The 72,089-nt window shown below is 40.1% G+C and overlaps 1 protein-coding gene and 3 pseudogenes across 1 annotated transcript in view; all 4 read right to left on the bottom strand.

Annotated features, from left to right (window-relative positions):
- The window catches only part of LOC139420158 (sialic acid-binding Ig-like lectin 13), a 5,587-nt gene extending 1,993 nt beyond the window's left edge, over positions 1 to 3,594 (bottom strand). Inside the window, exons 1-4 of the mRNA XM_071169943.1 lie at positions 3,546 to 3,594; positions 1,068 to 1,451; positions 635 to 940; positions 233 to 499 (exon numbers count right to left, since the gene is read on the bottom strand). Of these exons, the coding sequence (XP_071026044.1) occupies positions 233 to 499; positions 635 to 940; positions 1,068 to 1,451; positions 3,546 to 3,594 (1,006 nt within the window). The remainder of the gene's footprint in view (positions 1 to 232; positions 500 to 634; positions 941 to 1,067; positions 1,452 to 3,545) is intronic.
- A 32,653-nt stretch (positions 3,595 to 36,247) lies between these two features.
- Positions 36,248 to 43,389, bottom strand: LOC139420161 (sialic acid-binding Ig-like lectin 13; annotated as a pseudogene).
- A 4,864-nt stretch (positions 43,390 to 48,253) lies between these two features.
- Positions 48,254 to 53,445, bottom strand: LOC139420159 (B-cell receptor CD22-like; annotated as a pseudogene).
- A 6,255-nt stretch (positions 53,446 to 59,700) lies between these two features.
- LOC139420519 (sialic acid-binding Ig-like lectin 10) overlaps positions 59,701 to 72,089 on the bottom strand; it is a 15,857-nt pseudogene continuing 3,468 nt past the window's right edge.

Below are 72,089 nucleotides of genomic sequence, written 5' to 3'. Positions count from 1 at the left end.
TTCTGGTGCTGCCATTGCTTCCAAAGGCAGTTTGGAACTCGGTAGTGAATTTGCCATCCTACTGCCGATGTTTGTCTACGGAGATTGCATAGCTGTGTGCTCGATTTTAAACACCTGTCAGCAACATGTGAGGCTTTAATAACTGAATCCACGCATTTGAAGGGGTGTCGACATACTTTTGAATATATATTGTATATCTAACCTACGATTGTGCCCTACGTGCCCATTTTACCTTTTATAGCCAGCTGCACTTCATTCGACTTCCCACAGCCGTGACTATTTCTTCCTTCACAGTAGTATAGTCCTCCATCACCAACAGTCACATTGAGGGTGTAACTCTGTCCAGATGCAACCTGTGTTGTTTTACCCTCACTGATCTGGAACCAGGTGAAGTTTGTCACAGGAGGGTTGGCTGTACTGCTGCAGGTCAGATTAACACAGCTGCCCACTAATACTGGATCAGCTGGACTGATGAAGGCCGAGGTGTCCTTAGGAGAGACTGAGGGAGAGGAGTTCATTTAGAATGTATCTGGATATGGTATATTGAATAGTCTCTTTAAAACCACTATATTACAATCATCAGTGAAACATGATAGAATGATCTATTCTACAGGAACCTGTGACTAAATCTTACATGAAACGTTAAGCATCATGGTATGTTCAGCTGTCTTGTTGCTTGTCCCTACTGGGTAGACTGCAGTACAAGTGATGTTCTTCTCATGATGAAGATATGACGGAGTGAAGGTCACCGTGGAGAGAACTGATTTGGTTTGGTCTGGATTCTTATGCAGTTGGTTCTCAGTTGTGAACTGTGTTGGGAGAGTCCATGTCAGCTCAGGGGGGTGTTCGGGACAGGGAGCGACAGCAGAGCAGTTCAAAATGACAGGGGTCCCTTCCTTCACCTCACCTGAGACAGTAATGATGGGACTGGAAGGCAAATCTGTAATACATTGTAGATAAATCTATTTCACACTAACAGTTAAACTGTCCACTTGTTCAACTCTTATCTTTGATGCAAGGAATCTAAACTGGGAAAAAAATGGTTTTAAAGATAAATTGTCTCTTACCACTGACAACTATTTTAACAGACTTATCAGGATCTGTTGCACGGAATGGTCGACTCTCAATCTTGAAGAAGTATATATCAGAGTAACTGGTGGTTACATTGAAGAAGACTGTGGTGCAGTTCTTCTGGGACATGTTTCCAGTTATCTTCCCTTGATATCTGTTGACTGTCTTACTACTGTTAAATATCACTCTGTCCGGATGATTACCAAAGTTTGAGTTTTCTTTAATCCACACTCCAGAGGGTAGTATTGTGCTGTTAAATGTATTCTTTGGGTCATGAATATGAAATGAACATTGGATTTGCACACAGGAGCGAGTCAGTCCATGCAGTCTATCTGGCATTGTGGTGATCAAATCTCGTTGACCAAAACATGCCAAAACACCTGCAACATAAAGGACAACATCAGGGAGGTTCTGATGTATTTTCAGTTCAGTCTAATGATATGTATTAACCTTAGATGACTGACAGGGGCCTCTGTTTGGAGGCAACTGCACAGCCATCTTGTTACTCCTCCTCCAGTGTAAAACAGATGTTGGAAGCTATAGAAATGCATTTATTAATGTCTATATTCGTTTTTGACAAGTATATTCTATTACAGACACCTTAATGCAAACTTTAAAATTATATTTTGTTACCTGCAACACTTCCTTCAGCAGAGAGACCCTACCCTTGTTCCAGCTAATGATTGCATCTTGTATCTCACTGAACTGGTATTATCCAATAACTAATTAATCTTTGAGTCAGACTTTATCATTCAAATTCGGGGTGTAGCCATGGGCTCCCCCTTTTCCCCCAACTATGCAAACCTGTGTGTGGTACAATTTGAGGAGGCACTCATTTACAAAACATAGAGACACACCCCCTACTTTCTAAAATCATCTCATGGAAGAGATACATAGATGCTGTCTTTGTGCTCTGGGAAGGAAGTCAGCAGGAACTAAATTAATTCCAAACTCTGCTAAACGAGAGCTCTGAATATCTCAAATTCACTGTTCACTGTTGAGAGAAAAATTAACTACCTGGACTTATGGATCATCAAAGAGAATGATGCATTACATACAGACTTGTACACAAAGCCAACAGACCTCAATACCCTGCTACGTGGGGATATTATGCATCCCCTTCCCCTCAGGAATGGTCTACCATATAGCCAGTTAAGCAGGGTTAAATGAATCTGTTGCCAACAGTCAGATTTTGACAGCAATGCCAAGAAAATGAAAAATACATTTAAAATCAGAGGCTAGAAGGAAGAAATTCTTGATGCTGCGATGCTGAAAATATCTCAAAAACCACGAGAGGATTTTCTAAATAGTGAACCAAAGAAGAAAAACAACGCAATAGTATTTTGCAATAAGTAACCAAGTGTTCAGAGAAAATGAAAGCAATCCTGAAAAGCACTGGCATATTTTGCAATCAGACAAAAAATCCCTGTTAGGGGTATCATCTCTTGCAAGATAAAGGGAGTAATCTATCTCATCACATGTTCATGTGGAAGCCAACTCATTACAAACAAAAAAACATTTAAAACAATGCATAGCTGTAAGAACACTGATTATCTAGTAGCAGCTCACTTTGTTGAAGCTAACCATCCCATCTCCTCCCTCAAATACACAGGTATTGAGCATGTTGCTCTACCAAGGAGAGGAGGTAACATGGAGATCCTACTACTACAGAGGGAGGCCTACTGGAGTTCCTATTTAAAACATTGACCCCTAGTGGTCAGAATATTGACTTTCATCTCAGGCCCTTCTTATGAACAATTATTTTTATTAAGAAGTCTTATAAATGAATCTATTCTTTCTACATCTTATCATGGTGCAACCAATATGTTCCCCCTGTTGATGATGCTTATTATGCATTATGGATGAACCAAAATATTACAATTTTATAACATTTAATGAAATTGGAAACAATTAAATATATGTGAAATTAAATGAAAGAATAATGTATGTTGATGCTAATCTGGTTTTAGCCCTGTATGGTGACAGGGACAGTGGTGGAAGCTATTCTGTTAGCCGCATGCTGACCTCGGTTTCACATGAACATACAGTGAAACTAACCAGAATTTACCCCCTTTCTGGTTCTCTATTTTTGCTCTTTTTTTAACACTGAATGTTATCTGATCTTCAACCAAAAACCTAATATTAGATAAAGGGAACTTGAGTTACCAAATAACACATTTTGTTATAGTTATTAATGTATTTCATTAACAAAATTATACATCACCCAATTCCTCTGTGTGAAAAAGTAATTTCAATGACTGGTTGTGCCACCATTTCAAAACACACAATCAAGTATACATGAGATACACAGCAGTTTAAATCCAGACTATTAAAATATACTAATCAGGAATTAACTTTACACTTTTCTACACAATTAAAAAGCTGGAATATAGCGCACCCCATAACATATCATGATTTCTGGTTATTCCTTTATGTCTGATTCATAACTAGTTGTTGTTGTGTGGAAGACTCACCTGACATAAAGAGACCAATGAGAAAAAACATGTTCTCAGGACAAGCCATGTGAAAACTCACACACCACTGATCACCTGAAACAGTACAAACATACACTTACTGGTGGAGTAACTTAACTCACACAACACATTAAACCATCCCCATATCAAATACACAATGTCCTTCAGTTGTAAAGCTAATACATGAACAAACAGCAGTACATTAGAACATAATGAATCTCATTACTCAGAATTAATCTCCTTTCATTTATTTTGAACATTAAAATGAACAGAAAATATAGTGAAGAAGTCGATACTTGCCTTAGACGGTAACGTAAACTGTCTACAGCAGAAACTGTCACACCCATAGTGAGGTCTGCCTAACGAAAGTGCTGAAATTCATGTGGCATATCTCTCATCTCAACTGTGACGTACTTCCTAATATGTGTATGAGAAATTATTTTCAAACAATTCTTCAGTATTTATTGTCCCTTTCTAGGGTTAGGACAGGTCAGCAGTATTTTGAAACTGGCCCCCAAATCACTAAGTCCGCCCCCGACACATTGATAAATAGAACAAATTAAACTTTCATCATTATAACCATCTCCTCTCCTCTATCTCCCAGGCCTGAATGGGAATGTGTGTGGGATTTAAACATATAGTTAAATCATGAACCAAAATCCACTATTAATTTATTCAAGAGTTAAATTTGTTAAATTCGAGTTTGATACAAAACATATGGTTGTCACATTATGTTTCAACATGAAAAACAGACTTGGTATGAAACAGAGTGACTGTAATTGTATCTGAGTGATTCTCACACACCACTCAACTTCTCCTACACCAACTTCCTCTTTGAAGTCTATTTGCAAAGAGGAGCCTGGTGGGCTGGATGCCACAGAGACACTCTTTTCACTCCACTTTGATGCGGAATCGACTTTTTCATAGCAGTTTATGAGAATTTATGTAGCAGGTTAGGAGAATTATCTTAGCATGTTAAGAGCCTGAGGTTAAGGTCAGGTTAAATAGTTAGGTTTAGGGAAAATGCTCTCCTAACCAGGGTTGGATGAGGGCATTTGGGACCCTGAGCTTACTTTCCTTCATTTCAACACGTTCTGCCATGGTGCAGAGAGCATTTCAACCCATTTTGCCATGGTGCAGAGAGCATTTCAACCCATTTTGCCATGGTGCAGAGAGCATTTCAACCCATTTTGCCATGGTGCAGAGAGCATTTCAACCCATTTTGCCATGGTGTGGAGAGAATTTCAACCCATTTTGCCATGGTGTGGAGAGAATTCCAACCCATTTTGCCATGGTGTGGAGAGCATTCCAACCCATTTTGCCATGGTGTGGAGAGCATTCCAACCCATTTTGCCATGGTGTGGAGAGCATTTCAACCCATTTTGCCATGGTGCAGAGAGCATTTCAACCCATTTTGCCATGGTGTGGAGAGCATTTCAACCCATTTTGCCATGGTGCAGAGAGCATTTCAACCCATTTTGCCATGGTGCAGAGAGCATTTCAACCCATTTTGCCATGGTGTGGAGAGAATTTCAACCCATTTTGCCATGGTGTGGAGAGAATTCCAACCCATTTTGCCATGGTGTGGAGAGCATTCCAACCCATTTTGCCATGGTGTGGAGAGCATTCCAACCCATTTTGCCATGGTGTGGAGAGCATTTCAACCCATTTTGCCATGGTGCAGAGAGCATTTCAACCCATTTTGCCATGGTGTGGAGAGCATTTCAACCCATTTTGCCATGATGTGGAGAGAATTTCAACCCATTTTGCCATGGTGCAGAGAGCATTTCAACCCATTTTGCCATGGTGCAGAGAGCATTTCAACCCATTTTGCCATGGTGTGGAGAGCATTTCAACCCATTTTGCCATGGTGTGGAGAGCATTTCAACCCATTTTGCCATGGTGTGGAGAGCATTTCAACCCATTTTGCCATGGTGTGGAGAGCATTTCAACCCATTTTGCCATGGTGTGGAGAGCATTTCAACCCATTTTGCCATGATGTGGAGAGAATTTCAACCCATTTTGCCATGGTGCAGAGAGCATTTCAACCCATTTTGCCATGGTGCAGAGAGCATTTCAACCCATTTTGCCATGGTGTGGAGAGCATTTCAACCCATTTTGCCATGGTGTGGAGAGCATTTCAACCCATTTTGCCATGGTGTGGAGAGCATTTCAACCCATTTTGCCATGGTGTGGAGAGCATTTCAACCCATTTTGCCATGGTGTGGAGAGCATTTCAACCCATTTTGCCATGGTGTGGAGAGCATTTCAACCCATTTTGCCATGGTGCAGAGAGCATTTCAACCCATTTTGCCATGGTGTGGAGAGCATTTCAACCCATTTTGCCATGGTGTGGAGAGCATTTCAACCCATTTTGCCATGGTGTGGAGAGCATTTCAACCCATTTTGCCATGGTGCAGAGAGCATTTCAACCCATTTTGCCATGGTGTGGAGAGCATTTCAACCCATTTTGCCATGGTGCAGAGAGCATTTCAACCCATTTTGCCATGGTGTGGAGAGCATTTCAACCCATTTTGCCATGGTGTGGAGAGCATTTCCACCCATTTTGCCATGGTGTGGAGAGCATTTCAACCCATTTTGCCATGGTGCAGAGAGCATTTCAACCCATTTTGCCATGGTGCAGAGAGCATTTCAACCCATTTTGCCATGGTGCAGAGAGCATTTCAACCCATTTTGCCATGGTGTGGAGAGCATTTCAACCCATTTTGCCATGGTGTGGAGAGCATTTCAACCCATTTTGCCATGGTGTGGAGAGCATTTCAACCCATTTTGCCATGGTGCAGAGAGCATTTCAACCCATTTTGCCATGGTGCAGAGAGCATTTCAACCCATTTTGCCATGGTGTGGAGAGCATTTCAACCCATTTTGCCATGGTGTGGAGAGCATTTCAACCCATTTTGCCATGGTGTGGAGAGCATTTCAACCCATTTTGCCATGGTGTGGAGAGCATTTCAACCCATTTTGCCATGGTGTGGAGAGCATTTCAACCCATGGTGCAGAGATGCATATTTACATATTTAATTTTTTTTGTTTTTTTCGAGCTAATTTCCCACTATTCAACACATTTTGACATCATATACTATCTGGGGCCGTTCGGTAATCCAGCCCTGCCCCTAACCTGCTACCAAAATCACTTCTTATTGAAGTGGCATGAAAATAAAGACCCGAGACCCCGACCAACAGGTACTGGGAGGCAAGTTGGACATGGGCTCACTCTACAACGGTCAAGTCTAGTTGGGATAAAGCTTTTGTAAAGTTGACGTCAAATTCTTTTAGCATTTGAGCTAATCCTAACAGGTGGAGGGAGAGCTGAAGGCTCTGGAGGACAAGGTCAGGAATTGAGAGGTGGAGGGACCAGATGGTTCAGAGAGAGAAGAGAGAAAGTATTGACTATTGGACATTATACTACGCTGATGCTGCTATATGGTGGGAATGGGGATATGGGGGGACTGCCAAAAAAGGGACTAACAAGCTCATTTCAGTTATGTGGAAACTGCTTTGCCTATATGTGGATAAAATGTATGAAAATACAATGGAATGATGCAGTTTAGGCTGACACTCAGTATCAATGGATATGTGAGTTGGTTTTAGGCCATATTTTTTTTATTTAACTCGGCAAGTCAGTTATGAACAAATTCTTATTTATAATGACGGCCTAGGAACAGTGGGTTACCTGCCTTGTTCGGAGGAGGAACTATACATTTTTACCTTGACAACTTTTAGAATTTGATCTAGCAACCTTTACGATTACTGGCCCAACGCTCTAACCACTAGGCGACCTGCCACCCCAATAGAGCAGAACCAATGTCTAGCGGTATCTTAACAACATCTTGTATACAAGTATACATTGCCATCAGAAGGTATTCATACTCCATTATAACAAAGTGAAAATATATTTTTAGAAATGTTCACAGATTTATGGAAAATTAAATACAAAAAATATCTAATTCACATAAGTAGTCAAACCCCTGAATCAATACATGTTAGAATCACCTTTGGCAGTGATTATAGCTTTGAGTCTTTTTGGGAAAGCCTCTCAGAGCTCACTTGTTATATCCACTTCAATCTTTGTAGATGAAGGGGAGGAGACAGGTTCAACATGGAAGTTTAAGCCTTGAGACAATAGAGACATGGATTGTGTATGTGTGACATTCAGAGGGTGAATAGGCAAGACGAAAGATTTAAGTGTCTTTGAATGGGTTATGGTAGTAGGTGCCAGGGGCTACGATTTCAAGAACTGCAACACTGCTGGGTTTTCACATTTAACAGTTTCATGTGTGCATCAAGAATGGTCCTCCACCCAAAAGACATCCAGCCAACTTGACACTGTGGGAAGCATTGGAGTCAACATGGGTCAGCTTCCCTGAGGACTGTTTTAGACACCTTGTAAAGTCAATGCCCTGATGAATTAAGGCTGTTCTGAAGGCATTACGATGGTGAAATGTAATAATAGGAAGCTGTTCCTAATGTTTGGTGTACTCAGTGCCTTCAGAAAGTATTCATACCTCTTGACTTATTCCACATTTTGTTGTGTTAAAGACAAAATAAAAATCATCCATTTACACAAAATAACCCATAATAGTAAAGTGAAAATATGTTTTTAGAAATGTTTGCAGATTTATTGAAAATAAAATAGAGAAATATCTCATTTACATAAGTATTCACACCCCTGTGTCAATGTATGTTACAGCTGTGAGTCTTTCAGGGAAACTCTCTATGAGCTTTGCACACCTGGATTGTACAATATTTCCACCTTATTCTTTTTAAAAACTCATCAAGATCTAACAAGTTGGTTGTTGATCATTGCTAGACAGTCATTTTCAAGTCTTACCATAGATTTCCAAGACGATTAAAACTGTATCTAGGCATCTTAGGAACATTCAACGTTGTCATAGTAATCATCTATGCTGTCAGTTTGGCATTGTGTTTAAGGTTTTTGTCCTGCTGGAAGGTGAATTTGTCTCCCAGTGCCTTTTGAAAGGTAGACTGAACCACTTTTAACTCTTGCATTTGCCTGTGCTTGGCTCTAGTACATTTATATTTATCCTAAAACACTTGATGACAAGCATACCCATAACATGGTGCAGCCACGCTTGAAAGTATAAAGAGTGGTACTCAGTGATATGTTGTGTTGGATTTGCCCCAAAAATAACACTTTGTGTTGCAATTTTTGTTGCAATTTCACTTTAGTACCTTATTGCAAACCAAATGCATGCTTTGGAATATTTTTATTCTGTACGTGTTTCCTTCTTTCACTCTTTCATTTATGTTAGTACTGTGGAGTAAGTACAGTGTTGTTGATCCATCCTCAATTTTATCCTATCACAGCCATTAAACTATGTAACTGTTTTTCACCATTGGCATTATGGTGAAATCCCTGAGTGGTTTCTTTCCTCTCCGGCAACTGAGTCATGAAAGCCGACTGTACCTTGATAATGACTGGGTGTCTTGATAGATTTTTTTCTTTTTACCCATCTACCAACAGGTGCCCTTCTTTGCGAGAAATTTCAGCTTTTCATATCTTTTAATGTCGAAAAACAAAATGTTGGACCAATAACACCAAAAGATTTAATGGAAATTGAATGTAATGGTTTTTATTACAGTGCAATTAATAAACAACCTTAAATTCACCCTCAATTGTTTCCTTTATTTAACACTCAACATAAAAACTGACAGAATAACTTCTAAATAGATATAAACTGAAAATAGATAAGATTGTTATTCTGGTAACTGCACAAAAGACGAAGATAAACAGTGACTAGTAGATGTTAACACCATTCTGCCATCATGTCGACTTACTGCACCAACTTCCTGTCTTGTATCAGACCACTGTCTCTCCAACTAACTGTGTCTTCTCTCCTCAGTCATCATTGACTTTACATGGTCTTAATCTGCCTTCAGTGAGCTAGTTGAACTCAGCAGTTCCTCTATACTGGAACCCATTAAACAGATGCTCTGTGAACTCAACACTCAAAATAAATGGTCAAAAATAAAGTCTAAATCATCATATCACGATTATTGTAACAGTTAAAAAAATTTCCCGCAGCAAATTTTACAAATATGCAGATAATCAAAGAGCACACAATTATAAAGGTAACAAAAGAATCAATTTAAAACTAATACACAATGACAATACTGTACATAAAAACACTTAATACCCATTGGAAAAATAATTAACATGCACCTCTTTTATTGACTTGTGCATGAAGCCCATCTAGGTTGTTAAGTGGTGGTTCTTGGTTCCCTCTACTGACCGTGGCCTGGTTAAAGCACACTGTCCCAACCGGGGAGTTCTGTGGAGAGAACACAGAGAAAGGATCAGTTGTCAGGACCGACACTTCAGAAGAATAATGACTTCATAGTTACAGTTGGTTACACAACACAGAATTCATTCAATTAGTCCTGAAACACACATTCTAGATGGGTTTTAAAAGGCAATTCTACCATTCCCACCAGTCCCTGTGAACGGTCTGTCATGTCAAACCCACTGGGGAGTCTAGATGTTCTCCTCCTCCTGGAAGACAATAATAAAGGTATTTTGACATCATTTAGGTTTTCATATACAAAAGCACAATCAGCATAATAAATATGTTAAAATTGAGGCTGGGAATATCTTTTTACCATGCAGAGAATACGATCAGGCTGAAGAGGAAAATCAACCCAAATGTTTTTCCTACAATCTCAAAAACCTTTGGGTTAACAGGCTCTTCATGCCCTGTAAATAAAACCCACATTATAGCCATCTGTTCCAAAAAGAGGAAACATTTTGCACATTGTCTAATATTACAAATTATACACATACTGTAGATGTACAGATGTAAGATCTTAATTTAGCCAGTTTTGTTGCAGTGAAATAATCCTGCAGCAAAAGGACTTGAACGTTTCCTCTGTAATGTTGATCCATTGGTGGTGAGTCTATTAGCTGGACAAAATTAGGCTGCATGAAAAGTGTAATACCATTAATATAACCACGTTTTAGTGCAGGATTTGGTGAATATATGCAAATCACAAAGCTTATCTCTGTTTCCCACAATGCAATAAACTTCTAAGCAACAATATAGTGATCAAATTAAGATCCTAAAACCGTATCATACCTAGATACATACAGCAGGCATGTAGAAGTACCTGTTCTACATCCAAGCATTTGAAGGGTTGTCCACATACTTTTGAATATATATTGTATATCTAACCTACGATTGTGCCCTACGTGCCCATTTTACCTTTAATAGCCAGCTGCACTTCATTCGACTTCCCACAGCCGTGACTATTTCTTCCTTCACAGAAGTACAGTCCTCCATCAACAGTAACATTGAGGGTGTAACTCTGTCCAGATGCAACCTGTGTTGTTTTACCCCCACTGATCTGGAACCAGGTAAAGTTTGTCACAGGAGGGTTGGCTGTACTGCTGCAGGTCAGATTAACACAGCTGCCCACTGATACTGAATCAGCTGGACTGATGGAGGCCAATGTGTCCTTAGGAGAGACTGAGGGAGAGGGGTTCATTTAGAATGTATCTGGATATGGTATATTGAATAGTCTCATCAAAACCACTCTATTACAATCATCAGTGAAAACATGATAGAATGATCTATTCTACAGGAACCGGTTACTAAATCTTACATGAAACGTTAAGCATCATGTTATGTTCAGCTGTCTTGTTGCTTGTCCCTACTGGGTAGACTGCAGTACAGTGATGTTCTTCTCGTGATGAAGGTATGATGGAGTGAAGGTCACCGTGGAGAGAACTGATTTGGTTTGGTCTGAATTCTCCTGCAGTTGGTTCTCAGGTGTGAACTGTGTTGGGAGAGTCCATGTCAGCTCAGGGGGGTGTTTGGGACAGGGAGCGACAGCAGAGCAGTTCAAACTGACAGGGGTCCCTTCCTTCACCTCACCTGAGACAGTAAGGATGGGACTGGAAGGCAAATCTGTAATACATTGTAGATAAATATATTTTACACTAACAGTTAAACTGTCCACTTGTTCAACTCTTATCTTTGATGCAAGGAATCTAAACTGGAAAAAATTGTTGGTTAAAAGATAAATTGTCTCTTACCACTGACAACTATATTAACAGACTTTTTAGGATCTGTTGCAAGGTATGGTTGACTCTCAATCCTGAAGTAGTATTTATCAGAGTAACTGGTGGTTACATTGAAGAAGACTGTGGTGCAGTTCTTCTGGGACATGTTTCCAGTTATCTTCCCTTGATATCTGTTGACCGTCTCACTGCTGTTAAATATCACTCTGTCTGGACGCTCACCAAAGTTTGGGTTTTCTTTAATCCACACTCCAGAGGTTAGTATTGTGCTGTTAAATGTATTATGTGGGTCAGGAATATCAAATGAACATGGGATTTGCACACAGGAGCCAGCCAGTACATCCAGCCCATCTGGCATTGTGGCGATCAAATCTCGTTGACCAAAGCAGGCCAAAACACCTGCAACATGAAGGACAACATCAGGGAGGTAATATGATCTTTTCAGTACAGACACTCTCTCTCTGCAGCAAAAAATATATACTCATTTCAATGTACAGGTGATTCCTGATGTCACGACTCCATGCCCTAAACTGGATCATGAACATATCTGGAGCACAATGTTTGAATCCAGACTATTAAACTCTGCTTTTCTATACATTGAGACAGATGGGAATACAGCTCATAGTATGAAACATCATCCCTTGTACTTAGTCCTCTGTCTGATTCATAACTAGTTATCGTTGTGTGTAAGACTCACCTGATATAAAGAGGACAATGAGAAAAAACATGTTCTCAGAACAAGCCATGTGAGAACTCACACACTACCGATCACCTGAAACAGTACAAACATACACACATTTAGTAACTCAACACACTGCCCTTCCTTACCTTCAGGCTCAAACCCAACACCCGAGCACTCCATTCTCCCACCCCTACAGGAGGGCAGCTCCCGCTCAGGCTGTCCAAGCTCTTTTCTGTCCTGGCACCCCAATGCTGGAACCAGCTTCCCCCTGAAGCTACCAGCCCATCTTGCGAAAACATCAGAAACCCTACCCCTTCAGGGCATTTTAAATAATCCCACAGCACCCCCCCCCCCCCCCCCCTTTCACAGCCTGACCTCAAAAGGCCATTTGTGAACTAACATCCGCACTTTACACCCCCCTCCCCCACACACACACACTAGCACTGACTTTGCTGATACCTGCTTGAGTGTACTTACTATGAATGTAATGCGGTTGTCTCACCTGACTATCATAAGATGAATGCACCAACTGTATGTCGTTCTGGATAAGAGTGTCTCTGCTAAATTACTCAAATGTATTACATTGAACCTTAATGCGTACAGTGCATTCGGAAATGATTCAGACCTCTTGACTTTTCTCCCCTCGTTGTTATGTTGTTTAAAATGGATGAAATTGTTGTCGCCCTTCAATCTACACACAATACCCTATAATAAGAAAAACAATTTTTTAGAAATGATTTGTCATTATGGGGTATTGTGTGTGGATTGATAAGGAAAAATAATTTAATGCATTTTACAATAAGACTAAAGTAACAAAATGTGGAAAAGGGAAAGGGGTCTGAATACTTTCTGAACGCAGTGTATGGCTTTCAGTTGTAAAGCTATAACATGAACCAACAGCAGCAGCATTTCAAATCATTACCAGTCATAACAGTTCAGTGAGTCTTAACATTAAAATGAAAAGGTAGTGAAGAAGTCGACACTTGCCTTACGATCTTGAAAAGCGATCACAGAAAAGGAGATGATATCACACCCATAGTGAGTTCTGACAAACTGAAGTGTTGCAATTCAAGTTGGACAATGGCATGTGATGTACTTCCTATTCCTTATAAGTGAACAAAATTATTTGCATTTTCAAAAGCAAGAAGTATAATTTTCTACTAATTATATACAGTCAAAAGTTTAGACACACCTACTCAAGGGTTCTCTCTTTTACTATTGTCTACATTGTAGAATATTGAAAACATCAAAATTATGAAATAACACATATGGAATCATGTACTAACCAAAAGTGTTAAACAAATCAAAATATATGTTATATTTGAGATTCTTCAAATTAGTCACCCTTTGCCTTGATGACAGCCTTGCACTCTTGGTATTCTCTCAACCAGCTTCATGAGGTAGTCACCTGGAATGCATTTCAATTAACAGGTGTGCCTTGTTAAAAGTAAATTTGTGGAATTTCTTTCCTTCTTAATGCGTTTCAGCCTATCAGTTGTGTTGTGACAAGGTAGGGATGGTATACAGAAGATGGTCTTTCACCAAATAGGGCTAAGCCCATCATTTTATTTTCTTCCAATTTTAAATTGAACCTTTATTTAACTTGGCAAGTCAGTTAAGAACAAACTATTATTTACAATGACTGCCTACCCCGGCCAAAGCTGGGCCAATTGTGCGCCGCCATATGAGACTCCCAATCACGGCCGGACGTAAAACAGCCTGGAATCAAACCAGGGACTGTAGTGACGCCTCTTGAACTGAGATGCATTTATAATTATTTCTTGCTTCAAAGAAGTACAGTCCTCCATCACTAACAGTAACATTGAGGGTGTAACTCTGTCCAGATGCTGCCTGTGTTGGTTTATTACCACAGATCTGGAACCAGATGAAGGTTGTCACAGGAGGGTTGGCTGTACTGCTGCAGGTCAGATTAACACAGCTGCCCACTAATACTGGATCAGCTGGACACCAAGGTGTCCTTAGGAGAGACTGGGGGAGAGGGGTTCATTTAGAATGTATCTGGATATGGTATATTGAATAGTCTCATCAAATCCACTCTATTACAATCATCAGTGAAAACATGATAGAATGATCTATTCTTCAGGAACCGGTGACTAAATCTTACATGAAATGTTAAGCATCATGTTATGTTCAGCTCTCTTGTTGCTTGTCCCTACTGGGTAGACTGCAGTACAAGTGATGTTCTTCTCATGATGAAGATATGACGGAGTGAAGGTCACCGTGGAGAGAACTGATTTGGTTTGGTCTGAATTCTCCTGCAGTTGGTTCTCAGTTGTGAACTGTGTTGGGAGAGTCCATGTCAGCTCAGGGGGGTGTTCGGGACAGGGAGTGACAGCAGAGCAGTTCAAACTGACAGGGGTCCCTTCCTTCACCTCACTGAGACAGTAATGATGGGACTGGAAGGCAAATCTGTAATACATTGCAGATAAAGATATTTTACACTAATAGTTAAACTGTCCACTTGTTCTACTCTTATCTTTGATGAAAGGAATATAAACAGGAGAAAAAAGATGGTTAAAAGTTCAATTGTCTCTTACCCCTGACAACTATATTAACATACGTTTTATTGTCTGTTGCACGGAATGGTTTACTCTCAATCCTGAAGTAGTATTTATCAGAGTAACTGGTGGTTACATTGAAGAAGACTGTGGTGCAGTTCTTCTGGGACATGTTTCCAGTTATCTTCCCTTGATATCTGTTGACCATCTCAGCACTGTTAAATATCACACTGTCCGGACGCTCACCAAAGTATGGGTTTCCTTTAATCCACACTCCAGAGGGTAGTATTGTGCTGTTAAATGTTTTCTGTGGGTCATGAATATCAAATGAACATGGGATTTGCACACAGGAGCCCGTCAGTACATCCAGTCTATCTGGCATTGTGGTGATCAAATCTCGTTGACCAAAACAGGCCAAAACACCTGCAACATAAAGGACAACATCAGGGAGGTTCTGATGTATTTTCAGTTCAGTCCAATGATATGTATTAACCCTAGATAACTGACAGGGGCCTCTGTTTGGAGGCAACTGCACAGCCATCTTGTTACTCCTCCTCCAGTGTAAAACAGATGTTGGAAGCTATAGAAATGCATTTATTAATGTCTATATTCGTTTTAGACAAGTATTTTCTATTACAGACACCTTAATGCAGACTTTTAAATTATATTTTGTGACCTGCAACACTTCCTTCAGTAGAGAGACACTGCCGTTTCTCCAGACAATGATTGCATCTTTAAACTCACTAAATTGGTATTATCCAATAGCTGCTTCATCTTTGAGTCAGAGTTTTATATTTTTCCTATTTTCCTTTGCCCCCAACTATGTGAACCTGTATGTGAAACAATTTGAGGAACCACTTACAAAACAGAGACACACTCCCTACTTTCTTAAATCCTCTCATGGAAGAGATACATAGATGATGTCTTTGTGCTCTGGGAAGGAAGTCAGCAGGAACTAAATTAATTCCAAACTCTGCTAAACGAGAGCTCTGAATATCTCAAATTCACCATGCAGACTGTTGAGAGAAATATAAACTACCTGGACTTATGGATCATCAAAGAGAATGATGCATTACATACAGACTTGTACACAAAGCACAACAGACCTCAAAACTCTGCTACATGGGGATATTATGCATCCCCTTCCCCTCAGGAATGGTCTATCATACAGCCAGTTATGCAGGGTTAAACGAATCTGTGGCCAACAGTCAGACTTTGACAGCAATGCTAAGAAAATGACAAATAATTTCAAAATCAGAGGCTACATGTAAAAAAGTATTGATGATGCAACGATGGAAATATCTCAAAAACTACGAGAAGAATTGCTAAAAACTAAACCAAAGAAGAAAAACTGTTGCACTAAGGACACCAAGTGTTCAGAGAAAATGAAAGCAATCCTGAAGAAGCACTGGCATATTCTGCAATCAGACACAACAATTGCACACCTCAAGGACCAACCCAGGATGGCTTAGTGAGATCTGACCTGCCCCATGAGCCCACTCAGACACTCTTGACACACATTCCAAATGGGAAATACCAATGTGTCTCATGCTCACAGTGCAATAGCACTACAAAAACATCCTTCTTCAGACACCCACATACAGGTGGAAACATCCCTGTTAGGGGTATCATCTCTTGCAAGGAAAAGGGAGTAATCTGTCTCATCACATGTTCATGTGGAAAAGCCTACGTAGGACAACCGAAAAGACAATTAAAACAATGCATAGCTGACCACTGTAACGTGTGTCGTCGTCTGATGAGGAGGAATCGGACCAAAGTGCAGCGTGGTAAGAGTTCATGACCTTTATTTAACTGAACACTGACACAAAAAGACCAAACTGAAACAGTCCTGTCAGGTGCAGAAAACACTAAACAGAAAACAACTACCCACAAAACATAGGTGGGAAAAAGCTACCTAAGTATGGTTCCCAATCAGAGACAACAATAGTCAGCTGTCCCCGATTGAGAACCATACCCGGCCAAAACAAAGAAATACAAAACATAGAGAAAGAAACATAGAATGCCCACCCAAATCACACCCTGACAAAACCAAAATAGAGACATAAAAAGCTCTCTAAGGTCAGGGCGTGACAACCACCGCAGCTCAATCAGGTGTAATAACACTGACTATCCAGTAGCAGCTCACTTTGTTGAAGCTAACCATCCCATCTGCTCACTCAAAAACACACGCATATACACACGCATTGAGCATGTTGGCCAACCAAGGAGAGGAGGTATTTAAAACATTGACCCCTACTGTCTTAATATTGACTTTGATCTCAGGCCCTTCTTATGAACAATTCATTTCATGAAGAAGTCTTATAAATGAATGTATTCTTTCTACAGTTTATCAGCGTACAACCAATATGTTCCCCTGTTGATGATGCTTATTGTGCATTATTGATGAACCAAAAGATTACATGTAACAACATTTAATGAAATTGGAAACAATTAAATACATGTGAAATTAAATTAAACAATAATGTATGTTGATGCTAATCTTATACTAATGTTAATGATAACAATAGGCTAATATATTCAATATGCTGTAAACTATTGTCTTTTAACAGTTTCACTCAATTCACTCTAATTAACCTCATAATTGTGACACAACCCTTATGATTGTTATTGGTTGCACTAATTACACTGTTCATCTACATAACCTGGTTCAAGCATTAATGACTTTACCCTGAAGAAGGAACAGTGATCCCGAAACGTTGGTGTTTTACCCAATAAATTACTGGGAGTTTATATATATATATATATATATGAATGTGCAACTCTCTTTGTTTTTATAGCTTACAGTGTATTCACCGTTAGTCAGCACCTCTACACTAAGTCATTTTCTCTGGGTGTGCTCCAGATAATGCTTTTTATATCACCTGAACATAACAAATAAAAAAATAAACATGTACAGATATTAAAGTGTTTTATTTATAGAGTACTAACTTTACTGTCCCTTCTACAACAAAATACTGAAATACATGTAATATAGTCCTTGAAACATTTTATTTAAATACTGTAGAATTCTATTCATTATCATGGTTATTCTGGGGAGTACCATATATAGAGACCGGTGGTTTCATAGTCTCTCATTGGCCGTTACATAGAATCAGCGATCCAGAGTTTATACCATCACTGTTACAGTCTCTCCCAATAATAATAGTTGTGGAAGGACCACCAGAGGGCAGGCTGGGCTCACGGATAGTAGCCCAACAAGGCATGTTGAGACAAGGTAACCAGAGGTAATTAAGCACAGCTGATGGTACTAATGACATATCTCTTTCCCCTATAAGAGAGAGGATGGAACCAGCAGGGAGAGGAGAGACAAATCCTCTGTGTAGAATGGCTACCAAGAGAAGGGAGCTAGCCAAAGAAGAGCCATTAAGACAGTGACAAATCTGTGATTGTTGTTAAAGTTTAAAGATAATCGTCTTGTGTTCCTGTGTCATCGAAAGAAGAAGATGTATGTTGTCCCTTGGGAGATTCTCATTGATTGTGTTGAAGTGTTGTCAGAAATCTCTCAATAGAGAACAGCGTTCAACCAAGAACCTACTCCTGACTTGTTTATTCCACCTTTCTGTTTTAGTGACACCAAATGACTTGGTCCGCTCACATAATACTAACTTATTTCTATGTACAGGTGATTTTTCAATTGGTAGGTATGTTGTCAAGGAGTGGTGATAGGGACAGTGGTGGAAGCTATACTGTTAACTGCACACTGATGTCGGTTTCACATGAACATACAGGGACATGAAAAAGTATTTCCCCCTTTATGGTTCTCTATTTTTACTTATTTTTTTTACTGTTATCAGATCATCAACCAAAACCTAATATTAGATAAAAAGAACTTGAGTTTTTATACTTTTTTATAGTTATTTATTTTCTTTCATTAACAAAGTTATGCAACACCCAATTCCCCTGTGTGAAAAAGTAATTGCCCCCTTACTCTCAATAACTGGTTGTGCCACCATTCCAAAACACGCAATCTACATGAAAATTATTAAAAGCAACACATTTTAAAGTTTTGGAATGGCCTAGTCAAAGTCCAGACCTAATCCCAAATGAGACATTGTGACAGTTCATGCTTGAAAACCCACAAATGTCACTGAGTTAAATCAGTTCTGCACGGGAGAGTGGGACAAAATTCCTCCACAGCAACATGAGAGACTGATCAACAACTACAGGAAATGTATAGTTGGTTTTAATTTCAGCTGAAGTCGGCACAACCAGTTATTTAGTATAAGGGAGCAATTACTTTTCACACAGGGGCATTGGGTGTTGCATAACTTTGTTTAAGAAATAAATGAAATAAGTATGTAAATGTTGTGTTATTTGTTCACTCAGTTTCCATTTATCTAATATCATATTTTGATTGAATATCTGATAATGTTCAGTATCAAAAATATGCAAAAACTTTTTCACAGCAGTTTAAATCCAGACTATTAAATACACTAATCAGGAATTAACTGTACACTTTTCTACACAATTAAAAAGCTGGAATATAGCACATCCCATAAAATATAATGACTTGTGGTTATTCTTTTATGTCTGATTCATAACTAGTTGTTGTTGTGTGGAAGACTCACCTGACATAAAGAGGCCAATGAGAAAAAACATGTTCTCAGGACAAGCCATGTGAGAACTCACACACTACTGATCACCTGAAACAGTACAAACATACACTTACTGGTGGAGTAACTTAACTCACACAACACAACACATTAAACCATCCCCATATCAAATACACGATGTCCTTCAGTTGTAAAGCTAATACATGAACAAACAGCAGTACATTAGAACATATTGAATCTCATTACTCGTAATTAATCTCCTTTCATTTATTTTGAACATTAAAATTAACAGAAAATATAGTGAAGAAGTCGATACTTGCCTTAGACGGTAACGTAAACTGTCTACAGCAGAAACTGTTACACACATAGTGTGGTCTGACTAACTAAAGTGATGAAATTCATGTGGCATATCTCACATCTCATCAGTGAAATACTTCCTAATATGTGTATGAGAAATCATTTTAAAGGAATACTACTGTATTTAATGTCCCTTTCTCGGGGTAGGACAGGTCAGCAGCATTTTGAAACGGGCCCCTGAATCACTAAGTCTGCCCCCAATAAATTGCTAAATGAAACTTTTGGCAGCAAAACCATCTCCATCTCCCATATCTCCCAGGCTTGAATGGGAATATCTGTGGGATTTAAAAAATATTGTTAATTTATGAACCAAAATTCACTATTTATTTATTCAAATAAAGAAAGTAAAAGTTTAATTTGAGATCGATACAAAACATATGGTTGTCACATTTTGTTTCAACATGAAAAACAGACTTGGTATGAAACAGAGTAACTGTAATTGTATCTGAGTGATTCTCACACACCACTCAACTTCTCCTACACCAACCTCCTCTTTGAAGTCTATTTGCCAAGAGGAGCCTGCTGGGCTGGATGCCACAGAGACACTCTTTTCACTCCGGCAGTTTATGAGAACTTATGCAGCAGGTTAGGAGACTGAGGTTAAGATTAGGTAAAAGGGTTAGGGTTAGGGAAAATGCTCTCCTAAACCAGGGTTTGATGACCGCATTTGGGACGCTGAGCTTACTTTCCTGCATTTCAACACATTTTGCCATGGTGCAGGTATATCTCACTGGTCACCCCCAAAGCCAATTCTTTATTTGGCCGCCTATCCTTCCAGTTCTCTGCTGCAAATGACTGGAACAAACTGCAAAAATCTCTGAAGCTGGAGACTCATATCTCTCTCACTAACTTTAAGCACCAGCTGTCAGAGCAGCTCACTGATCTCTGCACCTGTACATAGCTCATCTGTAAATAGCTCATCCAATCTACCTCATCCCCATACTGTATTTATTTTATTTATCTTGCTCCTTTGCACCCCAGTATCTCTACTTGCACATTCATCTTCTGCACATCCTACCATTCCCGTGTTTAATTGCTATATTGTAATTACTTCGCCACCATGGCCTATTTATTGCCTTTATCTCTCTTATCCTACCTCATTTGCACATGCTGTATATAGACTTTTCTACTGTATTATTGATTGTATGTTTGTTTATTCCATGTGTAACTGCCTTGTTGTATGTGTCTAACTGCTTTGCTTTATCTTGGCCAGGTCACAGTTGCAAATGAGAACTTGTTCTCAACTAGCATACCTGGTTAAATAAAGGTAAAATAAATATATATATATTTTAAATGAGGTCGATAGGAACGTTTTCAGTTTTAAAGCTAATTTCCTGTAATTCTACACATTTTGCTATCATATGCTATCTGGGGCAGTTCAGTAATCCCTGCTGCTGACCTGCTTCCAAAGTCGCTTCTTATTGAAGTGCCGTGAAAAGAATGTCGCGGGAGACACAGGAGGGAGCACAACACATTTTGCCATGAGGTCGATAGGAAAGTTTTCAGTTTTAAAGCTAATTTCCTGTAATTCTACACGTGCTATCATATGCTATCTGGGGCCGTTCGGTAATCTGTCCCTGCTCCTAACCTGCTACCAAAATAATTTCTTATTGAAGTGGTGTGAAAAGAGTGTGTCCCATGTGCAACAGGAGAGAGGAGAGAGCCAGTTATGAGCCAACAACAGGAGAGAGCCAGTTATGTGGAAACTGCATTGCCTATATGTGGGTAAAATGTACAAACTCACGAATAAACAACGTGTCTGCATACAGTTCAGGCTTCCACTCACTGTCAATGGATTTATGAGTAGATATTAGGTGACAGATCAGAATCAGTTCAAATGTATCTTAATGCTCTTTACATGACATAGACTGACCATGTGAATCCAAGTGAACGCTATGATCCCTTATTGAAGTAACTTGTTAAATTCAATCAGTGTAGATGAAGGGGAGGAGACAGGTTAAAGAGGAGACAGGTTAAAGAAGGTTTTTAAGCCTAGAGACAAATGAGAAGTGTATTGTGTATGGGTGCCATTTAGAGGGTGTTTGGGCAAGACAAAAAAAATGTACGTGTCTTTGAATGAGGTGTGGTAGTAGGTGCCAGGCGCACTGGTTTGTGACAAGAACTGCAACACTGCTGGGTTTATTCACACAGTTTCCTGTGTGTATCAAGAATGGTCCACCACCCAAAAGACATCCAGCCAACTTGACACAACTGTGGGAAGCATTGGAGTCATAATGGGCCTTCATCCCCTTGGAATACTTTGGACACCTTGTAGAGTCCCTGCCCTGATGAATTGAGGCTGTTCTGGAGACAAAAGGGGTGCAACTCAATTAATGTTTGGTGTACTCAGTGCCCCCAGAAAGTATTCATACCTCTTGACTTAATAAACATTTTGGTGTGTTACAACCTGAAATAAAAATAGATTAAAAATATGTATTTTCTCACCTCTCTATACACAAAACCCCTTAATAACAAAGATAAAATACGTTTTTAGAAATGTTTGCAGATGAATTGAAAACGAAATACAGAAATATCTAATTGACGTATGTGAGAATCACATTTGGCAGTGATTACAGCTGTGAGTCCTTCTGGGTAAGTCTGTAAGAGCGTTCCTGGATTGTACAATATGTGTACATTATTCTTTAAAAAATGATTCAATCCCTGTCAAGTTGGTTGTTGATCATTGCTAGACGGCCATAACATGGTGCAGCCATCAACATGCTTGAAAATATGAAGAGTGGTACTCAGTGATGTGTTGTGTTTGATTTGCCCCAAATATAACCCTTTGCATCCCGGACATACAGTACATTTATTTATTTTGCAGTTTTACTTTAATGCCTTATTGCAAACAGGATGTAAGTTTTGGAATATGTTTATTCTGTACATGTTTCCTTCTTTTCAATCTGTCATTTAGGTTAGTATTATGGAGTAACTACAAAATTGTTGATCCGTCCTAAGTTTTCTGCTATCACAGCCATTAGACTGTGTAAATGTTTTAAAATCACTCATGGTAAAATCCCTGAGCGTTCTCCTTCCTCTCCGGCAACTGAGTTAGGAAGGACGCCTGTCTCTTTGTAGTAACTGGCTGTATTGATACGCCATTAACAATTGTAATTAATAACTTCCCTGAAAGGGATATTCAATTATTATTTTTTACCCATCTACCAATAGTTGCTCTTCTTTCCGAGGCATTGGAAAACCTCCCTGGTCTTTGTGGTTAAATCTGTTTGAAACACACTGCTCGACTGAGGGACTTTACAGGTAATTGTATGTGTGGGGTACAGAGATGAAGTAGTCATTCACTAGTATTGCACACACAGTTAGTCCATGCAATTTATTATGCTACTTGTTAAGCAAATCTTTTCCTGAATACTTATTGACTCAAGATATGTCATCTTTTAAATTAAATGTTTTACTCAAAACATCATTCCACATTAATGGGTATTGTGTGTAGGCCAGTGACACATCTAAATGTAATCAATTTGAATGAAATATGTAAAATGGTTGGACCAGTAAGACCAAAAGATTTAATGGAAATTGAATCTAAAGGTTTTTATTACAGTACAATTAATAAACACTGTCAATGGTGTGCGTACTGGGAGCGGAGTCAGGTGCAGGAGAGCAGAGATGAACAGGCGCACACTTTATTTAGGCAGGAGAAACCAACAGACGGACGCGTCGAAAACGCAAACAGTCACAATAATATGTACAAGCAAATAAACCTCGTGAAATAAAACACGGAATTAACAAACACCAGAAAATGCAAGTCAAACATGACAGGTAATACGAAACAAGCGCCCACAAAGGTGTCTACAGCATTGTGACGTATTTTTAGCATTTCCATTGAAGAATGGCAGTAAGGGACCATATATAGCATGTGGTCACATGGTGTCTCTTGCGTAAAATACTGAGGTAGACATTTTTCCAATCGCTTCTTATGAGAAACCAATTGCCTCGACGGATATATTATCGAATATATATGTTAAAAACACCTTGAGGATGGATCCTAAACAACGTTTGCCGTGTTTCTGTCGATATTATGTAGCTAATTTTGAAAAAAGTTTGGCGTTGTAGTAGTAGCATTTTCCGGTCGATTTCTCAGCCAAGAATGATGAAGAAACGGGAGATTTTTCGCCTAAAAAAAATAATATTTTGGGAAAAAAGGAACATTTGCTATCTAACTGGGAGTCTCCTGAGTGAAAGCATCCGAAGTTCTTCAAAGGTAAATGATTTAATTTGGTTGCTTTTCTTATTTTCGTGAAAATGTTGCCTGCTGCCAGCAGAGCCTAGCATAGCATTATGCCATGATAAACTTACACAAATGCTTGTCTAGCGTTGGCTGTAACGCATATTTTGAAAATCTGAGATGACAGTGTTGTTAACAAAAGGCTAAGCTTGTGTTTGAATATATTTATTTCATTTGCGATTTTCATGAATAGGAAAGGTTTCTAGTGGTATTTATGTCCGCTGCGTTATGCTAATGCTTTGAGGCTATGATTACGCTCCCGGAAACGGGATTGCTAGTCACAAAATACAGCCTCAATTGTTTCTTTGACTTAATATTCAACATAAAACTGACACTACATCTTCAAAATAGATATAAACTGAAAGTAGATAATATTGTTATTGTGGTAACTGCACAAAAGATGAAGATAAACAGTGACTATTAGATGTTAACACCATTCTGCCATCATGTAGACTTACTGCACCAACTTCCTGTCTCGCATCAGACCACTGTCTCTCTTTATATGGTCTTAAACTGCCTTCAGTGAGCTAGTTGAACTCAGCAGTTCCTCTATACTGGAACCCATTAAACAGATGCTCTGTGAACTCAACACTCAAAATAAATGTTCAAAAATAAAGTGTAGCCTACATCATCGTATCAACACTATAGTAACAGTTAAACACTTTTCATCCCAGCAAATTCTACAAATATGCAGATAATCAAAGAGCACACAATTATAAATGTAATAAAAGCACCAATAGAAAACAGATACACAATGACAATAATGTACATAAAAACACTTAATAACCATTGGAAAAACAATTAACATGCACCTATTTAATTAACTTGTGCTTAAAGACCATCTAGGTTGTTAAGTGGTGGTTCTTGGTTCCCTCTACCGACCGTGGCCTGGTTAGAGCACACTGTCCCAACCGGGGAGTTCTGTGGAGAGAACACAGAGAAAGGATCAGTTGTCAGGACCGACACTTCAGAAGAATAATGACTTCATAGTTACAGTTGGATACACAACACAGTATTCATTCAATTCTTCCTTAAACACACATTCTAGATGGGTTTTAAAGGTTTATTCTACCATTCCCACCAGTCCCTGTGAACGGTCTGTCATGTCAAACCCACTGGGGAGTCTAGATGTTCTCCTCCTCCTGGAAGACAAGAATAAAGGTATATTGACATTCATTTAGGTTTTCATATACAAAAGCACAATCAGCATGATAAATATGTTAAAATTGAGGCTGGGAATATCTTTTTACCATGCAGAGAATACGATCAGGCTGAAAAGGAAAATCAACCCCAAGGTTTTTCCTACAATCTCAAAAACCTTTGGGTTAACAGGCTCTTCATGCCCTGTAAATAAAACACACATTATAGCCATCTGTTCCAAAAAGAGGAAACATTTTGCACATTGTCTAATATTACAAATTATACACATACTGTAGATGTACAGATATAAGATCTTAATTTATCCAGTATTGTTGCAGTGAAATAATCCTGCAGTAAAAGGATCTGAACGTTTCCTCCGTAATGTTGATTCATTGGTGGTAAGTCTATTAGCTGGACAAAATAAGGCTGCATGAAAAGTGTAATACTATTAATATAACCATGTTTTAGTGCAGGATTCTGTGGAATATATGCAAATCACAAAGCTTATTTGTGTTTCCCACAATGCAATTAACTTCTAAGCATGAGGAAGTATATCTCTTCTACATCTATCTTTTATCTATAATATTCTTAATGTTGTGTCGTATTGAATGTGCCAATGCTTCTACCTTTAATAGCCAGCTGCACAGCACTTCCCACAGCCGTGACTATTTCTTGCTTCACAGTAGTACAGTCCTCCATCAACAACAGTCACATTGAGGGTGTAACTCTGTCCAGATGCTACCTGTGTTGTTTTACCCTCACTGATCTGGAACCAGGTGAAGGTTGGCACAGGAGGGTTGGCTGTACTGCTGCAGGTCAGATTAACACAGCTGCCCACTGATACTGAATCAGCTGGACTGATGGAGGCCAAGGTGTCCTTAGGAGAGACTGAGGGAGAGGGGTTCATTTAGAATGTATCTGGATATGGTATATTGAATAGTCTCATCAAAACCACTCTATTACAATCATCAGTGAAAACATGATAGAATGATCTATTCTACAGGAACCGGTGACTAAATCTTACATGAAACGTTAAGCATCATGTTATGTTCAGCTCTCTTGTTGCTTGTCCCTACTGGGTAGACTGCAGTACAAGTGATGTTCTTCTCATGATGAAGGTATGACGGAGTGAAGGTCACTGTGGAGAGAACTGATTTGGTCTGGTCTGGATTCTCCTGCATTTGGTTCTCAGGTGTGAACTGTGTTGGGAGAGTCCATGTCAGCTCAGGGGGGTGTTCGGGACAGGGAACGACAGCAGAGCAGTTCAGGCTGACAGGGGACCCTTCCTTCACCTCACCTGAGACAGTAATGATGGGACTGGAAGGCAAATCTGTAATACATTGTAGATAAATATATTTTACACTAATAGTTAAACTGTCTACTTGTTCAACTCTTATCTTTGATGAAAGGAATCTAAACTGAGAAAAAAAAATGCTGGTTTTAAAGATAAATTGTCTCTTACCACTGACAACTATATTAACAGACATATCAGGATCTGTTCCAAGGAATGGTTTACTCTCAATCCTGAAGTAGTATATATCAGAGTAATTGGTGGTTACATTGAAGAAGACTGTGGTGCAGTTCTTCTGGGACATGTTTCCAGTTATCTCCCCTTGATATCTGTTGACCGTCTCACTGCTGTTAAATATCACTCTGTCCGGACGCTCACCAAAGTTTGGGTTTCCTTTAATCCACACTCCAGAGGGTAGTATTGCGCTGTTAAATGTATTATGTGGGTCATGAATATCAAATGAACATGGGATTTTCACACAGGAGCCAGTCAGTACATCCAGTCTATCTGGCATTGTGACGATCAAATCTCGTTGACCAAAACAGGCCAAAACACCTGCAACATGAAGGACAACATCAGGGAGGTTCTGATGTATTTCAGTTCAGTCCAATGATATGTATTAACCCTAGATGACTGACAGGGGCCTCTGTTTGGAGGCAACTGCACAGCCATCTTGTTACTCCTCCTTCAGTGTGAAACAGATGTTGGAAGCTATAGAAATGCATTTATTAATGTCTATATTTGTTTTAGACAAGTATATTCTATTACAGACACCTTAATGCCTACTTTTAAATTATATTTTGTGACCTGCAACACTTCCTTCAGTAGAGTGACCCTACCGTTTCTCCAGGCAATGATTGCATCTTGAAACTCACTAAATTGGTATTATCCAATAGCTGCTTCATCTTTGAGTCAGAGTTTTTTCTTTTTTCCTTTGCCCCCAACTATGAGAAAATGTGGAACAATTTGAGGAACCGCTTACAAAACAGAGACACTCCCTACTTTCTAAAATCCTCATGGAAGAGATACATAGATGATGTCTTTGTGCTCTGGGAAGGAAGTCAACAGGAACTAAATGAATTCCAAACTCTGCTAAGCGAGAGCTCTGAATATCTCATTCACCATGAAGACTGTTGAGAGAGAAATAAACTACCTGGACTTATGGATCATCAAAGAGAATGATGCATTACATATAGATTTGTACACAAAGCCAACAGACCTCAAAACTCTGCTACGTGGAGATATTATGCATCCCCTTCCCCTCAGGAATGGTCTACCATACAGCCAGTTATGCAGGGTTAAACGACTCTGTGGCCAACATTCAGATTTTGACAGCAATGCTAAGAAAATGAAAAATAAATTTCAAAATCAGAGGCTACATGGAAAAAATGATTGATGATGCAACGATGGAAACATGTCAAACCACGAGAAGAATTGCTAAAAACTAAACCAAAGAAGAAAAACAAATATTTTGCACTAAGTACACCAAGTGTTCAGAGAAAATTAAAGCAATCCTGAAGAAGCACTGGCATATTCTGCAGTCAGACTATAGAATGGCAAACCTCTTCAAGGACCAACCCACTGGTGGTCTATAAGCATGGTCACAATATTGTGGATAGCTTAGTGAGATCTGACATGCCGCCTGAGCCCACTCAGACACTCTTGACACCCATTCCAAATTGGAAATACCAATGTGACTCATGCTCACAGTGCAATAGCACAACACAAACATCCTTCTTCAGACACCCACATACAGGTGGAAACATCCCTGTTAGGGGTATCATCTCTTGCAAGATAAAGGGAGTAATCTCTCTCTTCACATGTCCATGTGGAAAAACCTACTTAGGACAATCGAAAAGACAATTAAAACAATGCATAGCTGACCACTGTAACGTGTGTCGTTGTCTGATGAGGAGGAATCGGACCAAAGAGCAGCGTGGTAAGTGTTCATGACCTTTATTTAACTGAACACTGACACAAAAAGACCAAACTGAAACAGTCCTGTCAGGTGCAGAAAACACTAAACAGAAAACAACTACCCACAAAACATAGGTGGGAAAAAGCTACCTAAGTATGGTTCCCAATCAGAGACAACGATAGTCAGCTGTCCCTGATTGAGAACCATACCCGGCCAAAACAAAGAAATACAAAACATAGAGAAAGGAACATAGAATGCCCACCCAAATCACACCCTGACAAAACCAAAATAGAGACATAAAAAGCTCTCTAAGGTCAGGGTGTGACAACCACCGCAGCTCAATCAGGTGTAATAACCCTGACTATCCAGTAGCAGCTCACTTTGTTGAAGCTAACCATCCCATCTCCTCACTCAAAAACACACGCATATACACACACATTGAGCATGTTGGCCTACCAAGGAGAGGAGGTATTTAAAAACATTGACCCCTACTGTCTTAATATTGACTTTGATCTCAGGCTCTTCTTATGAACAATTAGTTTCATGAAGAAGTCTTTTAAATGAATGTATTCTTTCTACAGTTTATCAGCGTACAACCAATATGTTCCCCCTGTTGATGATGCTTATTGTGCATTATTGATGAACCAAAAGATTACATGTAACAACATTTTATGAAATTGGAAACAATTAAATACATTTGAAATTAAATTAAACAGTAATGTATGTTGATGCTAATCTTATGCTAATTGTAATGATAACAATAGGCTAATATTTTCAATATGATGTAAACTATTGTCTTTTAACAGTTTCACTCAATTCACTCTAATTAACCTCATAATTGTGACACAACCCTCATGATTGTCATTGGTTGCACTAATTACACTGTTTGTCTGCATAACCTGGTTCAAACATTCATGACTTTACCCTGAAGAAGGAACAGTGATGCCGAAACGTTGGTGTTTTACCCAATAAATTACTAGGAGTTTATATATATATATATAGAGTGTGCAACTCTCTTTGTTTTTATAGCTTACAGTGTATTCACCGTTAGTCAGCACCTCTACACTAAGTCATTTTCTCTGGGTGTGCTCCAGATAATGCTTTTTATGTCACCTGAACATAACAAATAAATAAATAAACATGTGAAGATATTAAAGTATTTTATTTATAGAGTACTAACTTTACTGTTCCTTCTACAACAAAATACTTGTAATATAGTCCTTGAAACATTTGATTTAAATACTGTAGAATTCCATTAATTATCATGGAGGACTGCTTATTCTGGGGAGTACCATATATAGAGACCGGTGGTTTCATAGTCTCTCATTGGCCGTTACATAGAATCAGTAATCCAGGGTTTATACCATCACTGTTACAGTCTCTCCCAATAATAATAGTTGTGGAAGGACCACCAGAGGGCAGGCTGGGCTCACGGATAGTAGCCCAACAAGGCATGTTGAGACAAGGTAACCAGATGTAATTAAGCACAGCTGACGGTACTAATGACATATCTCTTTCCCCTATAAGAGAGAGGATGGAACCAGGAGGGAGAGGAAAGACAAACCCTGTCGGTAGAATGGCTACCAAGAGAAGGGAGCTAGCCAAAGAAGATCCATTAAGACAGTGACAAATCTGTGGTTGTTGTTAAAGTTTAAAGATAATCGTCTTGTGTTCCTGTGTCATCGAAAGAAGAAGATGTATGTTGTTCCTTGGGAGATTCTCATTGATTGTGTTGGAGTGTTGGTATTGTCAGAGTGGTGATAGGGACATTGGTGGAAGTTATACTGTTAACTGCACACTGATGTCGGTTTCACATGAACATACAGGGACAGTGGTGGAAGCTATACTGTTAACCGCACACTGATGCCGGTTTCACATGAACATACAGGGACAGTGGTGGAAGCTATACTGTTAACCGCACACTGATGCCGGTTTCACAGAGACATGGAAAAGTATTTCCCCCTTTATGGTTCTCTATTTTTACTTATTTTTTTACTGTTATCAGATCTTCAACCAAAACCTAATATTAGATAAAGGGAACTTGAGTTTATAAACTTATTTTATAGTTATTTATTTTCTTTCATTAACAAAGTTATGCAACACCCAATACCCCTGTGTGAATAAGTATCTGCCCCCTTACTCTCAATAACTGGTTGTGCCACCATTCCAAAACACACAATCAAGTATACATGACAAGGGATTAAAAGCAACAAATGTAAAGTTTTGGAATGGCCTACTCAATGTCCAGACCTAATCCCAAATGAGACATTGTGACAGTTCATGCTTGAAAACCCACAAATGTCACTGAGTTAAATCAGTTCTGCATGGGAGAGTGGGACAACATTCCTCCACAGCAACATGAGAGACTGATCAACAACTACAGGAAATGTATAGTTGGTTTTCATTTCAGCTGAAAGAGGCACAACCAGTTATTGAGTATAAGGGAGCAATTACTTTTCACACAGGGGCATTGGGTGTTGCATAACTTTGTTTAGGAAATAAATTAAATAAGTATGTAAATGTTGTGTTATTTGTTCACTCAGGTTCCATTTATCTAATATCATCTTTTGATTGAATATCTGAAAATATGCAAAAACTTTTTCACAGCAGTTTAAATCCAGACTATTAAAAACACTAATCAGGAATTAACTGTACACTTTTCTACACAATTAAAAAGCTGGAATATAGCACATCCCATAAAATATAATGACTTGTGGTTATTCCTTTATGTCTGATTCATAACTAGTTGTTGTTGTGTGGAAGACTCACCTGACATAAAGAGGCCAATGAGAAAAAACATGTTCTCAGAACAAGTCATGTGAGAACTCACACACTACTGATCACCTGAAACAGTACAAACATACACTTACTGGTGGAGTAACTTAACTCACACAACACATTAAACCATCCCCATATCAAATACACGATGTCCTTCAGTTGTGAAGCTAATACATGAACAAACAGCAGTACATTAGAACATATTGAATCTCATTACTCATAATTAATCTCCTTTCATTTATTTTGAACATTAAAATGAACAGAAAATATAGTGAAGAAGTCGATACTTGCCTTAGACGGTAACGTAAACTGTCTACAGCAGAAACTGTCACACACATAGTGAGGTCTGACTAACTAAAGTGCTGAAATTCATGTGGCATATCTCACATCTCATCAGTGAAATACTTCCTAATATGTGTATGAGAAATCATTTTAAAGGAATACTACTGTATTTAATGTCCCTTTCTCGGGGTAGGACAGGTCAGCAGCATTTTGAAACGGGCCCCTGAATCACTAAGTCTGCCCCCAATAAATTGCTAAAATAAACTTTTGGCAGCAAAACCATATCCCTCACCCGTATCTCCCGTATCTCCTGTATCTCCCTCTCCCGTATCTCCCGTATCTCCTGTATCTCCCTCTCCCGTATCTCCCGTATGTCCCGTATCTCCTGTATCTCCTGTATCTCCTGTATCTCCCGTATCTCCCGTATCTCCTGTATCTCCCGTATCTCCCTCTCCCGTATCTCCCGTATCTCCCTCTCCCGTATCTCCTGTATCTCCCTCTCCCGTATCTCCCGTATCTCCTGTATCTCCTGTATCTCCCGTATCTCCCGTATCTCCTGTATCTCCCGTATCTACTGTATCTCCTGTATCTCCTGTATCTCCCGTATCTCCCGTATCTCCTGTATCTCCTGTATCTCCCATATCTCCCATATCTCCCAGGCTTGAATGGGAATATCTGTGGGATTTAAAAAATATAGTAAAATTATGAACCCAAATCCACGATTAATTTATTAAAATATAAAAAAGAAAAGTTAAATTAGAGTTTGATACAAAACATATGGTTGTCACATTATGTTTCAACATGAAAAACAGACTTGGTATGAAACAGAGTAACTGTAATTGTATCTGAGTGATTCTCACACACCACTCAACTTCTCCGACACCAACTTCCTCTTTGAAGTCTATTTGCAAAGAGGAGCCTGGTGGGCTGGATGCCACAGAGACACTCTTTTCACTCCACTTTGAAACGGAATTTACTTTATTGTAGCAGTTTATTAGAATTTATGTAACAGGTTAGGAGAATTAACACAGCATGTTAGTAGCCTGAGGTTAAGGCCAGGTAAAATAGTCAGGTTTAGTGAAAATGCTCTCCTATCCAGGGTTGGACGACCGCATTTGGGACCCTGAGCTTACTTTTCTGCTATTAAACACATTTTGCCATGGTGCAGAGAGGAACATTTGCAATTTGATAATGCTATTCTACACATTTTGCAATGAGGCTGAGACAAAATTTGCCATTTTAAAGCTAATTCCCTGATATTCAACACATTTTGCCATGAGGTCGATAGGAAAGGTTTCAGTTTTAAAGCTAATTTCCTGTAATTCTACACGTGCTATCATATGCTATCTGGGGCCGTTCGGTAATCTGTCCCTGCTCCTAATCTGCTACCAAAATAATTTCTTATTGAAGTGTTGTGAAAAGAGTGTGTCCCATGTGCAACAGGAGAGAGCAAGCGACCTGCAGGGCATGGGCGGCAGAGTAGACATGGGCCCTCTGTTCGACGGTCAAGTCTAGATGAGATAAAGCTTTTGTCAAGTTGAAGTTCTTGAAGTTCTTTTAGCATTTTAGCTAATCCTAAGCCTTTTCCGTACCTTCATCTAATCATCATAACCTGATAAGTTAATTATCCTAACCTGCTGCATAAATTCTGCTAAACTTGCTAGAAAACTACATTTTCACAAAAGCTGTATCCCCTCGAGACAAATCCAGCTTTGACCTGCCCAAGGCCTTCTGGGAGAAGGAGACCCAGGAGCTGAGGGCGTACGTGCTTCTACACCTGCATTGCTTGCTGTTTGGGGTTTTAGGCTGGGTTTCTGTACAGCACTTTGAGATATCAGCTGATGTACGAAGGGCTATATAAATAAATTTGATTTGATTTGATTTACCCAGCAGGTGGGGGGAGAGCTGAAGGCTCTGGATGACAAGGTCAGGAATTGAGAGGTGGAGGGACCAGATGGTTCAGAGAGAGAAGAGAGAAAGTATTGACTATTGGACATTATACTACGCTGATGCTGCTATATGGTGGGAATGGGGATATGGGGGGACTGACAAAAAAGGGACTAACAAGCTCATTGCAGTTATGTGGAAACTGCTTTGCCTATATGTGGATAAAATGTATGAAATTACAATGAAATGATGCAGTTTAGGCTGACACTCAGTATCAATGGATATGTGAGTTGGTATTAGGCCATATTTTTTTTATTTAACTCGGCAAGTCAGTTATGAACAAATTCTTATTTATAATGACGGCCTAGGAACAGTGGGTTACCTGCCTTGTTCGGAGGAGAAACTATAAATTTTTACCTTGACAACTTGGGAATTTGATCTAGCAACCTTTACGATTACTGGCCCAACGCTCTAACCACTAGGCGACCTGCCACCCCAATAGAGCAGAACCAATGTCTAGCGGTATCTTAACAACATCTTGTATACAAGTATACATTGCCATCAGAAGGTATTCATACTCCATTATAACAAAGTGAAAATATGTTTTTAGAGATTTTCACAGATTTATGGAAAATTAAATACAAAAATATCTGATTCATATAAGTAGTCAAACCCCTGAATCAATACATGTTAGAATCACCTTTGGCAGTGATTATAGCTTTGAGTCTTTTTGGGAAAGCCTCTCAGAGCTCACTTGTTATATCCACTTCAATCTTTGTAGATGAAGGGGAGGAGACAGGTTAAACATGGATGTTTAAGCCTTGAGACAATAGAGATATGGATTGTGTATGTGTGACATTCAGAGGGTGAATAGGCAAGACGAAAGATTTAAGTGACTTTGAATGGGGTATGGTAGTAGGTGTCAGGGGCACCGATTTCAAGAACTTCAACACTGCTGGGTTTTTCACTTTTAACAGTTTCCGGTGTGCATCAAGAATGGTCCTCCACCCAAAAGACATCCAGCCAACTTGACACTGTGGGAAGCATTGGAGTCAACATGGGTCAGATTCCCTGAGGAATGCTTTAGACACCTTGTAAAGTCAATGCCCTGATGAATTAAGGCTGTTCTGAAGGCATTACGATGGTGAAATGTAATAATAGGAAGCTGTTCCTAATGTTTGGTGTACTCAGTGCCTTCAGAAAGTATTCATACCTCTTGACTTATTCCACATTTTGTTGTGTTAAAGACAAAATAAAAATCATCCATTTACACAAAATAACCCATAATAGTAAAGTGAAAATATGTTTTTAGAAATGTTTGCAGATTTATTGAAAATAAAATAGAGAAATATCTCATTTACATAAGTATTCACACCCCTGTGTCAATGTATGTTACAGCTGTGAGTCTTTCAGGGAAACTCTCTATGAGCTTTGCACACCTGGATTGTACAATATTTCCACCTTATTCTTTTTAAAAACTCATCAAGATCTAACAAGTTGGTTGTTGATCATTGCTAGACAGTCATTTTCAAGTCTTACCATAGATTTCCAAGACGATTAAAACTGTATCTAGGCATCTTAGGAACATTCAACGTTGTCATAGTAATCATCTATGCTGTCAGTTTGGCATTGTGTTTAAGGTTTTTGTCCTGCTGGAAGGTGAATTTGTCTCCCAGTGCCTTTTGAAAGGTAGACTGAACCACTTTTAACTCTTGCATTTGCCTGTGCTTGGCTCTAGTACATTTATATTTATCCTAAAACACTTGATGACAAGCATACCCATAACATGGTGCAGCCACGCTTGAAAGTATAAAGAGTGGTACTCAGTGATATGTTGTGTTGGATTTGCCCCAAAAATAACACTTGTGAATTTCTTAGCCATTTTTTTGTTGCAATTTCACTTTAGTACCTTATTGCAAACCAAATGCATGCTTTGGAATATTTTTATTCTGTACGTGTTTCCTTCTTTCACTCTTTCATTTATGTTAGTATTGTGGAGTAAGTACAGTGTTGTTGATCCATCCTCAATTTTATCCTATCACAGCCATTAAACTATGTAACTGTTTTTCACCATTGGCATTATGGTGAAATCCCTGAGTGTTTTTTTTTCCTCTCCAGAGTTATGAAAGCCGACTGACTGTACCTTGATAATGACTGGGTGTCTTGATAGATTTTTTTATTTTTACCCATCCACCAACAGGTGCCCTTCTTTGCGAGAAATTTCAGCTTTTCATATCTTTTAATGTTGAAAAACAGAACTCCACATTTTGGGGTATTCTGTGTAGGCCAGTGACACAACAACTGAATGTAATCTATTGAAATGAGATATGTAAAATGTTGGACCAATGACACCAAAAGATTTCATGGAAATTGAATGTAATGGATTTTATTACAGTGCAATTAATAAACAACCTTAAATTCACCCTCAATTGTTTCTTTGATTTAACACTCAACATAAACACTGACAGAATAACTTCTAAATAGATATGAACTGAAAATAGATATGATTGTTATTCTGGTAACTGCACAAAAGACGAAGATAAACAGTGACTAGTAGACGTTAACACCATTCTGCCATCATGTAGACTTACTTCACCAACTTCCTGTCTTGTATCAGACCACTGTCTTTCTAACTAACTGTGTCTTCTGTCCTCAGTCATCATTTCCTTTATATGGTCTTAATCTGCCTTCAGTGAGCTAGTTGAACTCAGCAGTTCCTCTATACTGTAACCCATTAAACAGATGCTCTGTGAACTCAACACTCAAAATAAATGGTCTAAAATAAAGAGTAGCCTGCATCATCATATCAACACTATAGTAACAGTTAAACACTTTTCATCCCAGCAAATTCTAAACTATGCAGATAATTAAAGAGCACACAATTATAAGTGTAACAAAAGTACCAATAGAAACAGATACACAATGACAATACTGTACATAAAAACACTTAATGCACATTGGAAAAATAATTAACAAGCACTTATTTTATTGACTTGTGCATAAAGCCCATCTAGGTTGTTAAGAGGTGGTTCCTGAGCCCCTCTCCCGGTCACATTGACTTCAGCGTACTCACTCTCCTGTCCCTGGACCCTGTCCTGGGCTGCAGCTGGGGTCTCTTTGGTCTGTAGTTTGGAGAAGTCTATGTCACCGTAGTGAATCTCTTCAGGCTGGTCTTCTGCAGGTTCCTCTGGTTCCTCTCCGGCTGTGGCCTGGTTAGTACACACTGTCCCAACCGGGGAGTTCTGTGGAGAGAACACAGAGAGAGGAACAGGTGTAAAGCTCTAAGCTCAGTAATGTGTAAAACTCTAAGGTCAGCAGGTTACACAACACACACTGAGGGGATGTCAATGAAAATGTCAATTCAACTGACAGGTGTAAAGACAGTAAACACTGTCAAAGTCCAACAGCCATTCTGTTATCATTCCATGTCATTACAAGATGTGGCATTGTTTTCGATGTGGTCATCTCCCCCTAAACTTGCTCTGAAATTATGTTAACCTCATGGCTTTAAATAGTTTCAGCATTAATTCAGTACTTCCTTAGATACACTTTGTTGGTGGTTTTAAAGTTGAGCCTTATTCCCACCTGTCCCTGTGGACTGTCTGTCCTTTCAAGTCCATCGTGGAGCCTCGAGTTTCTCCTCCTGGAAGACATTTAGAAAGGTATTCTGAATGCACTGAGAGGGTTTCCATATGCAAAAGCACAAACACAGCAGAAATAAAATTGTTTTGCGTTGATGCCAGGAATAGTTCTTACCATACAAAAAGACTGATCAGGCTGATAAGCAAAATGGCCCCCAGAGTTCCTGCTGCAACCCCAAACACCATTGGGTTTTTTGGCTCTTTTTGCCCTAAAAATACAGCACATATTATGGTCAATTCTCACAAAAAGATCTCTCAAGTACACTACATGACCAAAAGTATGTGGACACCTGCTCGTCAAACATCTCATTCCAAAATCATGGGCATTAATATGGAATATAGAATGTCATTGTATGCTGTAGCGTTAAGAATTCCCTTCACTGGAACTAAGGGGCCCAGCCCAAACCATGAAAAACAGCCCCAGACCATTATTCCTCATCCACCAAACTTTACAGTTGGCACTATGCATTGGGGCAGGTTTCTCCTGGAATCCGTCAAAACCCAGATTCGTCCGCTGGACTGCCAGATGGTGAATCGTATATTCAACACGCCAGAGAATGGATTTCCACTTCTCCAGAGTCCAATGGCAGTGAGCTTTACACCACTGCAGCTGATTCTTGGCACTGCACATAGTGATCTTAGGCTTGTGTGCGGCTGTTCTACCATGGAAACCCATTTCATGAAGCCCTCAACAAACAGTTATTGTGCTGCCATTGCTTCCAAAGGCAGTTTGGAACTCTGTAGTGAATGTTGCCATCCTACTGCCAATGTTTGTCTACAGAGTTTGCATGGCTGTGTGCTCGATTTTAAACACATGTCAGCAAAACATCTGAGGATTTAATAGCTGAATCCACGTATTTGAAGGGGTGTCCACATACTTTTGAATATATATTGTATATCTGATCTACGATTGTGCCCTACGTGCCCATTTTACCTTTTATAGCCAGCTGCACTTCATTCGACTTCCCACAGCCGTGACTATTTCTTGCTTCACAGTAGTACAGTACCTCCATCACCAGCAGTCACATTGAGGGTGTAACTCTGTCCAGATGCTACCTGTGTTGTTTCACCCCCACTGATCTGGAACCAGGTGAAGTTTGTCACAGGAGGGTTGGCTATACTGCTGCAGGTCAGATTAACACAGCTGCCCACTGATACTGAATCAGCTGGACTGATGGAGGCCAAGGTGTCCTTAGGAGAGACTGAGGGAGAGGGGTTCATTTAGAATGTATCTGGATATGGTATATTGAATAGTCTCATCAAATCCACTCTATTACAATCATCAGTGAAAACATGGTAGAATGATCTATTCTTCAGGAACCGGTTACTAAATCTTACATGAAACGTTAAGCATCATGTTATGTTCAGCTCTCTTGTTGCTTGTCCCTACTGGGTAGACTGCAGTACAAGTGATGTTCTTCTCATGATGAAGATATGACGGAGTGAAGGTCACCGTGGAGAGAACTGATTTGGTTTGGTCTGAATTCTCCTGCAATTGGTTCTCAGGTGTGAAATGTGTTGGGAGAGTCCATGTCAGCTCAGGGGGGTGTTCGGGACAGGGAGCGACAGCAGAGCAGTTCAAACTGACAGGGGTCCCTTCCTTCACCTCACCTGAGACAGTAATGATGGGACTGGAAGGAAAATCTGTAATACATTGTAGATAAATATATTTTACACTAACAGTTAAACTGTCCACTTGTTCAACTCTTATATTTGATGCAAGGAATCTAAACTGGAAAAAAAAAATTGGTTTTAAAGATAAATTGTCTCTTACCACTGACAACTATATTAACAGACTTATCAGGATCTGTTGCAAGGAATGGTCGATTCTCAATCCTGAGGTAGTATATATCAGAGTAATTGGTGGTTACATTGAAGAAGACTGTGGTGCAGTTCTTCTGGGACATGTTTCCAGTTATCTTCCCATGATATATGTTGACCGTCTCACTACTGTTAAATATCACTCTGTCCGGACGCTCACCAAAGTATGGGTTTCCTTTAATCCACACTCCAGAGGGTAGTATTGTGCTGTTAAATGTATTATGTGGGTCAGGAATATCAAATGAACATGGGATTTGCACACAGGAGCCAGTCAGTACATCCAGTCTATCTGGCATTGTGGCGATCAAATCTCGTCGACCAAAACAGGCCAAAACACCTGCAACATAAAAGTCAACATCAGGGAGGTTCTGATATATTTTCAGTTCAGTCCAATGATATGTATTAACCTTAGATGACTGACAGGGGCCTCTGTTTGGAGGCAACTGCACAGCCATCTTGTTACTCCTCCTCCAGTGTAAAACAGATGTTGGAAGCTATAGAAATGCATTTATTAATGTCTATATTCGTTTTAGACAAGTATATTCTATTACAGACACCTTAATGCAGAATTTGTAATTATATTTTGTGACCTACAACACTTCCTTCAGTAGAGTGACCCTAGCGTTTCTCCAGCCAATGATTGCATCTTGAAACTAAATTGGTATTATCCAATAGCTGCTTCATCTTTGAGTCAGAGTTTTTCCTTTTTCCTATTTTCCTTTGCCCCCAACTATGAGAAAATGTATGTGGAACAATTTGAGGAACCACTTACAAAACAGAGACACTCCCTACTTTCTAAAATCCTCATGGAAGAGATACATAGATGATGTCTTTGTGCTCTGGTAAGGAAGTCAGCAGGAACTAAATTAATTCCAAACTCTGCTAAACGAGAGCTCTGAATATCTTAAATTCACCATGCAGACTGTTGAGAGAAAAATAAGCTACCTGGACTTATGGATCATCAAAGAGAATGATGCATTACATACAGATTTGTACACAAAGCCATCAGACCTCAAAACCCTGCTACGTGCGGATAGTATGCATCCCCTTCCCCTCAGGAATTGTCTACCATATAGCCAGTTATGCAGGGTTAAACTAATCTGTGGCCAACATTCAGATTTTGACAGCAATGCTAAGAAAATGACAAATAATTTCAAATTCAGAGGCTACATGGAAAAAAAAAAAAATGATGCAACGATTAAAATCTCAAAAACCACGAGAAGAATTGCTAAAAACTAAACCAAAGAAGAAAAACAAATATTTTGCACTAAGGACACCAAGTGTTCAGAGAAAATTAAAGCAATCCTGAAGAAGCACTGGCATATTTCTGCAATTACACAACAATTGCACACCGCTTCAAGGACCAACCCACTGGTGATCATAAGTGTGATCACAATATTGTGGATAGCTTAGTGAGATCTGACCTTCCCCATGAGCCCACTCAGACACTCTTGACACACAATCCAAATTGGAAATACCAATGTGACTCATGCTCACAGTGCAATAGCACTACAAAAACATCCTTCTTCAGACACCCACATACAGGTGGAAACATCCCTGTTAGGGGTATCATCTCTTGCAAGGAAAAGGGAGTAATCTGTCTCATCACATGTTCATGTGGAAAAGCCTACGTAGGACAACCGAAAAGACAATTAAAACAATGCATAGCTGACCACTGTAACGTGTGTCGTCGTCTGATGAAGAGGAATCGGACCAAAGTGCAGCGTGGTAAGAGTTCATGACCTTTATTTAACTGAACACTGAAACAAAAAGACCAAAGTGCAAACTGAAACAGTCCTGTCAGGTGCAGAAAACACTAAACAGAAAACAACTACCCACAAAACATAGGTGGGAAAAAGCTACCTAAGTATGGTTCCCAATCAGAGACAATGATAGTCAGCTGTCCCTAATTGAGAACCATACCCGGCCAAAACAAAGAAATACAAAACATAGAGAAAGGAACATAGAATGCCCACCCAAATCACACCCTGACAAAACCAAAATGGAGACATAAAAAGCTCTCTAAGGTCAGTGTGTGACAACCACCGCAGCTCAATCAGGTGTAATAACACTGACTATCCAGTAGCAGCTCACTTTGTTGAAGCTAACCATCCCATCTCCTCACTCAAAAACACACACATATACACACACATTGAGCATGTTGGCCTACCAAGGAGAGGAGGTATTTAAAACATTTACCCCTACTGTCTTAATATTGACTTTGATCTCAGGCCCTTCTCACGTTACATTTAAGAAGTATTTTAAATGAATGTATTCTTTCTACAGTTTATCAGCGTACAACCAATATGTTCCCCCTGTTGATGATGCTTATTGTGCATTATGGATGAACAAAAAGATTACATGTAACAACATTTTATGAAATTGGAAACAATTAAATACATGTGAAATTAAATTAAACAATAATGTATGTTGATGCTAATCTTATGCTAATTTTAATGATAACAATAGGCTAATATTTTCAATATAATGTAAACTATTGTCTTTTAACAGTTTCACTCAATTCACTCTAATTAACATCATAATTGTGACACAACCCTTATGATTGTCATTGGTTGCACTAATTACACTGTTTGTCTGCATAACCTGGTTCAAGCATTAATGACTTTACCCTGAAGAAGGAACAGTGATACCGGAACGTTGGTGTTTTACCCAATAAATGACTGGGAGTTTATATATATATATATAGAGTGTTCAACTCTCTTTGTTTTTATAGCTTACAGTGTATTCACCGTTAGTCAGCACCTCTACACTAAGTCATTTTCTCTGGGTGTGCTCCAGATAATGCTTTTTATATCACCTGAACATAACAAATAAATAAATAAACATGTGAAGATATTTAAGTGTTTTATTTATAGAGTACTAACTTTACTGTTCCTTCTACAACAAAATACTGAAATACATGTAATATAGTCCTTGAAACATTTGATTTAAATACTGTAGAATTCCATTAATTATCATGGAGGACTGCTTATTCTGGGGAGTACCATATATAGAGACCGGTGGTTTCATAGTCTCTCATTGGCTGTTACATAGAATCAGCAATCCAGGGTTTATACCATCACTGTTACAGTCTCTCCCAATAATAATAGTTGTGGAAGGACCACCAGAGGGCAGGCTGGGCTCACGGATAGTAGCCCAACAAGGCATGTTGAGACAAGGTCACCAGAGGTAATTAAGCACAGCTGACGGTACTAATGACATATTCTCTTTCCCCTATAAGAGAGAGGATGGAACCAGCAGGGAGAGGAGAGGCAAACCCTCTGTGTAGAATGGCTACCAAGAGAAGGGAGCTAGCCAAAGAAGAGCCATTAAGACAGTGACAAATCTGTGATTGTTGTTAAAGTTTAAAGATAATCGTCTTGTGTTCCTGTTTTATCTAAAAAAGAAGATGTATGTTGTTCCTTGGGAGATTCTCATTGATTGTGTTGAAGTGTTGTCAGAAATCTCTCAATAGAGAACTGCGTTCAACCAAGAAAACCTACTCCTGACTTGTTTATTCCACCTTTCTGTTTTAGAGTGACACCAAATGACTTGGTCCGCTCACATAATATTAACTTATTTCTATGTACAGGTGATTTTTCAATTGGTCGGTATGTTGTCAAGGAGTGGTGATAGGGACAGTGGTGGAAGCTATACTGTTAAATGCCCACTGATGTCGGTTTCACATGAACATACAGGGACAGTGGTGGAAGCTATACTGTTAACTGCACACTGATGTCGGTTTCACATGAACATACAGGGACATGAATAAGTATTTCCCCCTTTATGGTTCTCTATTTTTACTTATTTTTTTACTGTTATCAGATCTTCAACCAAAACCTAATATTAGATAAAGGGAACTTGAGTTTATAAACTTTTTTTATAGTTATTTATTTTCTTTCATTAACAAAGTTATGCAACACCCAATACCCCTGTGTGAAAAAGTAATTGCCCCCTTACTCTCAATAACTGGTTGTGCCACCATTCCAAAACACACAATCTACATGAAAATGATTAAAAACCACAAATTTAAAGTTTTGGAATGGCCTACTCAATGTCCAGACCTAATCCCAAATGAGACATTGTGACAGTTCATGCTTGAAAACCCACAAATGTCACTGAGTTAAATCAGTTCTGCATGGGAGAGTGGGACAACATTCCTCCACAGCAACATGAGAGACTGATCAACAACTACAGGAAATGTATAGTTGGTTTTCATTTCAGCTGAAGGAGGCACAACCAGTTATTTAGTATAAGGGAGCAATTACTTTTCACACAGGGGCATTGGGTGTTGCATAACTTTGTTTAAGAAATAAATGAAATAAGTATGTAAATGTTGTGTTATTTGTTCACTCAGTTTCCATTTATCTAATGTCATCTTTTGATTGAATATCTGATAATGTTCAGTATCAAAAATATGCAATAACTTTTTCACAGCAGTTTAAATCAAGACTATTAAAATATACTAATCAGGAATTAACTGTACACTTTTCTACACAATTAAAAGGCTGGAATATAGCACATCCCATAAAATATAATTACTTGTGGTTATTCCTTTATGTCTGATTCATAACTAGTTGTTGTTGTGTGGAAGACTCACCTGACATAAAGAGGCCAATGAGAAAAACCATGTTCTCAGAACAAGCCATGTGAGAACTCACACACTACTGATCACCTGAAACAGTACAAACATACACTTACTGGTGGAGTAACTTAACTCACACAACACATTAAACCATCCCCATATCAAATACACGATGTCCTTCAGTTGTGAAGCTAATACATGAACGAACAGCAGTACATTAGAACATATTGAATCTCATTACTCAGAATTAATCTCCTTTCATTTATTTTGAACATTAAAATGAACAGAAAATATAGTGAAGAAGTCGATACTTGCCTTAGACGGTAACGTAAACTGTCTACAGCAGAAACTGTCACACACATAGTGAGGTCTGACAAACTAAAGTGATGAAATTCATGTGGCATATCTCACATCTCATCAGTGAATACTTCCTAATATGTGTATGAGAAATCATTTTAAAGGAATACTACTGTATTTAATGTCCCTTTCTCGGGGTAGGACAGGTCAGCAGCATTTTGAAACGGGCCCCTGAATCACTAAGTCTGCCCCCAATAAATTGCTAAAATAAACTTTTGGCAGCAAAACCATCTCCCATATCTCCTGTATCTCCTGTATCTCCCGTATCTCCCTCTCCCGTATCTCCCTCTCCCGTATCTCCTGTATCTCCTGTATCTCCTGTATCTCCCGTATCTCCTGTATCTCCCGTATCTCCCTCTCCCGTATCTCACAGGCTTGAATGGGAATATCTGTGGGATTTAAAAAATCTAGTAAAATTATGAACCCAAATCCACGATTAATTTATTCAAATATAAAAAAGAAAAGTTAAATTAGAGTTTGATACAAAACATATGGTTGTCACATTATGTTTCAACATGAAAAACAGACTTGGTATGAAACAGAGTGACTGTAATTGTATCTGAGTGATTCTCACACACCACTCAACTTCTCCGACACCAACTTCCTCTTTGAAGTCTATTTGCAAAGAGAAGCCTGGTGGGCTGGATGCCACAGAGACACTCTTTTCACTCCACTTTGAAACGGAATTTACTTTATTGTAGCAGTTTATTAGAATTTATGTAGCAGGTTAGGAGAATTAACACAGCATGTTAGTCGCCTGAGGTTAAGGCCAGGTAAAATAGTCAGGTTTAGTGAAAATGCTCTCCTATCCAGGGTTGGATGACCGCATTTGGGACCCTGAGCTTACTTTTCTGCTATTAAACACATTTTGCCATGGTGCAGAGAGGAACATTTGCAATTTGATAATGCTATTCTACACATTTTGCAATGAGGCTGAGACAAAATTTGCCATTTTAAAGCTAATTCCCTGATATTCAACACATTTTGCCACGAGGTCGATAGGAAAGGTTTCAGTTTTAAAGCTAATTTCCTGTAATTCTACATGTGCTATCATATGCTATCTGGGGCCGTTCGGTAATCTGTCCCTGCTCCTAATCTGCTACCAAAATAATTTCTTATTGAAGTGTTGTGAAAGAGTGTGTCCCATGTGCAACAGGAGAGAGCAAGCGACCTGCAGGGCATGGGCGGCAGAGTAGACATGGGCCCTCTGTTCGACGGTCAAGTCTAGATGAGATAAAGCTTTTGTCAAATTGAAGTTCTTGAAGTTCTTTTAGCATTTTAGCTAATCCTAACCCTTTTCCGTACTTTCATCTAATCATCATAACCTGATACGTTAATTATCCTAACCTGCTGCATAAATTCTGCTAAACTTGCTAGAAAACTACATTTTCACAAAAGCTGTATCCCTCCGAGACAAATCCAGCTTCGACCTGCCCAAGGCCTTCTGGGAGAAGGAGACCCAGGAGCTGAGGGCGTACGTGCTTCTACACCTGCATTGCTTGCTGTTTGGGGTTTTAGGCTGGGTTTATGTACAGCACTTTGAGATATCAGCTGATGTACGAAGGGCTATATACATTTGATTTGATTTGATTTGATTTGATTTACCCAGCAGGTGGGGGGAGAGCTGAAGGCTCTGGAGGACAAGGTCAGGAATTGAAAGGTGGAGGGACCAGATGGTTCAGAGAGAGAAGAGAGAAAGCATTGACTATTGGACATTATACTACGCTGATGCTGCTATATGGTGGGAATGGGGATATGGGGGGACTGACAAAAAAGGGACTAACAAGCTCATTGCAGTTATGTGGAAACTGCTTTGCCTATATGTGAATAAAATGTATGAAATTACAATGGAATGATGCAGTTTAGGCTGACACTCAGTATCAATGGATATGTGAGTTGGTATTAGGCCATATTTTTTTTATTTAACTCGGCAAGTCAGTTATGAACAAATTCTTACTTTTAATGACGGCCTAGGAACAGTGGGTTACCTGCCTTGTTCGGAGGAGAAACTATACATTTTTACCTTGACAACTTGGGAATTTGATCTAGCAACCTTTACGATTACTGGCCCAACGCTCTAACCACTAGGCGACCTGCCACCCCAATAGAGCAGAACCAATGTCTAGCGGTATCTTAACAACATCTTGTATACAAGTATACATTGCCATCAGAAGGTATTCATACTCCATTATAACAAAGTGAAAATATGTTTTTAGAAATGTTCACAGATTTATGGAAAATTAAATACAAAAATATCTGATTCATATAAGTAGTCAAACCCCTCAATCAATACATGTTAGAATCACCTTTGGCAGTGATTATAGCTTTGAGTCTTTTTGGGAAAGCCTCTCAGAGCTCACTTGTTATATCCACTTCAATCTTTGTAGATGAAGGGGAGGAGACAGGTTAAACATGGATGTTTAAGCCTTGAGACAATAGAGACATGGATTGCGTATGTGTGACATTCAGAGGGTGAATAGGCAAGACGAAAGATTTAAGTTTCTTTGAATGGGGTATGGTAGTAGGTGTCAGGGGCACCGATTTCAAGAACTTCAACACTGCTGGGTTTTTCACTTTTAACAGTTTCCGGTGTGCATCAAGAATGGTCCTCCACCCAAAAGACATCCAGCCAACTTGACACTGTGGGAAGCATTGGAGTCAACATGGGTCAGATTCCCTGAGGAATGTTTTAGACACCTTGTAAAGTCAATGCCCTGATGAATTAAGGCTGTTCTGAAGGCATTACGATGGTGAAACGTAATAATAGGAAGCTGTTCCTAATGTTTGGTGTACTCAGTGCCTTCAGAAAGTATTCATACATCTTGACTTATTCCACATTTTGTTGTGTTAAAGACAAAATAAAAATCATCCATTTACACAAAATAACCCATAATAGTAAAGTGAAAATATGTTTTTAGAAATGTTTGCAGATTTATTGAAAATAAAATAGAGAAATATCTAATTTACATAAGTATTCACACCCCTGTGTCAATGTATGTTACAGCTGTGAGTCTTTCAGGGAAACTCTCTATGAGCTTTGCACACCTGGATTGTACAATATTTTCACCTTATTCTTTTTAAAAACTCATCAAGATCTAACAAGTTGGTTGTTGATCATTGCTAGACAGTCATTTTCAAGTCTTACCATAGATTTCCAAGACGATTAAAACTGTATCTAGGCATCTTAGGAACATTCAACGTTGTCATAGTAATCATCTAGGCTGTCAGTTTGGCATTGTGTTTAAGGTTTTTGTCCTGCTGAAAGGTGAATTTGTCTCCCAGTGCCTTTTGAAAGGTAGACTGAACCACTTTTTCCTCTTGCATTTGCCTGTGCTTGGCTCTAGTACATTTATATTTATCCTAAAACACTTGATGACAAGCATACCCATAACATGGTGCAGCCACGCTTGAAAGTATAAAGAGTGGTACTCAGTGATATGTTGTGTTGGATTTGCCCCAAAAATAACACTTGTGAATTTCTTAGCCATTTTTTTGTTGCAATTTCACTTTAGTACCTTATTGCAAACCAAATGCATGCTTTGGAATATTTTTATTCTGTACGTGTTTCCTTCTTTCACTCTTTCATTTATGTTAGTATTGTGGAGTAAGTACAGTGTTGTTGATCCATCCTCAATTTTATCCTATCACAGCCATTAAACTATGTAACTGTTTTTCACCATTGGCATTATGGTGAAATCCCTGAGTGTTTTTTTTCCTCTCCAGAGTTATGAAAGCCGACTGTACCTTGATAATGACTGGGTGTCTTGATAGATTTTTTTATTTTTACCCATCTACCAACAGGTGCCCTTCTTTGCGAGAAATTTCAGCTTTTCATATCTTTTAATGTTGAAAAACAGAACTCCACATTTTGGGGTATTCTGTGTAGGCCAGTGACACAACAACTAAATGTAATCTATTTAAATGAGATATGTAAAATGTTGGACCAATGACACCAAAAGATTTCATGGAAATTGAATGTAATGGATTTTATTACAGTGCAATTAATAAACAACCTTAAATTCACCCTCAATTGTTTCTTTGATTTAACACTCAACATAAACACTGACAGAATAACTTCTAAATAGATATGAACTGAAAATAGATATGATTGTTATTCTGGTAACTGCACAAAAGACGAAGATAAACAGTGACTAGTAGACGTTAACACCATTCTGCCATCATGTAGACTTACTTCACCAACTTCCTGTCTTGTATCAGACCACTGTCTTTCTAACTAACTGTGTCTTCTGTCCTCAGTCATCATTTCCTTTATATGGTCTTAAACTGCCTTCAGTGAGCTAGTTGAACTCAGCAGTTCCTCTATACTGGAACCCATTAAACAGATGCTCTGTGAACTCAACACTCAAAATAAATGGTCTAAAATAAAGAGTAGCCTGCATCATCATATCAACACTATAGTAACAGTTAAACACTTTTCATCCCAGCAAATTCTACAAATATGCAGATAATCAAAGAGCACACAATTATAAATGTAACACAAGTACCAATAGAAAACAGATACACAATGACAATACTGTACATAAAACACTTACTACCCATTGGAAAAATAATTAACATGCACCTCTTTTATTGACTTGTGCATAAAGCCCATCTAGGTTGTTAAGAGGTGGTTCCTGAGCCCCTCTCCCGGTCACATTGACTTCAGCGTACTCACTCTCCTGTCCCTGGACCCTGTCCTGGGCTGCAGCTGGGGTCTCTTTGGTCTGTAGTTTGGAGAAGTCTATGTCACCGTATTGGATCTCTTCAGGCTGGTCTTCTGCAGGTTCCTCTGGTTCCTCTCCGGCTGTGGCCTGGTTAGTACACACTGTCCCAACCGGGGAGTTCTGTGGAGAGAACACAGAGAGAGGAACAGGTGTAAAGCTCTAAGCTCAGTAATGTGTAAAACTCTAAGGTCAGCAGGTTACACAACACATACTGAGTGGATGTCAATGAAAATGTCAATTCAACTGACAGGTGTAAAGACAGTGAACACTGTCAAAGTCCAACAGCCATTCTGTTATCATTCCATGTCATTACAGGATGCGGCATTGCTTTCGATGTGGTCATCTCCCCCTAAACTTGCTCTGAAACTATGTTAACCTCATGGCTTTAAATAGTTTCAGCATTAATTCAGTACTTCCTTAGATACACTTTGTTGATGGTTTTGTAAGTTGAGCCTTATTCCCACCTGTCCCTGTGGACTGTCTGTCCTTTCAAGTCCATCGTGGAGCCTCGAGTTTCTCCTCCTGGAAGACATTTAGAAAGGTATTCTGAATGCACTGAGAGGGATTTCATATGCAAAACACAAACACAGCAGAAATAAAGTTGTTTTGCGTTGATGCCAGGAATAGTTCTTACCATACAAAAAGGCTGATCAGGCTGATAAGCAAAATGGCCCCCAGAGTTCCTGCTGCAACCCCAGAAACCAGAAACCAGAAACCAACCCCTGAGGTTTTTGACTCTTCTTGCCCTGAAAATACAGCACATATTATGGTCAATTCTCACAAAAAGATCTCTAAAGTGCACTACATGAACAAAAGTATGTGGACACCTGCTCGTCAAACATCTCATTCCAAAATCATGGGCATTAATATGGAATATAGAATGTCATTCTATGCTGTAGCGTCAAGAATTCCCTTCACTGGAACTAAGGGGCCCAGCCCAAACCATGAAAAACAGCCCCAGACCATTATTCCTCATCCACCAAACTTTACAGTTGGCACTATGCTTTGGTGCAGGTAGTGTTCACCTGGAATCCATCAAAACCCAGATTCGTCCGCCGGACTGCCAGATGGTGAATCGTATATTCAACACGCCAGAGAACGGATTTCCACTTCTCCAGAGTCCAATGGCAGTGAGCTTTACACCACTGCAGCTGATTCTTGGCACTGCACATAGTGATCTTGGCTTGTGTGTGGCTGTTCTGCCATGGAAACCCATTTCATGAAGCCCTCATCAAACAGTTCTGGTGCTGCCATTGCTTCCAAAGGCAGTTTGGAACTCGGTAGTGAATTTGCCATCCTACTGCCGATGTTTGTCTACGGAGATTGCATAGCTGTGTGCTCGATTTTAAACACCTGTCAGCAACATGTGAGGCTTTAATAACTGAATCCACGCATTTGAAGGGGTGTCCACATACTTTTGAATATATATTGTATATCTAACCTACGATTGTGCCCTACGTGCCCATTTTACCTTTTATAGCCAGCTGCACTTCATTCGACTTCCCACAGCCGTGACTATTTCTTGCTTCACAGTAGTACAGTCCTCCATCACCAACAGTCACATTGAGGGTGTAACTCTGTCCAGATGCAACCTGTGTTGTTTTACCCCCACTGATCTGGAACCAGGTGAAGTTTGTCACAGGAGGGTTGGCTGTACTGCTGCAGGTCAGATTAACACAGCTGCCCACTAATACTGGATCAGCTGGACTGATGAAGGCCGAGGTGTCCTTAGGAGAGACTGAGGGAGAGGGGTTCATTTAGAATGTATCTGGATATGGTATATTGAATAGTCTCTTTAAAACCACTATATTACAATCATCAGTGAAACATGATAGAATGATCTATTCTACAGGAACCGGTGACTAAATCTTACATGAAACGTTAAGCATCATGTTATGTTCAGCTCTCTTGTTGCTTGTCCCTACTGGGTAGACTGCAGTACAAGTGATGTTCTTCTCATGATGAAGATATGACGGAGTGAAGGTTACCGTGGAGAGAACTGATTTGGTTTGGTCTGGATTCTTATGCAGTTGGTTCTCAGTTGTGAACTGTGTTGGGAGAGTCCATGTCAGCTCAGGGGGGTGTTCGGGACAGGGAGCGACAGCAGAGCAGTTCAAAATGACAGGGGTCCCTTCCTTCACCTCACCTGAGACAGTAATGATGGGACTGGAAGGCAAATCTGTAATACATTGTAGATAAATATATTTTACACTAACAGTTAAAACTGTCCACTTGTTCAATTCTTATCTTTGATGCAAGGAATCTAAACTGGGAAAAAAATGGTTTTAAAGATAAATTGTCTCTTACCACTGACAACTATTTTAACAGACGTATCAGGATCTGTTGCACGGAATGGTCGACTCTCAATCCTGAAGTAGTATTTATCAGAGTAACTGGTGGTTACATTGAAGAAGACTGTGGTGCAGTTCTTCTGGGACATGTTTCCAGTTATCTTCCCTTAAAATCTGTTCACTGTCTTACTACTGTTAAATATCACTCCGTCCGGATGATTACCAAAGTTTGGGTTTCCTTTAATCCACACTCCAGAGGGTAGTATTGCGCTGTTAAATGTATTATGTGGGTCATGAATATCAAATGAACATGGGATTTGCACACAGGAGCCCGTCAGTACATCCAGTCTATCTGGCATTGTGACGATCAAATTTCGTTGACCAAAACTGACCAGAACACCTGCAACATAAAAGACAACATCAGGGAGGTTCTGATGTATTATCAGTTCAGTCCAATGATGTGTATTAACCCTAGATGACTAACAGGGGCCTCTGTTTGGAGGCAACTGCACAGCCATCTTGTTACTCCTCCTCCAGTGTAAAACAGATGTTGGAAGCTATAGAAATGCATTTATTAATGTCTATATTCGTTTTTGACAAGTATATTCTATTACAGACACCTTAATGCAAACTTTAAAATTATATTTTGTTACCTGCAACACTTCCTTCAGCAGAGAGACCCTACCCTTGTTCCAGCTAATGATTGCATCTTGTATCTCACTGAACTGGTATTATCCAATAACTAATTCATCTTTGAGTCAGACTTTATCATTCAAATTCGGGGTGTAGCCATGGGCTCCCCCTTTTCCCCCAACTATGCAAACCTGTGTGTGGTACAATTTGAGGAGGCACTCATTTACAAAACATAGAGACACACCCCCTACTTTCTAAAATCATCTCATGGAAGAGATACATAGATGCTGTCTTTGTGCTCTGGGAAGGAAGTCAGCAGGAACTAAATTAATTCCAAACTCTGCTAAACGAGAGCTCTGAATATCTCAAATTCACTGTTCACTGTTGAGAGAAAAATTAACTACCTGGACTTATGGATCATCAAAGAGAATGATGCATTACATACAGACTTGTACACAAAGCCAACAGACCTCAATAACCTGCTACGTGGGGATATTATGCATCCCCTTCCCCTCAGGAATGGTCTACCATATAGCCAGTTAAGCAGGGTTAAATGAATCTGTTGCCAACAGTCAGATTTTGACAGCAATGCTAAGAAAATGACAAATAATTTCAAAATCAGAGGCTAGAAGGAAGAAATTCTTGATGCTGCGATGCTGAAAATATCTCAAAAAACATGAGAGGATTTGCTAAAAAGTAAACCAAAGAAGAAAAACAACGCAATAGTCTTTTGCAATAAGTAACCAAGTGTTCAGAGAAAATGAAAGCAATCCTGAAAAGCACTGGCATATTTTGCAATCAGACAAGAAAATTGTACACATCTTCAAGGAACCCTCACTGGTGGTCTATAAGCGTGGTCGCAATATTGTGGATAGCTTAGTGAGATCTGACCTGCCCCCTGAGCCCACTCAGACACTCTTGACACCCATTCCAAATGGGATCTACAAATGTGGATCATGCTCACAGTGCAATAGCACTACAAAAACATCCTTCTTCGGACACACACATACAGGTGGAAAAATCCCTGTTAGGGGTATCATCTCTTGCAAGATAAAGGGAGTAATCTATCTCATCACATGTGGAAGCCAACTCATTACAAACAAAAAAACATTTAAAACAATGCATAGCTGTAAGAACACTGATTATCTAGTAGCAGCTCACTTTGTTGAAGCTAACCATCCCATCTCCTCCCTCAAATACACAGCTATTGAGCATGTTGCTCTACCAAGGAGAGGAGGTAACATGGAGATCCTACTACTACAGAGGGAGGCCTACTGGAGTTCCTATTTAAAACATTGACCTCTAGTGGTCAGAATATTGACTTTCATCTCAGGCCCTTCTTATGAACAATTATTTTTATTAAGAAGTCTTATAAATGAATCTATTCTTTCTACATCTTATCAGCGTACAACCAATATGTTCCCCCTGTTGATGATGTTTATTATGCATTATGGATGAACCAAAAGATTACAATTTTATAACATTTAATGAAATTGGAAACAATGAAATATATGTGAAATTAAATGAAAGAATAATGTATGTTGATGCTAATCTGGTTTTAGCCCGGTATGGTTACAGGGACAGTGGTGGAAGCTATTCTGTTAGCCGCATGCTGACCTCGGTTTCACATGAACATACAGTGAAACTAAACAGAATTTACCCCCTTTCTGGTTCTCTATTTTTGCTCTTTTTTTAACACTGAATGTTATCTGATCTTCAACCAAAAACCTAATATTAGATAAAGGGAACTTGAGTTACCAAATAACACATTTTGTTATAGTTATTAATATATTTCATTAACAAAATTATACATCACCCAATTCCTCTGTGTGAAAAAGTAATTTCAATGACTGGTTGTGCCACCATTTCAAAACACACAATCAAGTATACATGAGATACACAGCAGTTTAAATCCAGACTATTAAAATATACTAATCAGGAATTAACTTTACACTTTTCTACACAATTAAAAAGCTGGAATATAGCGCATCCCATAACATATCATGATTTCTGGTTATTCCTTTATGTCTGATTCATAACTAGTTATTGTTGTGTGGAAGACTCACCTGACATAAAGAGACCAATGAGAAAAAACATGTTCTCAGGACAAGCCATGTGAGAACTCACACACTACTGATCACCTGAAACAGTACAAACATACACTTACTGGTGGAGTAACTTAACTCACACAACACATTAAACCATCCCCATATCAAATACACGATGTCCTTCAGTTGTAAAGCTAATACATGAACAAACAGCAGTACATTAGAACATATTGAATCTCATTACTCAGAATTAATCTCCTTTAATTTATTTTGAACATTAAAATGAACAGAAAATATAGTGAAGAAGTCGATACTTGCCTTAGACGGTAACGTAAACTGTCTACAGCAGAAACTGTCACACCCATAGTGAGGTCTGACAAACTAAAGTGCTGAAATTCATGTGGCATATCTCTCATCTCAACTGTGACGTACTTCCTAATATGTGTATGAGAAATTATTTTCAAACAATTCTTCAGTATTTATTGTCCCTTTCTAGGGTTAGGACAGGTCAGCAGTATTTTGAAACTGGCCCCCAAATCACTAAGTCCGCCCCCGACACATTGATAAATAGAACAAATTAAACTTTCATCATTATAACCATCTCCTCTCCTCTATCTCCGAGGCCTGAATGGGAATGTGTGTGGGATTTAAACATATAGTTTAATCATGAACCAAAATCCACTATTCATTTATTCAAGAGTTAAATTTGTTAAATTCGAGTTTGATACAAAACATATGGTTGTCACATTATGTTTCAACATGAAAAACAGACTTGGTATGAAACAGAGTGACTGTAAATGTATCTGAGTGATTCTCACACACCTCTCAACTTCTCCTATACCAACTTCCTCTTTGAAGTCTATTTGCAAAGAGGAGCCTGGTGGGCTGGATGCCACAGAGACACTCTTTTCACTCCACTTTGATACGGAATCGACTTTTTCATAGCAGTTTATGAGAATTTATGTAGCAGGTTAGGAGAATTATCTTAGCATGTTAAGAGCCTGAGGTTAAGGTCAGGTTAAATAGTCAGGTTTAGGGAAAATGCTCTCCTAACCAGGGTTGGATGAGGGCATTTGGGACCCTGAGCTTACTTTCCTTCATTTCAACACGTTCTGCCATGGTGCAGAGAGCATTTCAACCCATTTTGCCATGGTGCAGAGAGCATTTCAACCCATTTTGCCATGGTGTGGAGAGCATTTCAACCCATTTTGCCATGGTGCAGAGAGCATTTCAACCCATTTTGCCATGGTGTGGAGAGCATTTCAACCCATTTTGCCATGGTGCAGAGAGCATTTCAACCCATTTTGCCATGGTGCAGAGAGCATTTCAACCCATTTTGCCATGGTGTGGAGAGAATTTCAACCCATTTTGCCATGGTGTGGAGAGAATTCCAACCCATTTTGCCATGGTGTGGAGAGAATTCCAACCCATTTTGCCATGTTGTGGAGAGCATTCCAACCCATTTTGCCATGGTGTGGAGAGCATTTCAACCCATTTTGCCATGGTGTGGAGAGCATTCCAACCCATTTTGCCATGTTGTGGAGAGCATTCCAACCCATTTTGCCATGGTGTGGAGAGCATTCCAACCCATTTTGCCATGGTGTGGAGAGCATTTCAACCCATTTTGCCATGGTGCGGAGAGCATTTCAACCCATTTTACCATGGTGCGGAGAGCATTTCAACCCATTTTGCCATGGTGCGGAGAGCATTTCAACCCATTTTGCCATGGTGTGGAGAGCATTTCAACCCATTTTGCCATGGTGTGGAGAGCATTCCAACCCATTTTGCCATGTTGTGGAGAGCATTCCAACCCATTTTGCCATGGTGTGGAGAGCATTCCAACCCATTTTGCCATGGCGTGGAGAGCATTTCAACCCATTTTGCCATGGTGCGGAGAGCATTTCAACCCATTTTGCCATGGTGCGGAGAGCATTTCAACCCATTTTGCCATGTTGCGGAGAGCATTTCAACCCATTTTGCCATGGTGTGGAGAGCATTTCAACCCATTTTGCCATGGTGCGGAGAGCATTTCAACCCATTTTGCCATGGTGTGGAGAGCATTTCAACCCATTTTGCCATGGTGCGGAGAGCATTTCAACCCATTTTGCCATGGTGCGGAGAGCATTTCAACCCATTTTGCCATGGTGTGGAGAGCATTTCAACCCATTTTGCCATGGTGCGGAGAGCATTTCAACCCATTTTGCCATGGTGCGGAGAGCATTTCAACCCATTTTGCCATGGCGTGGAGAGCATTTCAACCCATTTTGCCATGGTGCGGAGAGCATTTCAACCCATTTTGCCATGATGCGGAGAGCATTTCAACCCATTTTGCCATGGTGTGGAGAGCATTTCAACCCATTTTGCCATGGTGCAGAGAGCATTTCAACCCATTTTGCCATGATGCGGAGAGCATTTCAACCCATTTTGCCATGATGCGGAGAGCATTTCAACCCATTTTGCCATGATGCGGAGAGCATTTCAACCCATTTTGCCATGGTGCGGAGAGCATTTCAACCCATTTTGCCATGGTGCGGAGAGCATTTCAACCCATTTTGCCATGGTGCGGAGAGCATTTCAACCCATTTTGCCATGGTGCAGAGAGCATTTCAACCCATTTTGCCATGGTGTGGAGAGCATTTCAACCCATTTTGCCATGGTGCGGAGAGCATTTCAACCCATTTTGCCATGGTGTGGAGAGCATTTCAACCCATTTTGCCATGGTGTGGAGAGCATTCCAACCCATTTTGCCATGGTGCAGAGAGCATTTCAACCCATTTTGCCATGGTGTGGAGAGCATTTCAACCCATTTTGCCATGGTGTGGAGAGCATTTCAACCCATTTTGCCATGGTGTGGAGAGCATTTCAACCCATTTTGCCATGGTGCGGAGAGCATTTCAACCCATTTTGCCATGGTGTGGAGAGCATTTCAACCCCTTTTGCCATGGTGTGGAGAGCATTTCAACCCATTTTGCCATGGTGCGGAGAGCATTTCAACCCATTTTGCCATGGTGCGGAGAGCATTTCAACCCATTTTGCCATGGTGTGGAGAGCATTTCAACCCATTTTGCCATGTTGTGGAGAGCATTTCAACCCATTTTGCCATGGTGCGGAGAGCATTTCAACCCATTTTGCCATGGTGTGGAGAGCATTTCAACCCATTTTGCCATGTTGTGGAGAGCATTTCAACCCATTTTGCCATGGTGTGGAGAGCATTTCAACCCATTTTGCCATGGTGTGGAGAGCATTTCAACCCATTTTGCCATGTTGTGGAGAGCATTTCAACCCATTTTGCCATGGTGCAGAGAGCATTTCAACCCATTTTGCCATGGTGTGGAGAGCATTTCAACCCATTTTGCCATGGTGCGGAGAGCATTTCAACCCATTTTGCCATGGTGTGGAGAGCATTTCAACCCATTTTGCCATGTTGTGGAGAGCATTTCAACCCATTTTGCCATGGTGTGGAGAGCATTTCAACCCATTTTGCCATGGTGCGGAGAGCATTTCAACCCATTTTGCCATGGTGTGGAGAGCATTTCAACCCATTTTGCCATGGTGTGGAGAGCATTTCAACCCATTTTGCCATGGTGTGGAGAGCATTTCAACCCATTTTGCCATGGTGCGGAGAGCATTTCAACCCATTTTGCCATGGTGCGGAGAGCATTTCAACCCATTTTGCCATGGTGCGGAGAGCATTCCAACCCATTTTGCCATGGTGTGGAGAGCATTTCAACCCATTTTGCCATGGTGTGGAGAGCATTTCAACCCATTTTGCCATGGTGCGGAGAGCATTCCAACCCATTTTGCCATGGTGTGGAGAGCATTTCAACCCATTTTGCCATGGTGCGGAGAGCATTTCAACCCATTTTGCCATGGTGTGGAGAGCATTTCAACCCATTTTGCCAAGGTGGGGAGAGAATTTCAACCCATTTTGCCATGGTGTGGAGAGCATTTCAACCCATTTTGCCATGGTGTGGAGAGCATTTCAACCCATTTTGCCATGGTGCGGAGAGCATTTCAACCCATTTTGCCATGGTGTGGAGAGCATTTCAACCCATTTTGCCATGTTGTGGAGAGCATTTCAACCCATTTTGCCATGGTGTGGAGAGCATTTCAACCCATTTTGCCATGGTGCGGAGAGCATTTCAACCCATTTTGCCATGGTGTGGAGAGCATTTCAACCCATTTTGCCATGGTGTGGAGAGCATTTCAACCCATTTTGCCATGGTGTGGAGAGCATTTCAACCCATTTTGCCATGGTGCGGAGAGCATTTCAACCCATTTTGCCATGGTGCGGAGAGCATTTCAACCCATTTTGCCATGGTGCGGAGAGCATTCCAACCCATTTTGCCATGGTGTGGAGAGCATTTCAACCCATTTTGCCATGGTGTGGAGAGCATTTCAACCCATTTTGCCATGGTGCGGAGAGCATTCCAACCCATTTTGCCATGGTGTGGAGAGCATTTCAACCCATTTTGCCATGCTGCGGAGAGCATTTCAACCCATTTTGCCATGGTGTGGAGAGCATTTCAACCCATTTTGCCATGGTGCGGAGAGAATTTCAACCCATTTTGCCATGGTGTGGAGAGCATTTCAACCCATTTTGCCATGGTGTGGAGAGCATTTCAACCCATTTTGCCATGGTGTGGAGAGCATTTCAACCCATTTTGCCATGGTGTGGAGAGCATTTCAACCCATTTTGCCATGGTGTGGAGAGCATTTCAACCCATTTTGCCATGGTGTGGAGAGCATTTCAACCCATTTTGCCATGGTGTGGAGAGCATTTCAACCCATTTTGCCATGGTGTGGAGAGCATTTCAACCCATGGTGCAGAGATGCATATTTACATATTTTTGTTTTTTTGTTGTTTTCGAGATAATTTCTCATTTTCAAGTCTTACCATAGATTTCCAAGACGATTAAAACTGTATCTAGGCATCTTAGGAACATTCAACGTTGTCATAGTAAGCATCTACGCTGTAAATTTGGCATTGTGTTTAAGGTTTTTCTCCAACTGAAAGGTGAATTTGTCTCCCAGTGTCTTTTGAAAAGCAGACTGAACCACTTTTTCCTCTTGCATTTGCCTGTGCTTGGCTCTAGTACATTTATATTTATCCTAAAACACTTGATGACAAGCATACCCATAACATGGTGCAGCCACGCTTGAAAGTATAAAGAGTGGTACTCAGTGATATGTTGTGTTGGATTTGCCCCAAAAATAACACTTGTGAATTTCTTAGCCATTTTTTTGTTGCAATTTCACTTTAGTACCTTATTGCAAACCAAATGCATGCTTTGGAATATTTTTATTCTGTACGTGTTTCCTTCTTTCACTCTTTCATTTATGTTAGTATTGTGGAGTAAGTACAGTGTTGTTGATCCATCCTCAATTTTATCCTATCACAGCCATTAAACTATGTAACTGTTTTTCACCATTGGCATTATGGTGAAATCCCTGAGTGGTTTTTTTCCTCTCCAGAGTTATGAAAGCCGACTGTACCTTGATAATGACTGGGTGTCTTGATAGATTTTTTTATTTTTACCCATCTACCAACAGGTGCCCTTCTTTGCGAGAAATTTCAGCTTTTCATATCTTTTAATGTTGAAAAACAGAACTCCACATTTTGGGGTATTCTGTGTAGGCCAGTGACACAACAACTAAATGTAATCTATTTAAATGAGATATGTAAAATGTTGGACCAATGACACCAAAAGATTTCATGGAAATTGAATGTAATGGATTTTATTACAGTGCAATTAATAAACAACCTTAAATTCACCCTCAATTGTTTCTTTGATTTAACACTCAACATAAAAACTGACAGAATAACTTCTAAATAGATATGAACTGAAAATAGATATGATTGTTATTCTGGTAACTGCACAAAAGACGAAGATAAACAGTGACTAGTAGATGTTAACACCATTCTGCCATCATGTAGATTTACTTCACCAACTTCCTGTCTTGTATCAGACCACTGTCTTTCTAACTAACTGTGTCTTCTGTCCTCATTCATCATTTCCTTTATATGGTCTTAATCTGCCTTCAGTGAGCTAGTTGAACTCAGCAGTTCCTCTATACTGGAACCCATTAAACAGATGCTCTGTGAACTCAACACTCAAAATAAATGGTCTAAAATAAAGAGTGGCCTACATCATCATATCAACACAATAGTAACAGTTAAACACTTTTCATCCCAGCAAATTCTAAACTATGCAGATAATTAAAGAGCACACCATTATAAATGTAACAAAAGTACCAATAGAAACTAATACACAATGACAATACTGTACATAAAAACACTTAATACCCATTGGAAAAATAATTAACAAGCACTTATTTTATTGACTTGTGCATAAAGCCCATCTAGGTTGTTAAGAGGTGGTTCCTGAGCCCCTCTCCCGGTCACATTGACTTCAGCGTACTCACTCTCCTGTCCCTGGACCCTGTCCTGGGCTGCAGCTGGGGTCTCTTTGGTCTGTAGTTTGGAGAAGTCTATGTCACCGTAGTGAATCTCTTCAGGCTGGTCTTCTGCAGGTTCCTCTGGTTCCTCTCCGGCTGTGGCCTGGTTAGTACACACTGTCCCAACCGGGGAGTTCTGTGGAGAGAACACAGAGAGAGGAACAGGTGTAAAGCTCTAAGCTCAGTAATGTGTAAAACTCTAAGGTCAGCAGGTTACACAACACACACTGAGGGGATGTCAATGAAAATGTCAATTCAACTGACAGGTGTAAAGACAGTAAACACTGTCAAAGTCCAACAGCCATTCTGTTATCATTCCATGTCATTACAGGATGTGGCATTGTTTTCGATGTGGTCATCTCCCCCTAAACTTGCTCTGAAATTATGTTAACCTCATGGCTTTAAATAGTTTCAGCATTAATTCAGTACTTCCTTAGATACACTTTGTTGGTGGTTTTAAAGTTGAGCCTTATTCCCACCTGTCCCTGTGGACTGTCTGTCCTTTCAAGTCCATTGTGGAGCCTCGAGTTTCTCCTCCTGGAAGACATTTAGAAAGGTATTCTGAATGCACTGAGAGGGTTTCCATATGCAAAAGCACAAAAACAGCAGAAATAAAATTGTTTTGCGTTGATGCCAGGAATAGTTCTTACCATACAAAAAGACTGATCAGGCTGATAAGCAAAATGGCCCCCAGAGTTCCTGCTGCAACCCCAAACACCATTGGCTCTTTTTGCCCTAAAAATACAGCACATATTATGGTCAATTCTCACAAAAAGATCTCTCAAGTACACTACATGACCAAAAGTATGTGGACACCTGCTCGTCGAACATCTCATTCCAAAATCATGGGCATTAATATGGAATATAGAATGTCATTGTATGCTGTAGCGTTAAGAATTCCCTTCACTGGAACTAAGGGGCCCAGCCCAAACCATGAAAAACAGCCCCAGACCATTATTCCTCATCCACCAAACTTTACAGTTGGCACTATGCATTGGGGCAGGTAGTGTTCTCCTGGAATCCGTCAAAACCCAGATTCGTACGCCGGACTGCCAGATGGTGAATCGTATATTCAACACGCCAGAGAACGGATTTCCACTTCTCCAGAGTCCAATGGCAGTGAGCTTTACACCACTGCAGCTGATTCTTGGCACTGCACATAGTGATCTTAGGCTTGTGTGCGGCTGTTCTGCCATGGAAACCCATTTCATGAAGCCCTCAACAAACAGTTATTGTGCTGCCATTGCTTCCAAAGGCAGTTTGGAACTCTGTAGTGAATGTTGCCATCCTACTGCCAATGTTTGTCTACAGAGATTGCATAGCTGTGTGCTCGATTTTAAACACATGTCAGCAAAACATCTGAGGATTTAATAGCTGAATCCACGCATTTGAAGGGGTGTCGACATACTTTTGAATATATATTGTATATCTAACCTACGATTGTGCCCTACGTTCCCATTTTACCTTTTATAGCCAGCTGCACTTCATTCGACTTCCCACAGCCGTGACTATTTATTGCTTCACAGTAGTACAGTTCTCCATTACCAGATGTCACATTGAGGGTGTAACTCTGTCCAGATGCTACCTGTGTTCGTTTACCCTCACTGATCTGGAACCAGGTGAAGTTTGTCACAGGAGGGTTGGCTGTACTGCTGCAGGTCAGATTAACACAGCTGCCCACTGATACTGAATCAGCTGGACTGATGGAGGCCAAGGTGTCCTTAGGAGAGACTGAGGGAGAGGGGTTCATTTACAATGTATCTGGATATGGTATATTGAATCTTCCTTCACCTCACCTGAGACAGTAATGATGGGACTGGAAGGCAAATCTGTAATACATTGTAGATAAATATATTTTACACTAACAGTTAAACTGTCCACGTGTTCAACTCTTATCTTTGATGAAAGGAATCTAAACTGGAAAAAATAGTTGGTAAACAGTTAAATTGTCTCTTACCACTGACAACTATATTAACAGACTTTTCAGGATCTGTTGCAAGGTATGGTTGACTCTCAATCCTGAAGTAGTATTTATCAGAGTAACTGGTGGTTACATTGAAGAAGACTGTGGTGCAGTTCTTCTCGGACATGTTTCCAGTTATCTTCCCTTGAAAAATGTTGACTTTCTCATTACTGTGAAAAATCACTTTTCCCTGGTTCTGATTAACATTGGGGGATTTTTTTATCCACACTCCAGAGGCAGGTAATGTGGCTTTAAATGTATTCTTTTGTTGGTCTGGAACATCAAATGAACATTGGATTTGCACACAGGAGCCAGTCAGTCCATCCAGTTGATCTGGCATTGTGGTGATCAAATTTCGTCGACCAAAACAGGCCAGAACACCTGCAATATAAAATACAACATCAGGGAGGTTCTGATATATTTTCAGTTCAGTCCAATGATATGTATTAACCCTAGATGACTAACAGGGGCCTCTGTTTGGAGGCAACTGCACAGCCATCTTGTTACTCCTCCTCCATTGTAAAACAGATGTAGGAAGATATAGAAATGCATTTATTAATGTCTACATTTGTTTTTGACAAGTATATTCTATTACAGACACCTTAATGCAGACTTTTAAATTATATTTTGTGACCTGCAACACTTCCTTCAGCAGAGAGACCCTACCCTTGTTCTATCCAATGAGTGCACCTTGTATCTCACTGAACTGGTATTATCCGATAACTAATTCATCTTTGAGTTTTCGGGGTGTAGCCATAGCCTCCCCCTTTGCCCCAAAATGTGCGAACCTGTATGTGCTACAATTTGAGGAAGCACTCATTTACAAAACATAGACACACACCCTACTTTCTAAAATCTTCCTATGGAAGAAATACATGGATGATGTCTTTGTGCTCTGGGAAGGAAGTCAGCAGGAACTGTGGGAGAAAGATATACATATAGGGAGGAACATAATACTGTACCACAAGAGAAAGATACACTTAGAGTGCATTTGCCATTCTGGTAAAATGCATTGTCTATTGTATAGGACAGGAGGCCAGAGTAAGGCCATGAGAGTATAGGACAGCTGAACATTAAAAACAGACCACACGAAGAGAAGGCGACACATAGGCGCCTAGGACAACTGGACACACAAGATAGAGGAGACACATAGTCTGCTGATCCTAGATAACACACATACATAAGAACGCATTAAGCTAAGTGCAGGGCCAAAGCAAGCCTATAGAATAGAGGAATGTATAGTATTTTTAGTATAGCTGGACACGCTAAAAACAGAGGAGACACAGTCTGCTGATCCTAGATAACACACATACATAAGAACGCATTAAGCTAAGTGCAGGGCCAAAGCAAGCCTATAGAATAGAGGAATGTATAGTATTTTTAGTATAGCTGGACACGCTAAAAACAGAGGAGACACAGTCTGCTGATCCTAGATAACACACATACATAAGAACGCATTAAGCTAAGTGCAGGGCCAAAGCAAGCCTACAGAATAGAGGAATGTATAGTATTTTTAGTATAGCTGGACACGCTAAAAACAGAGGAGACACAGTCTGCTGATCCTAGATAACACACATACAAAAGAACGCATTAAGCTAAGTGCAGGGACAAAGCAAGCCTATAAAATAGAGGAATGTATATTATTTTTAGGACAAAGCAAGGGTCTTGCCACCATTATAATCTGACGAAAAGCAGATATGGGCGTTATTGGGCGTGAACAAGCAGGAAGCCTGAACTAAAAAGAGAATGGTAGGCAGAAGAATTAGGGGAAGTATGTTTATCTGCATATGGGTTGGACCCATATGCTATATGTGTATAAATACAGGAGCCGGAGCTCTGGGAAGCGGGGTGTGTTCCGCGGACCACTCCGGCTTGCTTTACGTTGTATTAAAAGCCTATGTTGATTTCACAAGTTCTTGCAAGTGTCATATTTGAACCGATTTTCTATGACAGAACTAAATGAATTCCAAACTCTGCTAAACGAGAGCTCTGAATATCTCAAATTCACCATGCAGACTGTTGAGAGAAAAATAAACTACCTGGACTTGGATCATCATGGATCATCAAAGAGAATGATGCATTACATACAAACTTGTACACAAAGCCAACAGACCTCAATACCCTGCTACGTGGGGATATTATGCATCCCCTTCCCCTCAGGAATGGTCTACCATATAGCCAGTTAAGCAGGGTTAAATTAATCTGTTGCCAACAGTCAGATTTTGACAGCAAAGCCAAGAAAATGACAAATCATTTCAAAATCAGAGGCTACATGGAAAAAATTCTTGATGCTGCGATGCTGAAAATCTCAAAAACATGAGAGGAATTGCTAAAAAGTAAACCAAAGAAGAAAAACAATGCAATAGTCTTTTGCAATAAGTAAACCAAGTGTTCAGAGAAAATGAAAGCAATCCTGAAAAGCACTGGCATATTTTGCAATCAGACAAGAAAATTGTACACATCTTCAAGGAACCCTCACTGGTGGTCTATAAGCGTGGTCTCAATATTGTGGATAGTTTAGTGAGATCTGACCTGCCCCCTGAACCCACTCAGACACTCTTGACACACATTCCAAATGGGAACTACAAATGTGGCTCATGCTCACAGTGCAATAGCACAACACAAACATCCTTCTTCAGATACACACATACAGGTGGAAAAATCCCTGTTAGGGGTATCATCTCTTGCAAGACAAATTTAGAAATCTATCTCATCACATGTTCATGTGGGGATGCCAACTCATTACAAACAAAAAACATTTAAAACAATGCATAGCTGTAAGAACACTGATTATCTAGTAGCAGCTCACTTTGTTGAAGCTAACCATCCCATCTCCTCCCTCAGATATACAGGTATTGAGCATGTTGCTCTACCAAGGAGAGGAGGTAACATGGAGATCCTACTACTACAGAGGGAGGCCTACTGGATTTCCTATTTAAAACATTGATCTCTAGTGGTCAGAATATTGACTTTGATCTCAGGCCCTTCTTATGAACAATTATTTTTATTAAGAAGTCTTAGAAATGGATCTATTCTTTCTACATCTTATCAGCGTACAACCAATATGTTCCCCCTGTTGATGATGCTTATTATGCATTATGGATGAACCAAAAGATTACAATTTTATAACATGTAATGAAATTGGAAACAATTAAATATATAATATCTGGTAACATTCTGTATCAAAAATCTGTAATAACTTTTTCACAGCTGTTTGAATCCAGACTATTAAAATACACTAATCAGGGATTAACTGTACAATTTTCTACACAATTAAAAAGCTGGAATATAGCACATCCCATAAAATATGTCTTGTGGTTATTCCTTTATGTCTGATTCATAACTAGTTGTTGTTGTGTGGAAGACTCACCTGACATAAAGAGGCCAATGAGAAAAAACATGTTCTCAGGACAAGCCATGTGAGAACTCACACACTACTGATCACCTGAAACAGTACAAACATACACTTACTGGTGGAGTAACTTAACTCACACAACACATTAAACCATCCCCATATCAAATACACGATGTCCTTCAGTTGTAAAGCTAATACATGAACAAACAGCAGTACATTAGAACATATTGAATCTCATTACTCAGAATTAATCTCCTTTCATTTATTTTGAACATTAAAATGAACAGAAAATATAGTGAAGTCGATACTTGCCTTAGACGGTAACGTAAACTGTCTACAGCAGAAACTGTCACACACATAGTGAGGTCTGACAAACTAAAGTGATGAAATTCATGTGGCATATCTCTCATCTCATCAGTGAAATACTTCCTAATATGTGTATGAGAAATTATTTTTAAACAATTCTTCAGTATTTATTGTCCCTTTCTCGGGGTAGGACAGGTCAGCAGTATTTTGAAACGGGCCCCCAAATCACTATGTCCGCCCCCGACACATTGTTAAATAGAACAAATGAAACTATCAGCATTATAACCATCTCCCTCTCCTCTATCTCCCAGGCCTGAATGGGAATGTGTGTGGGATTTAAACATATAGTTCAATCATGAACCAAAATCCACTATTCATTTATTCAAGAGTTAAATTTGTTAAAATCGAGTTTGAAACAAAACATATGGTTGTCACATTATGTTTCAACATGAAAAACAGAGTAACTGTAATTGTATCTGAATGATTCTCACACACCACTCAACTTCTCCGACACCAACTTCCTCTTTGAAGTCTATTTGCAAAGAGAAGCCTGGTGGGCTGGATGCCACAGAGACAATCTTTTCACTCCACTTTGATACGGAATTGACTATTTTGTAGCAGTTTATGAGAACTTATGTAGCAGGTTAGGATAATTATCTTAGCATGTTAAGAGCCTGAGGTTAAGGTCAGGTTAAATAGTCAGGTTTAGGGAAAATGCTCTCCTAACCAGGGTTGGATGAGGGCATTTGGGACCCTGAGCTTACTTTCCTTCATTTCAACACGTTCTGCCATGGTGCAGTGAAAATTATTTTTTATATGTTTGCTGTTTTATAGCAACTTATTCTTGTGTTCACATTTTTCCATGAGGCTGATATAAAAGGTTGCAGTTTTAACGCTACAATCAGTTCTACACATTTTTCTATCATATGCTATCTGGGGCAGTTCAGTAATCCCTGCTGCTGACCTGCTTCCAAAATCGCTTCTTATTGAAGTGCCGTGAAAAGAATGTCGCGGGTGACACAGGAGGGAGCCAGCCACCTGCAGGTCCTGGACGGCAAGGAGGACATGGGTGCCCTCTTCGGTGGTCAAGTCAAGATGGGATTAAGCTTTTGTCAAAATGTGAAAAGTATAATTATTACAGCATTTTAGCTAATCCTAACCCTTTTTCGTATTTTAATTTAAATTTTCATAACCTGCTATGTTAATTTTCCTAACTTGCTGCAAAAATTCACAAACTTGCTAGAAAACTCAATTTTGACAAAAGCTGTATCCCTTCTAGACCAAACCCTGAACCTTCCCGAAGGCCTTCTGGGAGAAGGAGACCCAGGAACTGAGGGCGTACTTTACCCAGCAGGTGGGAGCCGACCTCCCCCAACAGGTGGTCTCCCAGGCTTCAATGGGAACGTGTGTGTGATGTTTTTTTAAACAAGTTAAATCATAATCGTTGAATAGAACAAGTGTAGACCTTACCGTGAAATGATTACTTACAAGCCCTTAACCAACAGTGCAACTCAAGAAAGAGTTAAGAAAATGTTACCTAAATTAACTAAGGTAAAATATTATTAAAAGAAACTCAAGAAATGTGCAATAACGCGGCTATATTCATGGAGTACCGGTACAGAGTCAATGTGGGAGTACCGGTACAGAGTCAATGTGGGAGTACCGGTACAGAGTCAATGTGGGAGTACCGGTACAGAGTCAATGTGGGAGTACCGGTACAGAGTCAATGTGGGAGTACCGGTACAGAGTCAATGTGGGAGTACCGGTACAGAGTCAATGTGGGGGTACCGGTACAGAGTCAATGTGGGGGTACCGGTACAGAGTCAATGTGGGGGTACCGGTACAGAGTCAATGTGGGAGTACCGGTACAGAGTCAATGTGGGAGTACCGGTACAGAGTCAATGTGGGAGTACCGGTACAGAGTCAATGTGGGAGTACCGGTACAGAGTCAATGTGGGAGTACCGGTACAGAGTCAATGTGGGAGTACCGGTACAGAGTCAATGTGGGAGTACCGGTACAGAGTCAATGTGGGAGTACCGGTACAGAGTCAATGTGGGAGTACCGGTACAGAGTCAATGTGGGAGTACCGGTACAGAGTCAATGTGGGAGTATCGGTACAGAGTCAATGTGGGAGTACCGGTACAGAGTCAATGTGGGAGTACCGGTACAGAGTCCATGCGGGAGTACCGGTACAGAGTCCATGCGGGAGTACCGGTACAGAGTCAATGTGGGAGTATCGGTACAGAGTCAATGTGGGAGTACCGGTACAGAGTCAATGTGGGAGTACCGGTACAGAGTCCATGCGGGAGTACCGGTACAGAGTCCATGCGGGAGTACCGGTACAGAGTCAATGTGGGAGTACCGGTACAGAGTCAATGTGGGAGTACCGGTACAGAGTCAATGTGGGAGTACCGGTACAGAGTCAATGTGGGAGTATCGGTACAGAGTCAATGTGGGAGTACCGGTACAGAGTCAATGTGGGAGTACCGGTACAGAGTCAATGTGGGAGTACAGGTACAGAGTCAATGTAGTGGTACAGTTTAGTCGAGGTAATTTGTACATGGAGGTAGGGGTGAAGTGACCATGCATGTCACGATTCTTCAAAATCGAACCCAGAAGCAGACCAGGACAAGGAGGGTAGGAAGAAGGTGAGTATGTATTTACAAGTGAATGGGTAGATATATCCAGGTGGCGTAGCGGGCAGCGGTGGTGAGTTGATGGGAGTAAATAGGTGGATCCAATGGGGAAGCGGAATCCTCCGATGACCAGGCGGGAATGGGGTAAATGATCCAGGTGAGTAACTGAAGACAGAACAAACGGAGGTAAGTTTAAGGCAAGCAATACGTAAAAAAAACAACAAAACAAATTCTATCCAACTTGAGGCTGATGGTATGGCACAACATACTGTTCATGGCTAACGATCCGGCAGGGAATGGATGTCAGGTCTGGGCTTATGAAGAGGAGAGATGATGATCAGGACCAGGTGTGCAGATAGCTGATGGGATACAGGTGCGGGTAATCAGAACTCCCAACTGGCTACATTGCCCGGCAACCAGACAGGGTGCGTTCCAGGACGCCGGAAAAAACACTCCAGGACAGAACACAGGCAAAAAACACTCGGGAAACGGGATTCGTGACAATGCATAGATAATAAACAGCGAGAAGCAGCAGTGTACAAAACAAATGAAGGTGGGGGGTAAATGTAAATAGTCCGTTGGCCATTTGATTAATCGTTCAGCAGTCTTATGGCTTGGGGATAGAAGCTGTTTACAAGCATTCTGGTCCGATACTTGGCGCTGCGGTACCGCTTGCTGTGCGGAAGCAGAGAGAACAGTCTATGACTTGGGTGACTGGAGTCTCTGACCCTTTTTTGGGCTTTACTCTGACACCGCCTAGTATATAGGTCCTGGATTGCAGGAAGCTTGGCCCCAGTGATGTACTGGGCCGTACGTACTACCCTCTGTAGCGCCTTACGGTCAGATGCCGAGCAGTTGCCATAGCAGTCGGTGATGCAACCGGTCAAGATGCCCTCGATGGTGCAGCTGGGTTGAAATGCTCTCGATGGTGCGGAGGGAATTTCAACCCATTTTGCCATGGTGGTGCGGAGAAACATATTTACAGTTTTATAATGCTATTCGACATGTTGTCATGAAGCTGACAGAAAATGTTGTTGATTTCAAGCTAATTTTCCTTTTGATTTTGCTATCAAATGCTACCAGCCCTGCTCCTAACCTGCTACCAAAATTACTTCTTATTGAAGTGGCGTGAAAAGAATGTCCCGAGTGCCATAGAAGGGAGACCGCGATCTACAGGTACTGGGAGGCAAGTTGGACATGGGCTTCCTGTCACGACTTCTTCCGAAGTCGGTTCCTCTCCTTGTTCGGGCAGTGTTCGGCGATCGACGTCACCGGTCTTCTAGGCATCGCCGATCCGTTATTCATTTTCCATTTGTTTTGTCCTGTTTTCCCACACACCTGGTTTTCATTCCCTCATTACGTGTTGTGTATTTAACCCTCTGTTCCCCCCATGTCTTTGTGTGGTATTGTTTGTTGTAAGTGCTTGTGCACATGTTGACTGGTGCGCATCGGGTTTTGTACCCATGTTGATTATTTCTTGATGCCGTTGGTTTTGAAATTAAACAGCTCCGGCTGTTACCTAGTTCTGCTCTCCTGCGTCTGACTTCCCTGCCACCAGTTACACACCCCTTACACTCCCTCTATGACGGTCAAGTCTAGATGGGATAAAGCTTTGTCAAATTGACGTCAAATTCTTTTAGCTTTTGAGCTAATCCTAACACTTTTCCGTTCCTTGATCTAATTATCATAACCTGCTACGTTAATTATCCTAACCTGCAGCCTAATTCTCCTAAACTTGCGAAAAAACTAAATTTGGACAAATCAAGGTTCCCAAGGTTCCTTCCCAAGGTCCTTCCCAAGGTCTTCTGGGAGAAGGATACCCAGGAGCTGAGGGTGTACTTTACCCAGCAGGTGGGAGCCGACCTCCCCCAACAGGTGGAGGGAGAGTTGAAAGCTCTGGAGGACAAGGTCAGGAATTGAGAGGTGAAGGGACCAGATGGTTCAGAGAGAGAAGAGAGAAAGTATTGACTATTGGACATTATACTACGCTGATGCTGCTATATGGTGGGAATGGGGATATGGGGGGACTGACAAAAAAGGGACGACAAGCTCTTTTCAGTTATGTGGAAACTGCTTTGCCTCTTTGTGGATAAAATGTATGAAAATACAATGAAACGATGTGCCTGCATGCAGATCAGGCTTCCACTCACTATCAATGGATATATGAGTAGGTATTAGGTGATAAAACAGAACCAATCTTACTGCTTTTTCCATGACATAGACTGACCAGGTGAATGCAGGTGTATTCTATGATCCCTTATTGTTGTCACTTGTTAAATCCACTTCAATCATTGTAGATGAAGGGGGGGAGACAGTTTAAAGAAGGATTTTTAAGCCTCGAAACAATTGAGACATGGATTGTGTATGTGTGTCATTTAGAGAGTGTTTGGGCAAGACAAAAATGTATGTGCCTTTGAACGAGGTGTGGTAGTAGGTGGCAGACACACTGGTTTCAATAACTGCAACACTGCTGTTTTTTTCACTCTAAACAGTTTCCGGTGTGTATCAAGAATGGTCCACCACCCAAAGGAAATCCATCCAACTTGACATAACTGTAGGAAGCATTGGAGTCAACATGGGCCAGCATCCCTGTGGAACGCTTCGACACCTTGTAGAGTCCATGCCCCGATGAACTGAGGCTGTTCTGAAGAGAAAAAGGGGTTTCAACTCAAAATTAGGAAGGTTTTCCTAATGTTTGGTATCCTCAGTGTCTTCAGAAAGGACCCCTTGACTTATTCCACAATGTTGCTGATCCATCCTCAGTTTTCTCCAATCACACCCGTTAAACTATGTAACTGTTTTAAAGTCACCATTGACCTTATGGTGAAATCAGTGGAGGCTGCTGAGAGGAAGACAACTCATAATAATGTCTGGAACGGAGCAAATGGAATGGAATCAAACACATGGAAAACATGTTGGATGAATTTGGTACCATTCCACCTGTTCTGCTCCAGCCATTACCACGAGTACGTTCTCCCCAATTAATGTGCCACCAACCTCTTGTGGGTGAAATCCCTGAGTGGGTTTGTAGTGACTGGGTGTATTGATAAACCATCCAAACGGATCGAGGCTGAGGTGTCCTTAGGAGAGACTGAGGGATAGGGGTTCATTTAGAATGTATCTGGATATGGTATATTGAATAGTCTCATCAAATCGACTCTATTACAATTATCAGTCAAAACATGATAGAATGATCTATTCTTCAGAAACCGGTTACTAAATCTTACATGAAACATTAAGCATCATGTTATGTTCAGCTCTCTTGTTGCTTGCCCCTACTGGGTAGACTGCAGTACAAGTGATGTTCTTCTCATGATGAAGGTATGACGGAGTGAAGGTCACCGTGGAGAGAACTGATTTGGTTTGGTCTGGATTCTTATGCAGTTGGTTCTCAGGTGTGAACTGTGTTGGGAGAGTCCATGTCAGCTCAGGGGAGTGTTCAGGACAGGGAGCGACAGCAGAGCAGTTCAAGCTGACAGGGGTCCCTTCCTTCACCTCACCTGGCAAATCTGGCAAATCTGTAATACAATGTAGATAAATATATTTTACACTGACAGGCACACCGCCTACTTGGTCTTATTCTAGTCATAAAATGTTAGAAAAATAGTTATCAGTTATCTTCCCTTGAAGATCTAGTCACCGTCTCACTACTGTTAAATATCACACTGTCCGGACGCCCACTGGTAATTCTTAATTCTTTAATCCACACTCCAGAGGTAAGTATTGTGCTGTTAAATTTATAGTAAGGACTATCAAATGAACATGGGATTTGCATACAGGAGCTAGTCAGTACGTCCAGTCTATCTTCTATTGTGGCAATCAAATCTCGTTGGCCAAACAGGCCAAAACACTTGGAACATGAAGGACAACATCAGGGAGGTAATATGATCTTTTCAGTACAGTCTCTCTCCTTCTGCAGCAAAATATATGAACTAATTTCAATATACAAATCAAATCAAATCAAATGTATTTGTCACATACACATGGTTAG

Source organism: Oncorhynchus clarkii, chromosome 11, assembly GCF_045791955.1.
Source record: "Oncorhynchus clarkii lewisi isolate Uvic-CL-2024 chromosome 11, UVic_Ocla_1.0, whole genome shotgun sequence".
NCBI classification, from domain to species: domain Eukaryota; kingdom Metazoa; phylum Chordata; class Actinopteri; order Salmoniformes; family Salmonidae; genus Oncorhynchus; species Oncorhynchus clarkii.
The sequence above is the reverse complement of the archived record's forward strand: the minus strand, read 5'-3'. Positions and strand labels throughout refer to the sequence as shown.